Source organism: Triticum aestivum, chromosome 1D (assembly GCF_018294505.1).
Source record: "Triticum aestivum cultivar Chinese Spring chromosome 1D, IWGSC CS RefSeq v2.1, whole genome shotgun sequence".
NCBI classification, from domain to species: Eukaryota; Viridiplantae; Streptophyta; class Magnoliopsida; order Poales; family Poaceae; genus Triticum; species Triticum aestivum.
In genome coordinates this window covers 313704239-313776327 of record NC_057796.1, presented here as the reverse complement: position 1 = coordinate 313776327, position 72089 = coordinate 313704239, and the positions used below count along the sequence as shown (strand labels likewise).

The 72089-nt window shown below is 44.0% G+C and overlaps 2 protein-coding genes and 1 long non-coding RNA gene across 4 annotated transcripts; 1 reads left to right on the top strand and 2 right to left on the bottom strand.

Annotated features, from left to right (window-relative positions):
- Positions 1-34768: 34768 nt before the first annotated feature.
- Positions 34769-38172, top strand: LOC606371 (dehydration-responsive element-binding protein 2B). Of its 2 annotated transcripts, XM_044594029.1 has the most exons (4): positions 34769-34980; positions 35908-35960; positions 36069-36159; positions 36938-38172. In XM_044594029.1, exons 1-4 carry the CDS (start codon positions 34907-34909, stop codon positions 37896-37898), a joined length of 1179 nt encoding a protein of 392 aa, XP_044449964.1. In that variant the 5' UTR covers positions 34769-34906; the 3' UTR covers positions 37899-38172. The 2 variants fall into 2 exon arrangements, with proteins under 2 accessions (XP_044449964.1, XP_044449963.1); XM_044594028.1 differs by lacking the exons at positions 35908-35960; positions 36069-36159 and having other exon boundaries at positions 34770-34980.
- A 1046-nt stretch (positions 38173-39218) lies between these two features.
- Positions 39219-41706, bottom strand: LOC123169086 (uncharacterized). Its single transcript, XR_006484642.1, has 3 exons — positions 41277-41706; positions 40178-40830; positions 39219-40068 (listed from the first exon to the last, which is right to left on the bottom strand). It is a non-coding gene; the product is annotated as an uncharacterized lncRNA (long non-coding RNA).
- A 1078-nt stretch (positions 41707-42784) lies between these two features.
- On the bottom strand, positions 42785-48795 carry LOC123181706 (sorting nexin 2B). The gene is made up of 6 exons (XM_044594027.1): positions 48502-48795; positions 47684-48437; positions 45378-45587; positions 45030-45290; positions 43717-43803; positions 42785-42976 (listed from the first exon to the last, which is right to left on the bottom strand). The coding sequence occupies exons 1-6, from the start codon at positions 48684-48686 to the stop codon at positions 42881-42883; spliced, it is 1593 nt and encodes a 530-aa protein (XP_044449962.1). The 5' UTR covers positions 48687-48795; the 3' UTR covers positions 42785-42880.
- Positions 48796-72089: the final 23294 nt, after the last annotated feature.

Genomic DNA, 72089 nt, shown 5'->3' with positions numbered 1-72089 from the left:
ATTACAGATGTTGTGATGGTCAAGAGCATTCGCCAAGTCCTTGGGTCGTATGACACGGCTAGCCAAGATGGATTTAATCCCGATATTCCGTTTATCAAAAGGCTCTAATGGGTTGGTTCTGAATCTTGCAAGCTAGGAATCAATGAGATGTGTAGGCATCTTTGTTGTACTTATTGTTTGAATCTTATTTGTTGGTTCTGAATCTTGCAAGCTGGGAATCAATGAGATGTGTAGGCATCTTTGATGTACTTATTATTTGAATCTGATTTTTTGGTTCTGAATCTTGCAAGCTAGGAAACACGGCATGATGATGCAGAGGACATCAACCATAACAAATAGTTCAAACTTGGTAGTATTATCTGTGTGAAAGTGCGACAAATGTGCTGATCGTGTGCGTCCTGAGAATAATAATTCTAATTGTTGTGCATGTTGATCCTGTGGCACTGATAGAATGAGCCAATGCATTGCTTGTTTTAAGAATAAATTTCTATTAAAGCTAATTAAATTTAAGTAAAGTGACCACTAACACTTGTTATTATAGTACCAATACAGACCCGCTCGTGAACCGACGTGTGGCCGGAATAGGTTTCTTAATGGAGGCATTTGAATGCGCCGAGGGTGCATGTTTTGCCGGGCGTGCAACGGGTGAGGGAGGGGTAGTAACTGTTGTCGCCTGTACACACTCAATTTACTGTTGAATCCAGTTCCCCAAGAGCTGAAAAATGAACTGCTGTCGCCGCCTATCCACTCGTTCACTTGAAGAGACTCCAATGGTGATCTGAGGGGTGAGCCTGCTAGATATGGACTTCAGCAAGGAGTTCACCTTTGAGTTCGCCGTTAAGTCCCATGGCTGCACCAAGTTGAATGTGATCTACACCAACGATCCAGACTCGGTGAAGCTATGCCTCGCCGTGTTCAAGCAGTACCTACAGGACGAGAAAGCACAAGGTCACAGGACTAGACCTTGTGCCCATCCATTCTTCTCCTGATAGGGACCAGCGGATCACGGTCGCCCAGGTATGCGTGTGGGACGAGGTTCTCGTCTACCACTGCTGTAGGGCCATCAGAGGTTCTGGAGCATTCGCCCGTTTCATCGGAAGCGCCGACTGCACCTTCGCTATGGTGGAGAGAAGGAAGAACGCGATGATTCGGCCATCTGGTGCAACAAGCTTGTCGACATCCAGAAGCAATACAAGATAATCGGCAACGGACAGGAGAAGGACTCCGTGGTTGACCTCACCGAGACCATCATCGACCCCTGCTACGCCAACATGAAAGAACATAACGATACCAAGGACCTGAACACGTGGGAGGTACCTCTGGATCTAGCCTACATAACCTACACGGCCAAGGACGCATGCGCATGCTACGACATGTACAGGCGGATCTTGGACATGAGGGCGTGTCTGCTTCCCGTAACCGACGAGTACACAGACAGCTGTAGTGTCATGATCAAGCGTGCCAGGAAGGTCTAGATGTTCTACTTTATCTGTTTAAGCACCTTTATCATCTGAGTGTTTCATGCATTAGCCTATGTGTCGTTATTATCTGTTTTGTCCGAAATATTTCTTCTAAGAACCAATTAACCTGTTTGCTTTTTTTAGTGGCTATTTGCTTATGTATGTAACTAGTTCACTCGGCTGCCGTGCCTTGAATCTCCTTCCTCCCAACATATTCCCCTTCTCAGGTGGACCCAGCAGGTCTCGTACACAGACATATGGGACCAACCACCTATCCATTTGTATTTCTTTATTTTGTTCAATCTTTTGTCCTCTTCCTATACAGCGGTTGGCCATCATAGCCTATGGAGTTGGCCAGGCCATCCCTCTACTCCCACACATTGTCCGGCGGCGGCGGCTCCACCGGCCCACCCTACGCCCGAACAAGTCAACCCTCGTACTCCCCTCCGCCTGCGTCTTCCCCCGCTCCAGTTTGGTCAGTCCGAGGTCTCGACGTCGTCCTCCGTCTTGGTGCTCTCGCTGCGCCGCCGCCGCCTGTCGTTCCCAACATGGTCAGCAAAACAAGAGGAATCGGGAGACAACTGTTCGTCGAGAGGCTGACAGTCCCGGGCCCACCAGGTCCATGGCCGGTTTTGTTGTTTAACATGGGCAGCCCACGACATGTTTCAACGTTTTTTGGATCCAGCAGGTATCAAGCGGCCTCTGGGCCTCCCAACCTAGCTTGTCTATAACATCAGCAGCCCAAGTTATGTTTGTTTTTTCAAGACGACGCACAACTCAGTTCTATTTTTCTATAAGAATGCAAAACTGAACCTACATTTTCCCTTCTATAATAGTATATATATATATATATATATATCTTATTTTATTACATATATATAATAGAAACAATATAAGGTTTCATTAAACCTATCATTCGTCCAACCATTTTATAGACCTTCCCACTTCCTTTATTTTTCGTTTTCATTAATCCTATATCTGAATTTTCTCCCACTTTCTTTTTCGATGTAAACTGAGTTTTCTCCCAGTACTTTTCCCTAGAACCAACTCAATTGTCCCACATCTAGCCTAAAAAAATAATACCCCACGTCCTATTAACTCATCAAATTAAAATGATATTTAATTTCATAAATTGAAAGTTCTTACAAAATAATAATAATAATTGTTTATATATAACTTGGCAAGTTAACTCCTAGTGATTGCGTACATAAGCTTGCAAAGATTTTACTGACCAATGCAGTAATAGACGTGCAATCATGTGTTTATGTTTTTATAACATTTCTCCGTCCAGCCCAACATGATATTTTCACCCAGCCCAGCAAGTCCGCGGATTTCGAGAAAAATGCAAATGGGCTTTAAATTCTACCATAATATATAAACGGGCTGCATAGATGCTACATCATTGTTTCACCCAGCCCACCAAATGGACTAAAAAACCAAATGGACTGGTTGATATGTGGGCCAGTAGGTCGAAGCCTAAGCACTTCCGCAAAAAATAAAAATACAAAGGTCGAAGCCTAAGCAAGGCGTTGGATTTACATCAAATGGTCGGCATTCTTCTTCAATCTCTCGTCTTATTCCCCCAGCGCTGCCAGGACCACCTGCTCCAGCCTCCGGCGTCCAGCGGTGCTGTTTTGTGTGCCTCAAGGTGAAACGCTACCCCGCCGACGGCCAGGCCATCCCTCCACTCCGCACCTCCTGTTATTCTCTGCCGACTGTAGGCCCACCCCGCACCCGAACCAGCCAAGTTTCCCACTCCTCTCCGTCTGCGACTCCACTGCCGCGTCTTCCCCATCTCCGGGTTGTTCCAGTGATACAACAATTTGATTACTTAATCAATTAGTAGTATCCCTAGAGTCCACTCCTTCCCCATACTACTAGTGAAAGAGAAAATGTAAAGACTTCTGGGGCCTCGCCGTCGTCCATACTACTAGTGAAGTGGAGAATCATTGTAATAAGAAAATAAAGTTTCCACGATCGGATCGCGGAGGCGAATATTTGAGTTACGAGTTTGGCCTTCATTTAAAACAATGTGGAATAGTTTCACAACTCATGCCACCTGGAACACCACAGCATAATGGTGTGTCTGAACGTTTGCAATTGCTCAGGATACCCTCTTTTAGCTGCTAGGTCTATTTCTATACTATAATATCCTTAATGTCTATAAGTGGAGTCCTCTTTTATGCAGGTTTACTTTAATTGATCTCGTCGCTACTGCCTATAAAGAAGAAAGAAGTAATAGGTAGGGATGACAGGATTTGAACCTGTGACATTTTGGACGATGGGGGATAAGCTTCATCGTCGAGAGGGAAACAGCCCGGATCACCAGCTAAGGCCCCTAAATGACCGCTCAGTGATAAAGGAGGTGTCGAAGCTATTTATAAATCACAGGCCGAAACCGGTGAAATCGGGGGGGGGCACCAAATTCATGTATCTTTACCAATTAACCAATTTCTTGACGCTGGGGTGTAACCGTACTTTATTAGATATGGTGCGGTCTATGATGTCTCTTACCGATTTACCACTATCGTTTTCGGGTTATGCATTAGCGACAGCTGCATTCACGTTAAATAGGGCACTGATAACCCACAAGTATAGGGGATCGCAACAGTTTTCGAGGGTAGAGTATTCAACCCAAATTTATTGATTTGACACAAGGGGAGCCAAAGAATATTCTCAAGTATTAGCAGTTGAGTTGTCAATTCAACCACACCTGGATAACTTAGTATCTGCAACAAAGTGTTTAGTAGCAAAGTAATATGGAAGTAACAGTAACGGTAGCAAAAGTAATATTTTTTGGTTTTGTAGTGATTGTAACAGTAGGAACAAAAAAGTAAATAAGTGAAGAACAATATGTGAAAAGCTCGTAGGCATTGGATCGGTGATGGGGGATTATGCCGGATGCGGTTCATCATGTAACAGTCATAACATAGGGTGACACAGAACTAGCTCCAATTCATCAATGTAATGTAAGCATGTATTCCGAATATAGTCATACGTGCTTATGGAAAAGAACTTGCGACATCTTTTGTCCTACCCTCCCGTGGCAGCGGGGTCCTAGCGGAAACTAAGGGATATTAAGGCCTCCTTTTAATAGAGTACCGGACCAAAGCATTACACATAGTGAATACATGAACTCCTCAAACTACGGTCATCACCGGGAGTGGTCCCGATTATTGTCACTTCGGGGTTGCCGGATCATAACACATAGTAGGTGACTATAAACTTGCAAGATAGGATCAAGAACTCACATATATTCATGAAAACATAATAGGTTTAGATCTGAAATCATGGCAATCGAGCCCTAGTGACAAGCATTAAGCATAGCAAACTCATAGCAACATCAATCTCATAACATAGTGGATACTGGGGATCAAACCCTAACAAAACTAACTCGATTACATGATAAATCTCATCCAACCCATCACCGTCCAGCAAGCCTACGATGGAATTACTCACGCACGGTGGTGAGCATCATGAAATTGGTGATGGAGGATGGTTGATGATGACGATGGCGACGGATTCCCCTCTCCGGAGCCCCGAACGGACTCCAGATCAGCCCTCCCGAGAGAGTTAGGGCTTGGCGGCGGCTCCGTATCGTAAAACGCGATGAATCTTTCTCTCTGATTTTTTTCTCCCCGAACACGAATATATGGAGTTGGAGTTGAGGTCGGTGGAGCTCCAGGCGGCCCACGAGGCAGGGGGCGCGCCCCCACCCTCGTGGAGAGGGTGTGGGCCCCCTGGCCTTGATTCTTTCGCCAGTATTTTTTATTATTTCCAAAAATAATCTCAGTGAAGTTTCAGGTCATTCCGAGAACTTTTGTTTCTGCACAAAGATAACACCATGACAATTCTGCTGAAAACAGCATCAGTCCGGGTTTGTTCCATTCAAATCATGCAAGTTAGAGTCAAAAACAAGGGCAAAAGTGTTTGGAAAAGTAGATACGACGGAGACGTATCAACTCCCCCAAGCTTAAACCTTTGCTTGTCCTGAAGCAATTCAGTTGATAAACTAAAAGTGATAAAGAAAAACTTTTACAAACTCTGTTTGCTCTTGTTGTTGTAAATATGTAAAGCCAGCATTCAAGTTTTCAGCAAAGATTATGAACTAACCATATTCACAACAACACTTAGGTCTCATGTTTGATCATATCAATGGCATAATCAACTAGCGAGCAATAATAGTAAATCTCGGATGACAACACTTTCTCAAAACAATCATGATATAATATAACAAGATGGTATCTCACTAGCCCTTTCTGAGACCGCAAAACATAAATGTAGAGCACCTTTAAAGATCAAGGACTGACTAGACATTGCAATTCATGGTAAAAGAGATCCAATCATAGTCATACCCAATATAAATTAATAGTAATGGATGCAAATGACAGCGGTGCTCTCCAGCTGGTGCTTTTTAATAAGAGGGTGATGACTCAACATAAAAGTAAATAGATAGGCCCTTCGCAGAGGGAAGCAAGGATTTTTAGAGGTGCCAGAGCTCGATTTTTAAATAGAGATAGATAATATTTTGAGCGGCATACTTTCATTGTCAACATAACAACCAAGAGATGGCGATATCTTCCATGCTACACGCATTATAGGCGGTTCCCAAACAGAATGGTAAAGTTTATACCCCCTCCACCAACAAACATCAATCCATGGCTTGTCCGAAACAACGGGTGCCTCCAACTAACAACAGTCCCGGGGGAGTTTTGTTTGCAATTATTTTGATTTGATTTGCATAAAGCATGGGACTGGGCATCCCGGTGACCAGCCATTTTCTCGTGAGTGAGGAGCGGAGTCCACTCCTCTTGAGAATAACCCGCCTAACATGGAAGATACAGACAGCCCTAGTTGATACATGAGCTATTCGAGCATACAAAACAGAATTTCATTTGAAGGTTTAGAGTTTGGCACATACAAATTTACTTGGAACGGCAGGTAGAGACCGCATATATAGGAAGGTATGGTGGACTCATATGGAATAACTTTGGGGTTTTAAGGGATTGGATGCACAAGCAGTATTCCCGCTTAGTACAAGTGAAGGCTAGAAAAAGACTGGGAAGCGACCAACTAGAGAGCGACAACAGTCATGAACATGCATTAAAATTAATGAACATTGAGTGCAAGCATGAGTAGGATATAATCCACCATGAACAAAAATATCGTGAAGGCTATGTTGATTTGTTTCAACTACATGCGTGAACATGTGCCAAGTCAAGTCACTTGAATCATTCAAAGGAGGATACCACCCCATCATACCACATCACAACCATTTTAATAGCATGTTGGCATGCAAGGTAAACCATTATAAACTCCTAGCTAATTAAGCATGGCATAAGCAACTATAATCTCTAATTGTCATTTCAAACATGTTTATTCATAATAAGCTGAATCAGGAATGATGAACTAATCATATTTACAAAAACAAGAGAGGTCGAGTTCATACCAGCCTTTTTTATCTCAATCAGCCCATCATATATCGTCATAATTGCCTTTCACTTGCACGACCGAATGATGTGAATAATAATAATAGTGCACGTGCCTTGGACTAAGCTGGAATCTGCAAGCATTCAATAAATAGGAGAAGACAAGGCAATATGGGCTCTTGGTTAAATCAACAATAATGCATATAAGAGCCACTTCAACAATTTTATTATGGTCTTCTCCTATCGACCCCCAAAAGAAAGAAAAGAAAACTATTTACACGGGAAAGCTCCCAACAATCAAAAGAAGAACAGGAAATATATTTTTGGGTTTTCTTAACTTTTTCAAACACACAAGAAGAAAGCATAAAAAGGAAAATAAACTAGCATGGATATTACAGTGAAAAAGTATGAGCACCGACAACTAGCAATGAGTGTGTGAACATGAATGTAATGTCGGTGAGAGATACGTACTCCCCCAAGCTTAGGCTTTTGGCCTAAGTTGGTCTACTGCCACGGATGGCCTGGCGGATATCCAAAGTTGTAGTTGGGGTCGTACTGAGATGCAGCAGTTATTGCATTGTGGGTTGCAGCTTGGAGGCGAGCTATCTCAGCCCTCCTCTCGTACTCGTTCGCCTCTTCCCTGGTTATGAAATATCTCCCCTTTGCCTGAAAGTCAAAGAAGGTAGAAGCAGGGAGAGCGACGTGATAGGTGCGTCGTCTGTCAAAGATTAGTCGGTACTGGAGGAACTGATCGTTCCTCTCAACAAAACGATGACGAACCATAGCCTCATAATCTAAGTAAGCAGGAGGCTACTCAATATCATACTCATGTATGGGTATATTAAGAAAATTAGCTAAACGGGTTGCATAAATTCCACCAAAGAAATCTCCATTAAATCTATTATTATGCAACCTACGTGCAACAATGGCTCCCAAATTATAATGTTTATCTCCTAATACAGCACTCCTGAGAACACTGAGGTCGGGGACACACATGTGACATGCTTCATCCTTACCACTTATGCACCTACCTATAAAGAGAGCAAAATAATGTATAGCAGGAAAATGAATGCTCCCTATGGTAGCTTGTGCTATGTCTCTAGATTCCCCCACAGTTATACTAGCAAGAAAAATCTCTAAACTCATATTTGCGAGGCTCACTAGTACTACCCCATTGTGGAAGTTTGCAAGCAATGGTAAAATCCTCTAAGTCCATAGTGTAAGAATTTTCATAGAGATCAAACAGGACAGTTTGAGAATTGCATGACGATGAAAATTCAAACCTCCTCACAAAGGAATCAGTGAGATAGTGGTACTGACGGCACTTATCTGCCTCGAAGCTCACAAGATCAGCGTTACGCACATATGCATTAAATTCTTCCTTGATTCCTGCTCGATCCATGAAGTCCTCTGAAGGCCATTCACAAGCCCGCACTTGAGCGTCCCTTGGTGGTTCATCGTCGGCATCGCGCATTGCGAGCCTAGGTCCTTGCTTCCTTGAAGGGCCACCTTGGTACATTTTCCTAAACATATTTCTTCCTCTGAAAAATTTCTGAAAATTTTAGTAACTTCAAATAAAAGTGAACCAAGCTTAACAAAATTGATAGCAACTACTCCCACAAGTGCCTAGAGACTATATCATGCATTAGAACTACTTGGAACCATATAAATTTGACATGCAAGCTCAAGAACATGGTCACCTAGGTAGCACAAATTTGCAATGAATAAAGCACTAGAACAAAAACTGATTGGACCATTGGAGGTGTCACATACCAAGGAACAATCCCCCAAAGCAGTTTTGTGAGAGGTGCTTTGAGCAAGGAGATCGAAAATCGCACCAAATGAGCTAGAACTCGTGCTTGAGCTGGTTGGTGATTTTTTTGGGGAGGAAGAAGGAGTGTGTGGATGCAGGAATAAGTGGAGGGGAGCCACCATGGGCCCACGAGGTAGGGGGCGCGCCCTGGACCCTCGTGGCCAGGTGCTTGCTCCCCCTGATATGTTCTCAGTGCCAGATATTCTCAAATATTCCAGAAAAAAATCATATTTCAATTTCGGGGCATTAGGAGAACTTTTATTTTCGGGGTATTTTTTATTGCACGGATAATTCAGAAAACAGACAGAAAATACTGATTTTACTTTATTTCAACTAAATAACAGAAAGTAAAAGGAGGGTACAGAAGGTTGTGCTTTCTAACTTCATCCATCTCATGCTCATCGAAAGGAATCCACTAACAAGGTTGATCAAGTCTTGTTAACAAACTCATTCCGAATAACATGGAACCGGAGAAATTTTCAATAACACTATGTTACCTCAACGGGGATATGCACATCCCCAATAATAAGAATATCATATTTCTTCTTGACAGTAGGAAGAGGAAATTCAAAACCTCCAAAAATAATCGATGGAATTTTTCCAATAGAATTGATACTGTGGACTTGAGGTTGTTTCCTCGGAAAGTGTACCGTATGCTCATTGCCATTAACATGAAAAGTGACATTGCCTTTGTTGCAATCAGTAACAGCCCCTGCAGTATTCAAAAAGGGTCTTCCAAGGATAATAGACATACTATCATCCTCGGGAATATCAAGAATAACAAAGTCTGTTAAAATAGTAACATTTGCAACCACAACAGGCACATCCTCACAAATATCGACAGGTCTAGCAGTTGATTTATCAGCCATTTGCAAAGATATTTCCGTAGGTGTCAACTTATTTAAATCAAGTCTACGATATAAAGAGAGAGGCATAACACTAACACCGGCTCCAAGATCACATAAGGCAGTTCTAACATAATTTCTTTTAATGGCGCATGGTATAGTGGGTACTCCTGGATCTCCTAGTTTCTTAGGTATTCCACCCTTGAAAGTATAATTAGCAAGCATGGTGGAAATTTCAGCTTCCGGTATCTTTCTTTTATTAGTAACAATTTCTTTCATATACTTAGCATAAGGATTCATTTTGAGCATATCAGTCAAACGCATACGCAAGAAGATAGGTCTAATCATTTCAGCAAAGCGCTCAAAATCCTCATCATCCTTTTTCTTGGATGGTTTGGGAGGAAAAGGCATGGGTTTCTGAACCCATGGTTCTCTTTCTTTACCGTGCTTCCTAGCAACAAAGTCTCTCTTATCATAATGTTGATTCTTTGATTGTGGGTTATCAAGATCAACAGCAGGTTCAATCTCTACATCCTTATCATTGCTAGGTTGAGCATCAACATGAACATCCTCATTAACATTATCACTAGGTTCATGTTCATCACCAGATTGTGTTTCAGCATCAGAAATAGAAATATCATTGGGATTCTCAGGTGTGTCTACAACAGGTTCACTAGAAGCATGCAAAGTCCTATCATTTTTCTTTTTCTTCTTTTTAGAAGGACTAGGTGCATCAATATTATTTCTCTAAGAATCCTACTCAATTCTCTTAGGATGGCCTTCATGATACAAAGGTTCCTGAGTCATTTTACCAGTTCTAGTAGCCACCCTAACAGCAAAATCATTATTCTTACTATTCAATTCATTGAGCAAATCATTATGAGCTTTAAGTACTTGTTCTACTTGAGTGGTAACCATAGAAGCATGTTTACTAATGAGCTTAAGTTCACCCTTAACTCTAGACATATAATCACTCAAGTGTTCAATCATATAAGCATTGCGTTTAATTCTCTACCAAAATAAGCATTGAAGTCTTCTTGCTTAACCATAAAATCATCAAACTCATCTAAGCATTGGCTAGCAAATTTAGTAGGAGGGATTTCAGCTTTATCATATCTATAGAGAGAATTTACCTTTACTACCTGTGTCGGTTATTAAGACCATGTGTTTCTTCAACAGGCGGTAAATTAAGACCATGTATTTCTTCAATAGGAGGTAAATTCTTAACATCTTCAGCTTTTATACCTTTTTCCTTCATAGATTTCTTTGCCTCTTGCATATCTTCAGGACTAAGAAAAAGAATACCCCTTTTCTTCGGAGTTGGCTTAGGAGTTGGTTCAGGAAGTGTCCAATTATTTTCATTTGTCAACATATTATTCAATAGAATTTTAGCTTCATCTGGTGTTCTTTCCCTGAAAACACAACCAGCACAACTATCCAGGTGGTCTCTGGAAGCATCGGTTAGTCCATTATAAAAGATATCAAGTATTTCATTTTTCTTAAGAGGATGATCAGGCAAAGCATTAAGTAATTGGAGAAGCCTCCCCAAGCTTGTGGGAGACTCTCTTCTTCAATTTGCACAAAATTATATATATCCCTTAAAGCAGCTTGTTTCTTATGAGCAGGGAAATATTTAGCAGAGAAGTAATAAATCATATCCTGGGGACTATGCACACAACCAGGATCAAGAGAATTAAACCATATCTTAGCATCACCCTTTAATGAGAACGAAAATATTTTAAGGATATAATAGTAGCGAGTTTTTTCATCATTAGTGAACAGGGTGGCTATATCATTTAATTTAGTAAGATGTGCCAAAACAGTTTCAGATTCATAGCCATAGAAGGGATCAGATTCAACCAAAGTAATTATATCAGGGTCGACAGAGAATTCATACTCCTTATCAGTAACAAAGATAGGTGAAGTAGCATAAGCAGGATCATATTTCATTCTAGCATTCAGAGTTTTTTGTTTCAGCTTAGCTAATAATTTCTTAAGATCACTTCTATCATTGCAAGCAAGAAACTCTAGCAGTTTCTTCATCCATAACATAGCCCTCAGGCACAACAGGCAATTCATATTTAGGGGGAGAATCTTCATCATCACTTTTATCAATATTAGCAGTTTCAATAATTTCATTCTCTCTAGCCCTAGCAAGTTGTTCATCAAGAAATTCACCAAGTGGCACAGTAGTATCAAGAATAGAAGTAGTTTCATCATAAGTATCATGCATAGCAGAAGTGGCATCATCAATAACATGCAACATATCAGCATTAATAGCAGAAGCAGGTTTAGGTGTCGCAAGTTTACTCAAAACAGAAGGTGAATCAAGTGCAGAGCTAGATGGCAGTTCCTTACCTCCCCTCGTAGTTGAGGGATAAATTTTAGTTTTCTCGTCTTTCAAGTTCTTCATATAAATCCCAAGTGACTCAAAGAATAGAGCTATGCTCCCCGGCAACGGCGCCAGAAAATAGTCTTGATAACCCACAAGTATAGGGGATCGCAACAATTTTCGAGGGTAGAGTATTCAACCCAAATTTATTGATTCGACACAAGGGGAGCCAAAGAATATTCTCAAGTATTAGCAGTTGAGTTGTCAATTCAACCACACCTGGATAACTTAGTATCTGCAGCAAAGTGTTTAGTAGCAAAGTAATATGGAAGTAACGGTAACGGTAGCAAAAGTAATATTTTTGGGTTTTGTAGCGATTGTAACAGTAGCAACGGAAAAGTAAATAAGCGAAGAACAATATGTGAAAAGCTCGTAGGCATTGGATCGGTGATGGAGGATTATGCTGGATGCGGTTCATCATGTAACAGTCATAGCATAGGGTGACACAGAACTAGCTCCAATTCATCAATGTAATGTAGGCATGTATTCCGAATATAGTCATACGTGCTTATGGAAAAGAACTTGCATGACATTTTTTGTCCTACCCTCCCGTGGCAGTGGGGTCCTAGCGGAAACTAAGGGATATTAAGGCCTCCTTTTAATAGAGTACCGGACCAAAGCATTAACACATAGTGAATACATGAACTCCTCAAACTACGGTCATCACCGGGAGTGGTCCCGATTATTGTCACTTCGGGGTTGCCGGATCATAACACATAGTAGGTGACTATGACTTGCAAGATAGGATCAAGAACTCACATATATTCATGAAAACATAATAGGTTCAGATCCGAAATCATGGCACACGGGCCCTAGTGACAAGCATTAAGCATAGCAAAGTCATAGCAACATCAATCTCAGAACATAGTGGATACTAGGGATCAAACCCTAACAAAACTAACTCGATTACATGATAAATCTCATCCAACCCATCACCGTCCAGCAAGCCTACGATGGAATTACTCACGCACGGCGGTGAGCATCATGAAATTGGTGATGGAGGACGGTTGATGATGACGATGGCGACGGATTCCCCTCTCCGGAGCCCCAAACGGACTCCAGATCAGCCCTCCCGAGAGAGTTTAGGGCTTGGCGGCAGCTCCGTATCGTAAAACACAATGAATCTTTCTCTCTGATTTTTTTCTCCCCGAACACTATATGGAGTTGGAGTTGAGGTCAGTGGAGCTCCAGGGGGGCCATGAGGCAAGAGCACGCCCAGGGGGGCAGGCGCGCCCCCCACCCTCGTGGAGAGGGTGTGGGGCCCCTGGCCTTGATTCTTTCGCCAGTATTTTTTATTATTTCCAAAAATAATCTCCGTGAAGTTTTAGGTCATTCCGAGAACTTTTGTTTCTGCACAAAGATAACACCATGGCAATTCTGCTGAAAACAGCGTCAGTCCGGGTTAGTTCCATTCAAATCATGCAAGTTAGAGTCCAAAACAAGGGCAAAAGTGTTTGGAAAAGTAGATACGACGGAGACGTATCAACTCCCCCAAGCTTAAACCTTTGCTTGTCCTCAAGGAATTCAGTTGATAAACTGAAAGTGATAAAGAAAAACTTTTACAAACTCTGTTTGCTCTTGTTGTTGTAAATATGTAAAGCCAGCATTCAAGTTTTCAGCAAAGATTATGAACTAACCATATTCACAATAATACTTAGGTCTCATGTTTGCTCATATCAATGGCATAATAAACTAGCGAGCAATAATAATAAAGAACATCGGCCCCTAGCAGGGCGATCAAGGCCCTCAGCCCATTCATGCTTAGAGAGCATGTTATCCTTATCTTCTGCATCCATCCCACTTTGTAGATTTCTTCAGGGGTAAGACCGCTTAGCCTTCGCCCGCTGCATCTTCTCCTTGAATATTTGCTCATTTCAAAGGAGTTTGGTCCATATGTCGTCGAGGTAGTCCTCGTTGCCTTTAAGACGCCGAGATCTATTTTTATGCTTTTGGACGTACTGGCCAATCACTCACACATCTTTTCAAGATGAGGTCCCTCAAGGGGTTCGTCAAAACAGTCATACTCCTCGACTCTAAGGCTCTAATCGGGATCAGGGTTGTAATCTCCATCCTCGGGGTCGTCGCCATCGTCCCCGTTAGCCTTGTCATCGCTGTTATGGTTGCCGTCGTCGCCGTTGTCTTCCTCGCTATTACCAGTGTTACCATTATCGGTGCCGCTGTTGCTCGTGTTACCGTTGTCGGTGCCATTATTACGGCGGCCTTTGCGCTTGCACTTCAGATTTCCTGCTCCTCCTCCTCCTCCTCCATCCTTGGGGGTGTCTGATGTCTACTACACAACTTGTCCTTGTAGACTCATGTTGGGCCTCCAAGCGCAGAGTTTTGTAGGACAGTAGCAAATTTCCCTCAACTGGATGAGCTAAGGTTTATCAATCCGTGGGAGGCATAGGATGAAGATGGTCTCTCTCAAACAACCCTACAACCAAATAATAAAAAGTCTCTTGTGTCCCCAACACACCAAATAAAGTGGTAAATGTATGTTGGGGAACGTAGTAATTTCAAAATTTTCTACGAACATGCAAGATCATGGTGATGCATAGCAACGAGAGGGGAGAGCGTTGTCTACGTACCCTCGTAGACCATAAGCGGAAGCGGTATGACAACGCGGTTGATGTAGTCGTACGTCTTCACGATCGACCGATCCTGGTACCGAAAGTACGGCACCTCCGCGATCTGCACACGTTCGGCTCGGTGACGTCCCACGAACTCACGATCCAGCAGAGTGTCGGGGAAGAGCTTCGTCAACACGATGGCGTGATGACGGTGATGATGAAGCTACCGGTGCAGGGCTTCGCCTAAGCACTGCAACAATATGACCGAGGTGGATTATGGTGGAGGGGGGCACCGCACACAGCTAAGAACAATGTCTGTTGTGTGTTCTAGGGTCCCCCTGCCCCCGTATATAAAGGATCAAGGGGGAGGCCGGCCGGCCCTTGGGGCGCGCCAAGGAGGGGGAGGAGTCCTCCTCCTAGTAGGAGTAGGACTCCCCCTTTCCTAGTCCAACTAGGAGGAGGAAGGGGGAAGGAAGGAGAGGGAGAGAGGGAGGGAAAGAGGGGGCGCCGCCCCCCTCCTTGTCCAATTCGGACTCCTCAAGGGGGGGGGCGCGTGGCCAGCCCATGGCTCCCTCCTCTCTCTCACACACAAGCCCCATGTTGGCCCATTAGTTCCCCCGGGGGTTCCGATAACCCCCCAACACTCTGATAATTATCCGGTGACCCCCGAAACACTTCCCGTGTCCGAATATAGTCATCCAATATATCAATCTTTATGTCTCGACCATTTTGAGACTCCTCGTCATGTCCGTGGTCACATCTGGGACTCCGAACTATCTTCGGTACATCAAAACACATAAACTCATAACACCGATCGTCACCGAACGTTAAGCGTGCGGACCCTACGGGTTCGAGAACTATGTAGACATGACCGAGACATGTCTCCGGTCAATAACCAATAGAGGAACCTGGATGTTCATATTGGCTCCCACATATTCTACGAAGATCTTTATCGGTCAAACCGCATAACAACATACGTTGTTCCCTTTGTCATCGGTATGTTACTTGCCCGAGATTCGATCGTCGGTATCTCAATACCCAGTTCCATCTCGTTACCGGCAATTCTCTTTACTCGTTCCGTAATGCATCATCCCGCAACTAACTCATTAGTCACACTACTTGCAAGGCTTATAGTGATGTGCATTACCGAGAGGGCCCAGAAATACCTCTCCGACAATCGGAGTGACAAATCCTAATCTCGATCTATGCCAACTCAACAAGTACCATCGGAGACACCTGTAGAGCACCTTTATAATCACCCAGTTACGTTGTGACGTTTGGTAGCACACAAAGTGTTCCTCCGGTATTCGGGAGTTGCATAATCTCATAGTCATAGGAACATGTAGAAGTCACGAAGAAAGCAATAGCAATATACTAAACGATCAAGTGCTAAGCTAATGGAATGGGTCAAGTCAATCACATCATTCTCTAATGATGTGATCCCATTAATCAAATGACAACTCATGTCTATGGCTAGGAAACTTAACCATCTTTGATTCAACGAGCTAGTCAAGTAGAGGCATATTAGTGACACTCTGTTTGTCTATGTATTCACACATGTACTAAGTTTCCGGTTAATACAATTCTAGCATGAATAATAAACATTTATCATGATATAAGGAAATATAAATAACAACTTTATTGTTGCCTCCAGGGCATATTTCCTTCAGTCTCCCACTTGCACTAGAGTCAATAATCTAGATTACATAGTAATGATTCAAACACCCATGGAGTCTTGGTGCTGATCATGTTTTGCTCGTGAGAGAGGCTTAGTCAACAGGTCTGCAACATTCAGATCCGTATGTATCTTGCAAATCTCTATGTCTCCCTCCTTGACTTGATTGTGGATGGAATTGAAGCATCTCTTGATGTGCTTGGTTCTCTTGTGAAATCTGGATTCCTTTGCCAAGGCAATTGCACCAGTATTGTCACAAAAGATTTTCATTGGACCCGATGCACTAGGTATGACACCTAGATCGGATATGAACTCCTTCATCCAGACTCCTTCATTTGCTGCTTCCGAAGCAGCTATGTACTTCGCTTCACATGTAGATCCCGCCACGACGCTTTGCTTAGAACTGCACGAACTGACAGCTCCACCATTCAATATAAACATGTATCCGGTTTGTGACTTAGAGTCATCCGGATCAGTGTCAAAGCTTGCATCAACGTAACCATTTATGACGAGCTCTTTGTCACCTCCATAAACGAGAAACATATCCTTAGTCCTTTTCAGGTATTTCAGGATGTTCTTGACCGTTGTCCAGTGATCCACTCCTGGATTACTTTGCTACCTCCCTGCTAAACTGATAGCAAGGCACACATTAGGTCTGGTACACAGCATTGCATACATGATAGAGCCTATGGCTGAAGCATAGGGAACACCTTTCATTTTCTCTCTATCTTCGGCAGTGGTCGGGCATTGAGTCTGACTCAACTTCACACCTTGTAACACAGGCAAGAACCCTTTCTTTGCTTGATCCATTTTGAACTTCTTCAAAACTTTGTCAAGGTATGTGCTTTGTGAAAGTCCAATTAAGCGTCTTGATCTATCTCTATAGATCTTGATGCCCAATATATAAGCAGCATCACCGAGGTCTTTCATTGAAAAACTCTTATTCAAGTATCCTTTTATGTTATCCAGAAATTCTATATCATTTCCAATCAACAATATGGCATCCACATATAATATTAGAAATGCTACAGAGCTCCCACTCACTTTCTTGTAAATACATGCTTCTCCAAAAGTCTGGATAAAACCATATGCTTTGATCACACTATCAAAACATTTATTCCAACTCCAAGATGCTTGCACCAGTCCATAAATGGATCGTTGGAGCTTGCACACTTTGTTAGCATCCTTTGGATCGATAAAACCTTCAGGTTGCATCATATACAACTCTTCTTCCAGAAATCCATTCAGGAACGCAGTCTTTACATCCATTTGCCAAATTTCATAATCATAAAATGTAGCAATTGCTAACATGATTCGGACGGACTTAAGCATCGCTACGGGTGAGAAGGTCTCATCGTAGTCAACTCCTTGAACTTGTCGAAAACCTTTCGCAACGAGTCGAGCTTTGTAGACAGTAACATTACCGTAAGTGTCAGTCTTCATCTTGAAGATCCATTTATTCTCGATGGCTTGCCGATCATCGGGCAAGTCAACCAAAGTCCACACTTTGTTCTCATACATGGATCCCATCTCAGATTTCATAGCCTCAAGCCATTTTGCGGAATCTGGGTTCATCATCGCTTCCTCATAGTTCGTAGGTTCGTCATGGTCAAGTGACATGACCTCCAGAATAGGATTACCATACCACTCTGGTGCGGATCTTACTCTGGTTGACCTACGAGCTTTGGTAGTAACTTGATCTGAAGTTACATGATCATCATCATTAGCTTCCTCACTAATTGGTGTAGGAGTCATAGGAACAGATTTCTGTGATGAACTACTTTCCAATAAGGGAGCGAGTACAGTTACCTCATCAAGTTCTACTTTCCTCCCACTCACTTCTTTCGAGAGAAACTCCTTCTCTAGAAAGGATCCATTTTTAGCAACAAATGTCTTGCCTTCGGATCTGTGATAGAAGGTGTACCCAACAGTCTCCTTTGGGTATCCTATGAAGACACATTTCTCCGATTTGGGTTCGAGCTTATCAGGTTGAAGCTTTTTCACATAAGCATCGCAGCCCCAAACTTTAAGAAACGACATCTTTGGTTTCTTGCCAAAGCACAGTTCATAAGGTGTCATCTCAACGGATTTAGATGGTGCCCTATTTAACGTGAATGCAGCCGTCTCTAAAGCATAACCCCAAAACGATAGCGGTAAATCAGTAAGAGACATCATAGATCGCATCATATCTAGTAAAGTACGATTACGACATTCGGACACACCATTACGCTGTGGTGTTCCGGATGGCGTGAGTTGCGAAACTATTCCGCATTGTTTCAAATGAAGACCAAACTCGTAACTCAAATATTCTCCTCCACGATCAGATCGTAGAAACTTTATTTTCTTGTTACGATGATTTTCCACTTCACTTTGAAATTCTTTGAACTTTTCAAATGTTTCAGACTTATGCTTCATCAAGTAGATATACCCATATCTACTCAAATCATCTGTGAAGGTGAGAAAATAACGATACCCGCCGCGAGCCTCAACATTCATCGAACCACATACATCAGTATGTATGATTTCCAGCAAATCCGTTGCTCGCTCTATTGTTCCGGAGAACGGAGTTTTAGTCATCTTGCCCATGAGGCATGGTTCACAAGTACCAAGTGATTCATAATCAAGTGATTCCAAAAGTCCATCGGAATGGAGTTTCTTCATGCACTTTACACCAATATGACCTAAACGGCAGTGCCACAAATAAGTTGCACTATCATTATCAACTCTGCATCTTTTGGCTTCAATATTATGAATATGTGTGTCACTACTATCGAGATTCAACATAAATAGACCACTCTTCAAGGGTGCATGACCATAAAAGATATTACTCATATAAATAGAACAACCATTATTATCTGATTTAAATGAATAACCGTCTCGCATCAGACAAGATCCAGATATAATGTTCATGCTCAACGCTGGCACCAAATAACAATTATTCAGGTCTAAAACTAATCCCGAAGGTAGATGTAGAGGTAGCGTGCCGACCGCGATCACATCGAATTTGGAACCATTTCCCACGCGCATCGTCACCTCGTCCTTAGCCAATCTTCGCTTAATCCATAGTCCCTGTGTGACGCCCCCGATTCAATCGTACACTAATCATGCACGCAAACGTGTATGATCAAGATCAGGGACTCACGGGAAGATATCACAACACAACTCTAAAAACATAAATAAGTCATACAAGCATCATATTACAAGCCAAGGGCCTCGAGGGCTCGAATACAAGTGCTTGATCATAGACGAGTCAGCGGAAGCAAAAATATCTGAGTACAAACATAAGTTAAACAAGTTTGCCTTAAGAAGGCTAGCACAAACTGGGATACAGATCGAAAGAGGCGCAGGTCTCCTGCCTGGGATCCTCCTAAACTACTCCTGGTCGTCGTCAGCGGCCTGCACGTAGTAGTAGGCACCTCCGGTGTAGTAGGAGTCGTCGTCGACGATGGCGTATGGCTCCTGGGCTCCAGCATCTGGTTGCGACAACCAGGAAGAGAGGAAAGGGGGGAAAGGGGAGAAAAGCAACCGTGAGTACTCATCCAAAGTGCTCGCAAGCAAGGATCTACACTATTTATGCATGGGTATCTGTGTAAAGGGGCAATATCGGTGGACTGAACTGCAGAATGCCAGAATAAGAGGGGGATAGCTAATCCTATCGAACACTGCGCTTCTGGCAGCCTCCATCTTGCAGCATGTAGAAGAGAGTAGATGGTAAGTTCACCAAGTATCATCGCATAGCATAATCCTACCCGGCGATCCTCCCCTTGTCGCCCTGTGTGAGAGCGATCACCGGGTTATATCTGGCACTTGGAAGGGTGTGTTTTACTAAGTATCCGGTTCTAGTTGTCATAAGGTCAAGGTACAACTCCAAGTCGTCCTGTTACCGAAGATCACGGCTATTCGAATAGATTAACTTCCCTGCAGGGGTGCACCACATTACCTGACACGCTCGATCCCCTTTGGCCGGACACACTTTCCTGGGTCATGCCGAAGATCAACACGTCGCAGCCCCACCTAGGCACAACAGAGAGGTCAGCACGCCGGTCTAAATCCTATGCGCGCAGGGGTCTGGGCCCATCGCCCATTGCACACCTGCACGTCGCGTACGCGGCCGGAAGCAGACCTAGCCTCCCTAATACAAGAGCAGGCATTCCAGTCCAATCCGGCGCGCGCCGCTCAGTCGTTGAAGTCACGAAGGCTTTGGATGATACCACAACGCCGGTTGCCCATATCTTGTCCCACGTGGCGGTTAGTGCGTATAAGGTCAACGACCCAACTCAGATCAAATACCAAGATCTCGTTAAGCGTGTTATTATGAAGTAACCACAGACGCCGACCAGGGCCAGACCCACCTCTCTCCTAGGTGGTCTCAACCTGCCCTGTCGCTCCGCCACAAAGTAACAGTCGGGGGCCGTCGGGCACCCAGGCCCACCTCTACCGGGATGGAGCCACCTGCCCCTTCAGCCCCCATCTCCGAACAGTATCATAAGTAATGAAACAGTATAAAGTATATAGCATATGCCCGTGATCACCTCCCGAAGTGATCACGGCCCAGTAGTATAGCATGGCAGACGGACAAGAGTGTAGGGCCACTGATGGAATACTAGCATCCTATACTAAGCATTTAGGATTGCAGGTAAGGGTAACAATTGTAGCAACAATGACAGGCTATGCAGTAGAATAGGATTAACCGAAAGCAGTAACATGCTACACTACTCTAATGCAAGCAGTAGAGAGAAGAATTAGGCGATATCTGGTGATCAAGGGAGGGGCTTGCATGGTTGCTCTGGCAAGAAGGAGGGGCGTCAACACCGTAGTCGAACTGGGGGTCGCCGGCTGTCTCGGGGTCTACCGGAAAGAAGTAACGGAGGGGGAACATAATAAATAACAGAGCAATCAAAGCATCACAAAGTGTAACATGGCATTACGTGGTGCTAGAGGTGATCTAACGTAGTAGTAGGTGATACCGATGAAGGGGGGAAACATCCGGGAAAGTATCCCCGGTGTTTCGCGTTTTTGGACAGATGAACCGGAGGGGGAAAGTTGCATGTTCGCTATGGTAGGGATGTGTGGCGGACGAATGGGCTACGTATCCAGATTCGTCTCGTCGTTCTGAGCAACTTTCATGTACAAAGTATTTTCATCCGAGCTACGGATTATTTTATATTAATTTCTAAAGATTTAAATCATTTTTAGGATTTATTTAATTATTTTAAATCAACATTATCCAGAATAGTGTATGCTGACGTCATCCTGATGTCAGCATGACGTCAGCAGTCAACAGGGCGTTGACTGGGTCAAACTGACGTGTGGGTCCGCATGTCATTGTCTGAGATTAACTAAATAGGTTAATTAGTTTAATTAGTGATTAGGTTAATCAAATCGGGATTAATTAAGTTAATCGATTAATTAGTTAGTTAATTAATTAATTAATATTTTTATTTTTATTTATTATTCTTTTTTTTAAACGTTCCAGGGGCGGGCCCCACGTGTCTGTGACCCATCTGGCCAATCGGGGCGGCCAACGGGCGCGGCGGTTGCGGGCGTGCGGGTTTCGCCCGAACGGCGAGCGGTGCGGGGCTTGTAGCAGGGAGGCGGTGACGAGCAGCGGTGGAGGCGGGGCGGCGCGGCAACAACGGCCAGAGGGAGTGGCGGGCGCCGGCGGCCACAGCAGGAGCGGCAAGCTGCGCGTGGCTCGGGGCCGGCCGGAGCTCAACGGGAGCTAGGCGGAGCGGAGCAAGGCGCGCGCGGGGGTGTGGGGAACCGCGACAGGGCGCGGCCACGGAGAGGCGGTGAGGTGAGGTGCGCGGCTGGAGCAGAGCCTCGACCGTGGCTACGGCAAGCACACGAGCAGGCGGGCGCGGATGAGGTCGGGCGCGGCAGTGGATGGCAGCGGAGCGAGGGCTCAGGGGACCACGGCGAGGCGCTGGGTCGAACGCGGTCGGCGCGCGGCGGACGGCGCCGGCGACAGAGAACGGGCGGAGAGGAGGCCAAGGCCATGAGCACATGCGCGTGCGGAGAGCGGCGACCGCGACGACTGGGACGGGGAGAGAGGAAGAGGCCGGGGGCCTCACCACAGGGTCGTAGGGATAGTGGCAGCGGTGCTCGAGGAGGAGGACGGGGACGGCCTGCGTTGACGGAGACGATTGCGGCGATGGAGTCCGGCGAGGAGGAGTTGAGGAGGAGGACGGCGACATCCGGTGGTGGACAGCACCAGCGACGGGGCGCAGGGGAGGGGGACAACGCGGGCGTCGAGGCGATGGGGAGTCCGGCGATGGGGTCGGGGCGCTGGCATCGCGAGAGGGGGGAGCGGGTTCGTCCCCAATCCAGATCGGATCGGGAGGGGAAGAGGAGAGACGTGGGGAGTGGGGGGAGTGTGCGGTCGGGGGGTTAGGGTTTCCCCCTGATGGGGATATGGAGGGGGGTTGGGTTGGTTGGTGGGCTGGCCGGCTGGGCCGTCTGGCCCAGTTGGCCAGGGGGCCTTTTTTGGTTTGTTTTCTGTTTTTGTTCATTTTCCTTTTATTTATTTTTCCTTTACTGTTTTGTCTTATTTCCAATATACTTTAGTTTTAGTAAAATACCAAAGTTGTATCTAGTTTAGTATATGTAATTATGTCACTAACACATTAGTTTGCTATCCAAACTAAAATAGTTTTGTAAATATTTAATATTTAAAGTATTTAAATAATAGTTTTTGCTACTGTTTTTTACCATTTGAATATTTAAACATTTTATAAAAGTGTGGTTCCTCCGCCATAATTACCTATGCATTATTTAGCTCACTCCGAACATTTCAGTTTTAACATTTGAAAACCTTTATCATTTGACTTAATTTTAAATTTGTATTTGAATCGGTTTTGAACTAACGCGAGATTAACAACAGTAATCGTGGTGACGTGGCATCATTAACGTGGGATTACTGTAGCTAATCATCCGGGCGTCACAATTCTCCTCCACTACAAGAAATCTCGTCCCGAGATTTAGGAGCGGTTATAAGGGGGAAGGGATCTGGTTACGAAATTCTAACGATTCTTCTTAGTCATAGCTGCTCTTCTCGAAGAGGTCGATCCATTACATTGACGTATTCATTTCTCTGCTTCAGGTCATCATGGTGAAGTTGTCCTTTCCTTCGGAAACTCCAACATACTTACGAATAGGTAAGGGGCAGCTCGGCTACGACAGAATGCTTAGGAGGTAAACAATCTGGGGTTAACTCATGAATGAGCATAAGATTATCTCTCGAGTTGAACATATAAAATACATTGAGAGTAAGGTACGAAGGTACAATAAGAGGTTCCAAGCGGATGGATAGTTGCTCGAAGTCTGAACCAGAGTGAGAAAGGGGTTCAGAGCAGCGAGAGTAAGTATTGCGTCTAATACCAGAATAGAGCACTAGGAAGGTGGCCCGTGAATTAAATATGAAGCCAAGCGTGGGGAATAACCATTAGAAACAGGGTTGTACAGGAGAGTCGGGTTTCGATCCTGTGGAACTATGGGTTATGGGCCCACCATGTGGGTTAAAAGTTGGAAGGGTGGAGACGTCTTGCATGATCATGCAAGCAAGACATGTCAGAGGGTAGCCTGTCGATTATGTCGGCAACAACGTCGGTGCCAAGGGCGAGGGACAAAGAGAACCATTTTCCTGCTCGTTGAACGAGGCGGACCAATAGGTAAAGTTCTCGTCCATCGGTGGCTACCAGAATGTCATCAACAATAGTAACAGGGTCTTGCTGACAGAATTGTACACCGAGATGTTTACATAAGCAGGAGAATATTACTGCTTAGATCATATAGATCACAAGCAACGTTAAACCAACCAATGGAAAGGACAATATGATTATCAGATTAAACAGGACAATGGAAAGGAAAATGTGTTTAAACACATATTTCAAGGGTATATCCTTCCCAAGGACAAGCAGAGCATGATATCCATGACAGGATAAAATGTAGAAAACTCTTTAGGTAGGGGAGAGAAATTTCATGACATTACCCATACAACGGTGTTTGGATAATTGATAAAGAAATTTTAGCATTGTGCTTCAAATGTTCTTATTGAAAAGCGGAGTACCAGTGACATGCTTCGAGATAGCATTGACAAGGTCTTCAAACAAAGGTCAGACTCTGGATACACGAAGGATCCATCAGGAACAACTTGTAGAATAAGTCTTACAATTTCCTCATGAAAGAATGGATAACCTTGCTAAAAAAGGAAACTATAACAATAGGTACTCCGGGCAGGTGTGTTAGGATGACATCACCTTATCGGGTTAAAGACCAATGTTATAACTCTTGGGAATATGTCCCAACCATCATATCCGACCGAGATTCAGATCTGATTGGTGTCAGGATACCTCAGACTTAGGATACCTGAGAAGAAAAGGTGCGACACAAATTGACGAGATGACAATGTAAGATTCTCGGGAAATGAACTATGGGAGCGAGTTCTGAAACCAGAGTTCATCATTAAACCAAGGAGAGGATGAGGAGGTGGCTAATGGACTCAGCGACATATCATCGATATTCCTAAAAAGGTGGATTTCCACAATTATGTGAGCAAGGAGATAACATTTGTCATATCAAATGATATAATGATGTATGCTCGAGGAAAAACATACACAATTAAACATTGGTTGAAAGGTGTGCCCGAAATATGGCATTAGGTAGCATGATCAATGTTAGAATGGTGATTCAATAATCAATAGTGTAAGAATGAACGGTCGACCATTAACTTCAAAGCAATAGGGTTGCTAGAAGGGCAGAATCCAAACAGCACCGTTCACCTGTTGGTATCCCGGTTAGAACCAACACAGGGACCAAGAAAGAATGGTGATGGTGAGAAGTGTTACTATATCAAGAATTAATAGTTGAGGTAATTCCCTCAACATTCTTGACATAACAGATGGTAATACTCCAAGATAGAATCATAATATAAGTTGGATAGAAAGGAAACTACACAAAACATGACCAAGTTTGTGTCGCAGGGAATGCAAAAATGTTGTCGATGATAACCCAAATCATCGAGGGCAAAGGATGGTATTTCTCATCAAGAATTTGATAGATATCTTGGAAGACCTCAGAATGTTGATGATGATCCTGACACATTTGTCGAGAGGTTTCGAGAAGATGTAACTGGTCTGCGATGACATCAAGTCAAAGGAATGATGAAGCAAAAAGTTATTGGAACTATGGGTACGACACAAACTCGAAATCAAGCTTGCTGTTCAAGGACAAACGATATGACAAGGAAGATCGATTATAAGATTAGCTCACCGTCAAAATTTGTGCTCCGAGAAGAAGGACCCGGTAGCACAGTTAAAATTTAGCATGATAATGATATAGCCGATCAGGCTAGGAATGACTTGAAGGATTATTAAACTCGTAAGCAACGATAATTACTTAGAGTTATTGAATCGGAGTGCGGAATCAATTCACTTATCGGTGTTCTCGAGTGACTAATAACTCAGAACCCGGGGAAAATATGAAAACGGTGAGAAGCAATACTAGATGAAGACTCATAGGAAGCAACACAATTCTTTGATATTCTCGAGATACCGGGGGGTAATACTCGACGACCGATCAAAGTATTGGTTGGACTGGGGTATTGCTCTGCAGAAGACAAGTACTTCAACTTGTCCGAGAAATGGGATCAAAGAAAAACAATCATGGTCGGAACCACGGTTGCAAAGGGCCAAGCATAGATACAAGATGAACTTACAACAAGGGGATTATTATTACTACAAGAAGCTTCCATGATAAGTTCCACATCAGGTCCATGGGCATGAACACAGAGTTCAAGGTCGACTCCCACTTCTCCAACGTATAACCTTTCAATCACTTCTCGTCTTCAAAGAAGTTGTATGGTAGAAAATTATTTGGTAAAACACCAGAAGGGTATGACTTATGAAAACCTTGAGGTTCATACGGTTTTTGGGAAGGTATAGCTTCAACCCATTGGGGCATCTTAGAAACATATACCACAAATTTCAAGAGTAATTATCACCAGCTCAAAAGCAGAGCATGGTTTGGCCAAATCAGAGAATAGGATTTACCAATGGAATTATTATCAGGGGAAGAACTTCTCGAGGTTTTTGTATACAAAGGACACTGTCGGATGATAATTCAACAAAGGATCCTACGGTCCATAATGGAGCTAATGTGAGCATTGGCACACAACCAGAGGAAGAAACAATACAAATGTATTGGATTATAGAAACAACTGACTAATTCAAAGCTCAAATGTAAAGAATTATGATTTTTGATTCAAGGGATCAGAAGCAAACTCTCTGATTAAGGATGGGTAAGCTGAATAGACTTAGGAGTACAATCGATGACAATTTGATTGGTCGATAAACAGCTCATGTTCAAAATGATATCTCAGCCGGAAAGATAATTTTAAAAGGATCAACCAATGATTGTGTGCATTCACACTCATGTTGAATCAATAGGATTCAAAATGACGGTGTCAAAGGAGACTAATGAATGTTGCTAGACCTATGGGAAGCATCCATAATGCAAGCAGACAAGTATATGTAGAGCAATAGTTTTAAAGAGGATTCTCGAAAGATCGGATAGAATTTCAAAGTATCATATGAAACATATGAACAACTGGGGATGGATGAATACTCGATAAGTGCGAGTAATTATTTGCAGGGGTATTCATGTGGTAAAGAACTGCAAGGCAGTAGACACAAGGTATTCTCGTATCAATAGAGAGCAAGATCAACTGGGGATAAAAGTAAGAACGATAGGTGTATGTATTTATCCATAGGGATATTCCGGTGGTAGGGAATTGCAAAATCAACAGGCACAAAGTCTCGAGAGAACATCAAAGTTTATCTTTGGAATCCTTCGGTGCACCAAGCAATCATCTGGAGTGAGGGGCTCTCCGGGAGAACGTAGTTACGAGAACCTAGTGTTAGAGTTAGCAAAAATCATTTAACCCGAGTAGAAGAGAGATTAGAATCCCAGAGTATAGACGAGGAATAAAAGATCCTAATACCACCCAATGACGACGTGGGCCCATGGGCTGCACAACCATGTTAGTAAAACAGTTTTCATCGACTAGACTCAACTTCGGCCAAGGAGTGTGGAAGGGAGATTCCTACAGGCAGTCGGCTCTGATACCAACTTGTGACGCCCCCGATTCAATCATACACAGATCATGCACGCAAACGTGTATGATCAAGATCAGGGACTCACGGGAAGATATCACAACACAACTCTAAAAACATAAATAAGTCATACAAGCATCATATTACAAGCCAGAGGGCTCAAATACAAGTGCTCGATCATAGACGAGTCAGCGGAAGCAACAATATCTGAGTACAGACATAAGTTAAACAAGTTTTCCTTAAGAAGGCTAGCACAAACTGGGATACAGATCGAAAGAGGCGCAGGCCTCCTGCCTGGGATCCTCCTAAACTACTCTTGGTCGTCGTCAGCGGCCTGCACGTAGTAGTAGGCACCTCCGGTGTAGTAGGAGTTCTCGTCGATGGTGGCTTCTGCCTCCTGGGCTCCAGCATCTGGTTGCGACAACCAGGAAGAGAGGAAAGGGGGGAAAAGGGGAGAAAAGCAACCATGAGTACTCATCCAAAGTAGATGTAGAGGTAGCGTGCCGACCGCGATCACATCGACTTTGGAACCATTTCCCACGCGCATCGTCACCTCGTCCTTAGCCAATTTTCGCTTAATCCATAGTCCCTGTTTCGAGTTGCAAATATTAGCAACAGAACCAGTATCAAATACCCAGGCACTACTGCGAGCATTAGTAAGGTACACATCAATAACATGTATATCACATATACCTTTGTTCACCTTGCCATCCTTCTTATCCGCCAAATACTTGGGGCAGTTCCGCTTCCAGTGACCAGTCCCTTTGCAATAGAAGCACTCAGTTTCAGGCTTAGGTCTAGACTTGGGCTTCTTCACTTGAGCAGCAACTTGCTTGCCGTTCTTCTTGAAGTTCCCTTTCTTCCCTTTACCCTTTTTCTTGAAACTGGTGGTCTTGTTGACCATCAACACTTGATGCTCCTTCTTGATTTCTACCTCCGCAACCTTTAGCATTGCGAAGAGCTCGGGAATTGTCTTATCCATCCCTTGCATATTATAGTTCATCACGAAGCTCTTGTAGCTTGGTGGCAGTGATTGAAGAATTCTGTCAATGACACTATCATCAGGAAGATTAACTCCCAGTTGAATCAAGTGACTGTTATACCCAGACATTTTGAGTATATGCTCACTGACAGAACTATTCTCCTCCATCTTGCAGCTGTAGAACTTATTGGAGACTTCATATCTCTCAATCCAGGCATTTGCTTGAAATATTAACTTCAACTCCTGGAACATCTCATATGCTCCATGACGTTCAAAACGTCGTTCGAGTCCCGGTTCTAAGCCGTAAAGCATGGCACACTGAACTATCGAGTAGTCATCAGCTTTGCTTTGCCAGACGTTCATAACATCTGGCGTTGCTCCTGCAGCAGGTTTGGCACCTAGCGGTGCTTCGAGGACGTAATTCTTTTGTGCAGCAATGAGGATAATCCTCAAGTTACGGACCCAGTCCATGTAGTTGCTACCATCATCTTTCAACTTAGTTTTCTTTAGGAACGCATTAAAATTCAATGAAACAAGAACACGTGCCATCTATCTACAATAACATAGACAAGCAAAATACTATCAGGTACTAAGTTCATGATAAATTAAAGTTCAATTAATCATATTACTAAAGAACTCCCACTTAGATAGAAATCCCTCTAATCATCTAAGTGATCACATGATCCATCTCAACTAAACCATGTCCGATCATCACGTGAGATGGAGTAGTTTTCAATGGTGAACATCACTATGTTGATCATATCTACTATATGATTCACGCTCGACCTTTCGGTCTCAGTGTTCCGAGGCCATACCTGCATATGCTAGGCTCGTCAAGTTTAACCCGAGTATTCTGCGTGTGCAAAACTGGCTTGCACCCGTTGTATGTGAACATAGAGCTTATCACACCCGATCATCACGTGGTGTCTTGGCACGACGAACTTTCGCAATGGTGCATACTCAGGGAGAATACTATACCTTGAAATTAGTGAGAGATCATCTTATAATGCTACCGTCGAACTAAGCAAAATAAGATGCATAAAGGATAAACATCACATGCAATCAATATAAGTGATATGATATGGCCATCATCATCTTGTGCCTTTGATCTCCATCTCCAAAGCACCATCATGATCACCATCGTCACCGGCGCGACACCTTGATCTCCATCGTAGCATCATTTTCGTCTCGCCAACTATTGCTTCTACGACTATAGCTACCGCTTAGTGATAAAGTAAAGCAATTACATGGCGATTGCATTTCATACAATAAAGCGACAACCATATGGCTCCTGCCAGTTGCCGATAACTCTGTTACAAAACATGATCATCTCATACAATAAAATTTAGCATCATGTCTTGACCATATCACATCACAACATGCCCTGCAAAAACAAGTTAGACGTCCTCTACTCTGTTGTTGCAAGTTTTACGTGGCTGCTACGGGCTGAGCAAGAACCGTTCTTACCTACGCATCAAAACCACAACGATTTTTCGTCAAGTATGTGATGTTTTAACCTTCAACAAGGACCGGGCATAGCCACACTCGATTCAACTAAAGTTGGAGAAACTGACACCCGCCAGCCACCTGTGTGCAAAGCACGTCGGTAGAACCAGTCTCGCGTAAGCGTACGTGTAATGTCGGTCCGGGCCGCTTCATCCAACAATACCACCGAATCAAAGTATGACATGCTGGTAAGCAGTATGACTATTATCGCCCACAACTAACTTGTGTTTTACTCGTGCATATAACATCTACGCATAAACCTGGCTCTGATGCCACTGTTGGGGAACGTAGTAATTTCAAAATTTCCTACGCACACGCAAGATCATGGTGATGCATAGCAACAAGAGGGGAGAGTGTTGTCTACGTACCCTCGTAGACCGTAAGCAGAAGCGTTATGACAACGCGGTTGATGTAGTCATACGTCTTCACGATCGACCGATCCTAGTACCGAAAGTACGGCACCTTCGTGATCTGCACACGTTCGGCTCAGTGACGTCCCACGAACTCACGATCCAGCAGAGTGTCGAGGGAGAGCTTCGTCAGCACGACGGCGTGATGATGGTGATGATGAAGCTACCGGCGCAGGGCTTCGCCTAATCACTTCAACGATATGACCGAGGTGGATTATGGTGGAGGGGGGCACCGCACACGGCTAAGAACAATGTCTGTTGTGTGTTCTAGGGTGCCCCCTGCCCCCGTATATAAAGGAGCAAGGGGGAGGCCGGCCGGCCGTTGGGGCGCGCCAAGGAGGGGGAGGAGTCCTCCTCCTAGTAGGAGTAGGACTCCCCCTTTCCTAGTCCAACTAGGAGGAGGAAGGGGGAAAGAAGGAGAGGGAGAGAGGGAGGGAAAGAGGGGGCGCCACCCTCCTCCTTGTCCAATTCGGACTCCTCAAGGGGGGAGGGCGGCCAGCCCATGGCTCCCTCCTCTCTCTCTCACACACAAGGCCCATGTTGGCCCATTAGTTCCCCCGGGGGTTCCGATAACCCCCCTGGCACTCCATTAATTATCCGGTGACCCCCGAAACACTTCCGGTGTCCGAATATAGTCGTCCAATATATCAATCTTTATGTCTCAACCATTTTGATACTCCTCGTCATGTCTGTGATCACATCCGGGACACCAAACTATCTTCGCTATATCAAAACACATAAACTCATAATGTCGATCGTCACCGAACGTTAAGCGTGCGGACCCTACGGGTTCGAGAACTATGTAGACATGACCGAGACATGTCTCTGGTCAATAACCAATAGCGGAACCTGGATGTTCATATTGGCTCCCACATATTCCACGAAGATCTTTATCGGTCAAACCGCATAACAACATATGTTGTTCCCTTTGTCATCGGTATGTTACTTGCCCAAGATTCGATCGTCGGTATCTCAATACCCAGTTCAATCTCGTTACCGGCAAGTCTCTTTACTCGTTCCATAATGCATCATCCTGCAACTAACTCATTAGTCACATTGCTTGCAAGGCTTATAGTGATGTGCATTACCGAGAGGGCCCAGAAATACCTCTCCGACAATCGGAGTGACAAATCCTATTCTCGATCTATGCCAACTCAACAAGTACCATCGGAGACACCTGTAGAGCACCTTTATAATCACCTAGTTACGTTGTGATGTTTGGTAGCACACAAAGTGTTCCTCCGGTATTCGGGAGTTGCATAATCTCATAGTCATAGGAACATGTATAAGTCATGAAGAAAGCAATAGCAATTTACTAAGCGATCAAGTGCTAAGCTAACGGAATGGGTCAAGTCAATCACATCATTCTCTAATGATGTGATCCCGTTAATAAAATGACAACTCATGTCTATGGCTAGGAAACTTAACCATCTTTGATTCAACGAGCTAGTCAAGTAGAGGCATACTAGTGACACTCTGTTTGTCTATGTATTCACACATGTACTAAGTTTCCGGTTAATACAATTCTAGCTTGAATAATAAACATTTATCATGATATAAGGAAATATAAATAACAACTTTATTATTGCCTCTAGGGCATATTTCCTTCATTGTATAGGTGCACTAGTTCGGCGAAGAGATGATGATACAAGTGTAGTAATGATAGTAGATATTGATTTTTGTAACAGTAACAATAAAAACAGCAAGGTAACGAGTAACAAAAGTGAGCACAAACGGTATTGCAATGCTTGAAAATGATGCCTAGGGTCAGTACTTTCGCTAGTGCAATCTCTGGACAATTCTAATATAATTGGATCACATAACCATCCCTCAACGTGCAACGAAGAATCACTCCAAAGTTCCTATCTAGCGGAGAACATAAGAAGAAATTGTTTGTAGGGTACGAAACCACCTTAAAGTTATTCTTTCCGTTTGATCTATTCAAGAGTTAGTACTAAAATAACACAAAGTTATTCTTTCCGTTCGATCTATCCAAGAGTTCGTACTAAAATAACACCATATGATACGCATCAACCAACTCTAATGTCACCACAAGTATCCATGAGTTAATTATACGATACGCATCAAACAATTTCAGATTCACAATGCTCGATCCAACACAAAGAACCTCAAAGAGTGCCCCAAGATTTCTACCAGAGAAATAAAGACGAGAACGTGCATCAACCCCTATGCATAGATTACCCCAATATCACCTCGGGAATCCGCAAATTGAATGCCAAAACATATATCAAGTGAATCAATATAATACCCCATTGTCACCACGGGTATTCATATGCAAGACATATATAAAGTGCTCTCAAATCCATAAAAGTATTCAATCTGATAAGAACGAAATCTCAAAGGGAAAACTCAATTCATCACAACAAGATAGAGAGGAAGAAACACCATATGATCCAACTATATTAACAAAGCCCGTGATACATCAAGATCGTGCCAAATCAAGAACACGAGAGAGAGAGAGAGAGATTAAACACATAGCTACTGGTACAAACCCTCAGCCCCGAGGGTGGGCTACTCCCTCCTCATCATGGTGGCCATAGGGATGACGAAGATGGCCTCCGGTGATGATTCTCCCCCTCCGGCGGAGTGCCGAAACGAGGTCTAGATTGGTTTTTCGTGGCTACAGAGGCTTGCGGCGGCGGAACTTTTGATCTAGGGTTATTTCTGATGGTTTCTCTGTTTATCGGATTTTTCAGCGTTGGAGTCACGCGAAGATGGGCCTCGAGGTGGGCATAACCCATCTGGGCGCGCTCAGGTGTCTTGTGCTCACCTCATTCACCTTCTGGTCCTCCCATGAATCTTCTAGTGCCTCTTTTGTTCCAAAAAAAATCGACAAATGCATTTGGAGAACTTTTATTTCTGCACAAAAAACAACACCACGGTAGTTCTGCTGAAAACATCGTCAGTCCGGGTTAGTTCCATCCAAATCATACCAAAACCATATTAAATTGTTGTAAACATGGCATGAATACTTCATAAATTATAGATACGTTGGAGACGTATCAGCATCCCCAAGCTTAATTCATACTCGTACTCGAGTAGGTAAATGATAAAAGAAATAATTTATAAAGTGTGAATGCTAGCATAGTGCATAAGTTTGATCAATGATAATTTCAATCACTTTTCCTAGCATCATAACAACAACTCTTTCTCATAAACTTCTCATGTTAAAGTAGCAACCAATTCACATGTTATGGTTCAAACCATGAATTCTCTTGAAACTCAACAACCTATATTCTTAGTCACCAAACAATTGCAATCCAACTTATTCAACAGAGTTTAAGTAAGAGCTTCACATACTCAATCATCATATAGTCTTCTATGATTTCTAGTACTCAAAGCATATTTTTAGAACAAATGGCATCCGTCGAACACAGAGAAAAATAGGGGCTTAATGTTTTGTCTCCCAACTCATTTATCATAGGGATAATTGTCAACAATAATAATTCATGATCAAATATATTTGACTGTTCATATGTGCCTAGATCTTTCCCCGCCACATGATGCTTGCCAACTAGAGAATAATTGAGGTTGAAATGAGAATGCATACTATTGGCTCTTGCATAAAAATAAATACTGAAAAGTAAAAGATAGGTCCTTCGCAGAGGGAAGCATAGGTCGTCATGCGTTTTTTATTTTTGAATGCCCAAACTCTTAATGCAAAGGAACGTCACGTTATATTGCCCCTTATGCAATGCTCAATTTTCCCTTACAATAAAAGATCAAACATATTTAGGAGCAATTTTTATTGCTTTATGCATCGATGACAACTTACTTAAAGGATCTTATTCATCCATAGATAATTATGATGGACACTCACAGCAAGAAACTGGGTCTAACGGTTTTTGGATGCACAAGTAGTATCTCTACTTAGTACGGATTTTTGGCTAGCAAAAGATCCTAAGCAAACGCGTTTGTCTCGTGTCCATGTGGACGCAAATCGGGCGTAAATATGGACCGTAAATCCGTTCACATGGACAGCGGGCGAGCCTTAGGTTTGCTCGAAGCATTATGCCAGCGTTTTCATCCGTTTTAATTCAAACAGACACACTAGAATCAAAATGCATCGACACGTTGGAGTTACCCTTACAATGGAGAAGAGAAGACCACGCCGGCCACCACTGATCCATGCAACCAAAGGCGTCTCACGCCGTCTCAAGAATAAAAAATGCCTCACGATCCACCGTGTCATCCCGACTGCCCACGTGTCGTCTCCTATATCGACTCAGCCCCCAGCCACTGGCCACATGTAGACGTACACGTGGAACCCACCCAACAGCAGCACGTCCAATCCACCCCGAAAGAAAAGCACCGGTAGCACTCGAAAGCGTAAAGGAGAAGCCGAGTTTCCTTCGGCACCAAGTCTCGGGAAGTTTCCCCGCACCACGGCACAGCTGACGTCACGCGTCCGCAGCCTCACCCCCACGCACCAGGCCCACGCGGACCGCGTCGCTTACATCCGGGCCCCACGCGCCAACGCCCCGCACGCGAGTGACCTAGATAATTCCGTGAGTCCGGAGCACGGAGCACCCCGATCCGGGCTATAAATAGGCGCCCCGGCGTGAGCCCCTGGGGTTTCCGACTTTTCTTTCTCTCTTCCTCCAACTCTCTATCCAAGTCGACGCAGCGAAGAAAACAGGCGACAAGATTGCGAACGCTAGATATCTGGACCCGATCCGGATCGGGTCGGCCATGACGGTAGATCGGAAGCACGCCGAGGCGGCGGCGGCGGCGCCCTTCGAGATCCCGGCGCTCCAGCCTGGAAGGTGAGATCTTCTGTCCGGTGCCTGCTTCTTGTTAGGGTTTGCTCTGGGGGTTCGAAATCGGTGGGGGGATACGGTCCCGGGAGTGTTTTATTTTCTGGTGGCTGATCGATTTATGTGCCTGGAGTTGGGAATTGTGGGGTTCGGTGGTTCACTTGACCGGTCTTGGTGCCAATTTGGGGATTAGGGTTTCAGGTTAGGGTTGTATTGGCAATTGGGAGTTACGGAGTACTTTCTAGTTCCAATTTGGCGATGAGCCCCCTGATTGGGGCGAATTGGTGTCATCTATGTCCTTTGGATTGGATGCTGCCCCGAGTGATGTGTGAAATCAGAATAAATCAATGAAATTGTTGGTGCTTTAGTAGTAGTAGTAGTAGGTAGAAGAGAATTTTTTAACTTTAGTCAGTACTATCTCCACAGAAACGATTGTACCAGTGTTCTGCTCATAGGACCAGGTTTCTTTCCTGGATTAGGAGCGATGTTTATGGCGCATAGCATCAAAATTTGTTAAATTCATTCAGTACCATCTCCACAGAATGTTTGTACGAGCATGGGACCATGTATATGTCTCCCTAGGATAAAAAAGTTGTTACTTCAGTCAATACCATCAGTTTGTATTGGTGTCCTACCCTTGGGGTCTGTTTGTTTCATTGATTAGGAGCGATGTTTATGTTGCCTAACATTTAAGTTTTTAACTTCAGTCAGTACTAAGTTGGCTGGACCTGTTTAACTTGTTCCGTTGTTTCATCCTGTTGTCAAAATGTTGTCTGTTTGTCAATTTTGTTGTTTATCCACTCCAGTCTCTGATATGTCTTGTTTGTCAGTTTTGTTAGTTTACCCAGTCTCTGATATGTCTTGTTTGTCAGTTTTGTTAGTTCATCCAGTCTCTGATATGTGTTGTCCTGTTTGTCTTTTCTTTTCGGTAACTAGAACTTGTGGAGCAGAGGAAAGTACCCGGAGTCATGTTCTCGTCAAACCAATAGGTATGCTGCTTTGATCACTCCTGTAAACAGAAGCATGAACTATGACTGAGATGGGTACCTCGCGTTTGACTCTGGAAAAGTCAGCAGAAATAACTGTTTGTGTTTCAGCAGGAAGCAGTAATCTTCCCTGTAATGAATATGCACTCTTGGCGCGGCAAAACCCCAAGGGAGATGCGCCGCCAGTGGCATCTATTCTGCGGTGTGTTTAACCGTTCTATGTCTGGCTGCTCTATCTATTATAGAGCATGTGAGCTATGACTAAGAGTTCCAGCCAACCTTTTGGCCGTTTTGCCTTATCATTCTAGTAGTTGGTTTCATAGTGGCTGCTATTGAACCATTGTCTTGCTGCTGGTTGATGGTATCACTCTCTGTGGATGTGATCTCATTTAAACTGACTGTAGGTGTTGAACAGTTCCGTACTAAGAGTTCCAGCCAAAATTTTGGACCGTTTTGCCTTGTCATTTTAATAGTTGGTTTTTGAACCGTTGTCTTGCTGTTGGTTGATGGTACCACTCTATCTGGATGTCATCTCACCTAAACTGACTATTGTTGAACAGTTTTGTAGTGCTAATTTTTTGCCATGTCCTTTCTGATTTATCAGTCTTCGGTCAGGTTCCTTTCTGATTTATCTGGATGTCATTCCTGTTCTTTTTTGTCATATCTTGCTACTTAAAACTCATTTAGGGTTAGGAGCCGATTAGTATGATTTAACATGGTATCGTTTTCTGTGGAGATGGTACTTCCACAAGGAAGTTTGTATGTCCCTGTTGCTGTACATCTGTTCCTGTGGGGATGGTCTGTTTGTGTACATTTAGTAATAGTTTAGTCGTTGAACAAAATGTTTCTGTGGAGCTCGTCTGTTTAGTGCTTCAGTTGTTTTGCGTTCTTTCTTGATTGTACCTTGTGCTTATATTGGGTGAAAAAAAATCTGAAGAGAATACAAGGTACTAACTGCTGCTCTGCTCTTTGTTCTACAGGAAAAAGCGACCTCGGAGATCACGTGATGGGCCTAATTCAGTCTCTGAAACGATCAGGCGATGGAAAGAAGTGAACCAACAACTGGAGCATGATCCACAGGGTGCAAAGAGGGCGAGGAAGCCACCTGCAAAGGGTTCGAAGAAGGGCTGTATGCTGGGGAAAGGAGGACCTGAGAATACACAATGTGGATTCCGTGGTGTAAGGCAACGTACTTGGGGGAAGTGGGTTGCTGAAATTCGGGAGCCAAATCGGGTGAGCAGGCTCTGGCTGGGAACGTTCCCCACTGCTGAGGATGCTGCCCGTGCTTATGACGAGGCAGCCAGAGCAATGTATGGCGCACTGGCTCGTACCAACTTCCCTGTGCATCCTGCACAAGCTCCTGCTGTGGCTGTACCAGCGGCAATCGAAGGTGTTGTACGTGGTGCTTCAGCATCATGCGAGTCTACTACAACGTCCACCAACCACTCAGATGTTGCTTCTTCCTTGCCGAGACAAGCTCAAGCTCCTGAGATTTACTCCCAGCCAGATGCGCTTGAGTCCACAGAATCAGTTGTGCTGGAGTCTGTCGAGCATTACAGCCATCAAGACACTGTTCCTGACGCTGGCTCAAGCATTTCAAGGAGCACATCCGAAGAGGATGTGTTCGAGCCATTGGAGCCTATTTCCAGTTTGCCGGATGGAGAAGCAGACGGTTTTGATATAGAAGAATTATTGAGATTGATGGAAGCCGACCCAATTGAAGTCGAGCTGGTCACTGGGGGCTCCTGGAATGGTGGAGCCAACACTGGCGTGGAGATGGGCCAGCAGGAACCTCTCTACCTGGATGGCTTGGACCAAGGCATGCTGGAGGGCATGCTGCAGTCTGATTATCCTTACCCAATGTGGATATCAGAGGATCGGGCCATGCACAACTCTGCCTTCCATGATGCTGAGATGAGCGAGTTCTTCGAAGGGTTGTGATCCCCTACCGGCGGCCAAACCATGTCTATGGTGTTTGGTCGGCTTGCCCTTCGGTGTCCGCTGCTGCGCTCCAATGAAGATCAAATGGTCGACCGGATTGGATTCCTCTGCAGAACTAATAAGCTCCTAAGCTAGTTTTTTGTGCTTCGTTTGTAGTTCTGTTAGGCATGGGAACTCTTCTCTGTTTCGATGTTTCTTGTGATAAGAAACCTTGATTGTGCATCACGATCTTTGGAAGGTGGAAAAAGAAAATGTGAAAATGCATTTCCCTGTCCATGTTTTCTTAATTTTTATTTTTTCACTGTCTTTTTAAAATACTGTCTGGTTGTATTCTTAATTTTTATTTTTTCACTGTCTTTTTAAAATACTATCTGGTTGTACTTACCGCACTTGTGTTCCTTCCCGTCGCTGGAAGGCTGCCGCCAAACTGTAGTATCCTCTGTTGGGGATTTTGAGGAGCTCCAAATTTTCTATCAATGAGGAAATTATATAAAATCCAACTAAAACACGTCTATACATACTAGTTGATTGTCCGTGCGTTTGCCGAGCAAGACAATTTATAAATAAGGCAATAATCTATTACTTGTTATTCTACGACAAATAGAAATACAAATGGTCATCCAGTTTAAGACCGCATCCAAACAAATGTCAAATCCTCACGTAACTCTTGCAACACCATACTCATGCAATCCACATGTTCCATTGATATTCTTCATCCAGTCCAGAAGCTTTTTGCGATAAAGCCCTTAGAATTTTTTTGCCACCGAGTAATGATACAAAGCATCCAAACATAACAGAAAAAAGCGAACATGTCCTAGGGAACCGACAACATCTAACATCAAACATTTAAGCACCCACGACAACATCTCTCACCACCGATTGAAAGCGTTGACCATGAATCCATAATGAATCAAAGATGGAAACCATGTTGGGTGCCTACCATCAATGATAAAACCATGTGAGGTTCTTCCCATCATTGTTACTCAAACTAAATTAATTCACGCACGACTAAAGTTATTCCTATTTTTGTATGACCTGGCGATGGATGGTGACGACGCTTCCTACATATGCAATCAAGGCTGCCTTTTTCGCATTGACAAAAATCGTATGTGATTTGTCGTACGTGAAGCATCGCTCTTCTTATGCTTACTTACTGCAATCATCTCAAGAATAATAATGTGCAATTATCTCACCTCTTCTTCCATACAAGGGGCCATTATTGTGTATAATCTGACGTGTTACGCACTGCAATTGATGCAGGCTAATAATATACTTTTTCAATCTTATTTTTCCTACAGGAAACAGGTTGAATCTTATCCAAGAGGCAACATAACAAGATGAAAAAGTAGAAAAGAAATTTCAAGGATGTCAAGAAGTCAGCTCGGTTGTAAAGGAGCAAAGGCTAGGTGTCAAATGCCTCCAAAGGGAGGTTAACATTCTAATAACTTCAGAAACCAACTCTTCCATCCACACACAAAAAAAACTTCCAGATCCATCTCTTTGGCCTAAAAAGATCTCCACTTATTTCTTTCCAAACCTGTCGGACTGCATAAGAGGCAAGGGAGATCTCCTTGTTGTACTTATCTTGATCTACCAAGTTCTCGCTTAATATATCTGAATATTGCAACTATATTTTTGGCCCCCGTCTTCTCCAAGTGCTGCTCCTTTGTTCCTAGAAGTCCTACCTCAAGCAATCCAAAAAAAAACCTTACCTGTCTAGTTCATTTTTTAGAAACTTTAACCATCTAGATCATTTTTTAGAAACTTTAACCATCTAAGTTACCTCTGCGTTATTTTCAGAAACTTTAACCGTCTAGTTCATTTTTTAGAAGTCAATTATTACATGTCTTATGACCAAATTATTTTAATTGGACTTTTTTAGCATCTTGTGATGTCCCTGAAACTGAATGCTTTTGCTCTGGAGTACTGTACCCATCACCTAGTTAATTTGAACTACAATAATTCATCAATGATGTTTTAATTTAATGGGCATATTGCAAATTTATCTTAGACACGGATAAGTATACAGTAACTTAAGCAAAGAATTTCCAACAAATAGGCGGGGAACCATGTGAAGATATTATGGAGAAAACTTACCATCCTAGGATGACTTTCTGTAGGTGTTCTTCAAGAACTCGACGAAAGAATGATCATTGTGAGTACGCATCACCTGTCGAAAGAAAGGTCAAAGTTGCCAACGGTTATTACTAAAATATTTTGCAACTTCTCCATACATGTTCTGCTTGTAAATCAATGTCAGATGAAGAGTAGTACATTACATTGTTGATATAATTCGTGCCTCTTATGCTCAGAGCTACCGAACAAGAGCAATCGCACTGCCTCTGAATCTTTTTGTGAGCACATCTTGAAAAGGTTGTCTGAATCTAACAGGATTCCTGCAAGCTGAGGACAAACCCACAGAACATAATCAGGCGTGCCAGTTTAAATTAGGCACAATGGTTGGTAGAACAGGTAGAAAATACAGCAACCAGAAGTTTACTTATGCCCAGGCTCTGAAATGGTCATTGGCGAGGACTATGCAAACTGAGCCCGCCTAGAAGACAAAAACAGGCGTGGCTATGAAGTAAATGTTGTAACCATATGAATCCTTCAGCAGACTAACCAAAAGTACTTAGCACAAGTACACAATATTACTTTACCGTTTGATCTTAAAACATCGCGGCCCACCACCACCATGGTGGCCCGCTGATCCGTTGTTAATCCCTCCATATGTCACCTAATTCAGATCAGCCTCTCAAAGTCAGCATCATATACGGTTGCTTTACCCAGGATGTATGTGCAGGAACAAGCTGTCAATAAGAAAAAAAGTCACTTGCTGCTGTCGGACCCTGCCCGCTGCGCTCTGCTCCATGGTCGAAGTCGTCCTCCCGCGTCAGGCTCGAGATCTTATATATAAGACAGTAGTGTGCCACTGTGCCATCATGTGGTTGAGATATGGTTGCATCAAAATATTGAAAAAAAAAGATCATTCAAGCTTTAGCAGAAAACAAATGGAGATGTACTAGGTGTTTAATACTCTGTAGAACTTTGAATATGATTGTCATCATATAGCTTTTTGGACTATCCATTGTATTTTTAGTCTACACTTCTATACGAGAGCAATTCTTTCAACCACTTTATGGGCACAACATAAGCTAAACATATACCTTAATCTCTCCAGAAACTAAGTAAACATAATAGTACAGATTATAAAATGAGTCGCCAATGGTTGGCACTCCCAATATCTCCAAACTCAAACGAAGTGACATCATCTATTCAGTTAATAATTGAACCCACAAGATCTCTCATGACATTCAGACTATTGTGTAATCAGAAACATAAGAAACATCAAGAAAATGAATCAACGATGAAGCTTACCTTCAGACTGTAGTGGCTCGATTTGGAGGCAGGGCGGGACAGGCGGCCAGGGGAGACGTTGTCGTTGGCGGAGCGTAAAGCAGACATGGCCACCTAGAAAGGCGGGAGGACGAGTCAACGGCGAAGCGCGAACGATCCACTGCCCACGAATGACAACGGAGAAGAAAGCCACACGGGGTGGCGCCTGGGCCGGGTACATCACAACCAACGCGGTCGCGACGAGGAGCGAGAGCTGCGGTGGCTATCGGGGATCTCCCCTGCGGCAGGCTGGCGAGCAGCAATCGGCGCCACACCTCCCCGTACTCTGCCACGAGCACCTCTCACCTTCGCTTGCACTCGTTGGCCGCCTCCTTGTCCGCATAGCTAGATGGCCCCCTTTCGTGAGGAGGGAGACGATGTGTTTGGGGGATCGTGGGAGTGAATTAGGAGATGCGTGGGTGGAACGAGGAAAAATAGAGGTGGAGAAAAGAGGGGAGATCGTGGGTGTGTCACGACTCAAGACGGGGTCGTGGGATGCGGCTGTTTCTGTTTTCTGTTTTTATTTTTCAGTTTTCAACGCACGAAGCGAGAGAGGGGCGGGAGCGGGCCCGATTTTTTCCTACCGATTCTTTCGGCGTGGGAGAGGGAGAGGAAAGGAGGTCGAACCATCACGACGTTCAATCCTCCTTTAAAAATAGAGATTAGAAGTTACAACATCTAATAATTTAAGAACGAAGGGAGTATAATAAATAAAATAATAAAATTCACATAGGTTTTCAGAAGGTGTGACACCTCCTTCTGGGATTTCCACTGGCCCCTAAGTTGAAAACCCATCCGACAATTTTTCAACCTATATGGATGCTGCATCACTTTCACCATCGTTTGAAAACACATGCCCAATGGACACTCGGGGCCTTTGCTTACAGGGTATAGCTTCTGGGTATGATTCTTTCTCCCGTGGATCAAATGGTTTAGATAGCTTGGGCGCCATCAAAAGTTTAAGTTCTTTGCTTAATTGACGATTCAAGATAGGATATGGACCACCGATAGGGTGGTCAAATGTAGGTTTTCAAATCGTACACTTCGTCCCCTTTGTAAGCGAAACAAGAGTCGTATCGTCGAGAAGCTCCATCTCAAGCATATTGCTTTCGCTTGGCATTTGAAGGAGACCGTCAAGGATTTGTGGGATAATAGGACCATCATGGACACTCAATAGGAAGCCAATGGCCTCTCTCAACATATCGATCTCTTGGACCGTCCACAAATGCGCCCCACAGCCGATGTTAACTTTCGATCACCGCAGGAGCCAAAAATCTAGGGACGATTATATTTGCGAGTAACCATTCACATTTTGTTTGAGGATCATTTGTAGAACTCTATTCTCTTCTTAGTTAATATCCTTAATATTAAGATGAGGCAAACCTTATGCCTACATTTCGAAAAGCAAAAAAAGATGTGAACCTGGAGAGGTAATGGAGACAGAGCAATCGATGGGTACATTCCAGACAATGGCAAAGCGACGCGACAGATAACTGAAAAACAAATTGAATTTAGGTTCATCTTTCTTCTATTCGGAACGCATCCTAAATTACATTGTACATACATGTACCCCAACAAAACACAGGCTAATATGTTGTGTCATCCGATGATCTTCGCGCATATCCGCTAGTCTCCTCCGCCACTGTCTCCCAACCATCGACGATCTTCTCTGCATATGAAGCCTGTGTACATGCCGAGCAGATGTTTTCTGTCAACGACAGGTAACAAAATGAACGCTACACGAGGTAACCACTGGACAAAGCAAATGACTGCAAAATAGGGATGTTTCTGGAGAAACGATTTATGTGCAACTTGATGTGATATCATTTAAACAGCATAGCATGCACGTTCGAATGTTAGTAAGCTGTTGACGACGAATCCTGAATTCAACATCTAAACTGCTATGGGTCATATGTTCGCTGCTCTGAAATGGCGGAGCACCTGGGTCAGCATGTGAGTGGTAGTGTTGGACAAGGATATGTATCTGTCGTCTCCTCGCCATGGATAAGAAACAACCATCTGTGCAATGTGCAAAGTTATCTTCTTTGGAGAAGGACTGGTGTGACCATGCTGGGATCATTGGTGCACAAACCCACGGGAGTGGCAAACATGCAGGCAGCAAAGGCATACAGAAAATGAAGCGACGATCCAAGGGGTCTAGCATACGGCAAATGAGGTGGCACATGGTTTAGATAAATTTGACTGTAATAGTTCCAGTGTGTTTTCATGGTATAATGATTCTGTCAGACTACTCTGGTGAATGAATAAAGGCCAAGGTTTCTCGCAAAATTAGTTCCATGTAATAATCAATTATCTAATCACTTAGGACGCTACAGAGCAATGTCATGTAATAGACTCCTAAAAAGGTTTTGTAACTACAATCGTTGGCACAGAGGAAGTGTTTGGACATCTGAAATAGTACCTGGCTTGTAACATATCCTTTCAGCATCTCCAGGAAATCTTCTCTCCTTTCTCTGTCTAATCTGCTGAGTTCAATTTTGTTATTTTCCTGCATAAAGAGTAACCACGATGTAAGATATCTGCCACAAATTTGAAATATCCATACATTGGTCACTGCACCAAAGCAAGTGCTCCTCTAGAAGAGAAAGTGCAGAACAATAAAGACACTGCTTTACAACAAGCTTATTGACGCAATTTTGAGTGAAGCAGAGCTACTGCAGAACTATTTAATATTTTCCACCTACAAGCCAACAAGTAGTAGCCTCTGCTTGGAACAAGATAATTTTCCACAGTTCTGTGTGTATTCCAGTGAATTTCCTGGTCCTAAATGGATCTTCGAGGGAACTATTGAAATAGTTGAGGATTAGGATTCATGCAAACAGGTACTACCTCCTTTCTGGTTTATTAGGCCTGCGCGTGTCCCTAGATTGATAATTTGACCAACATAAGATGAGTTGTATATTCCAAAAATTATACCATTAGAAAGTATACGTTTTGAAGTTTCTAATGATATATTTTTTGTGATATATAACTTGTGTTACGTTGGTCTACTTGTCCACCTAGAGGCACGCGCTGGCCTAATAAACCGGAAAGAAGGTAGTAAATAAGATTATTCATGGTGTGCTCACAAATATTAGAAAGAATTCTACAGAGTAGAATATCAAACATTGTGGAGTAACTCCCGCAGGTACCAAACATGAGCAAAATTTTGGCATGCCAGGTTAGAGTTAATGAGGGCAGGCCTGGCGCAGTGGTGAAGTCCTCCCCACTTGTGCCAAGAGGTCCTGGGTTTGAACCAGCCTCTCTGCATTGCACTTCGCAGGGGTAAGACTAGGTTCCTATAATCCCTCCCCAGACCCCACCTTGTGTGGGTGCTTCTATGCACTGGGTCTGTCCTTCTTTTAAGGTTAGATTTAATGTGTTTACTGATCTATAAAAAAAGCACAGGAAACACCATAAAATGGTTTCACAGCAGAGAGACTAGTAGTTTCCTACCAATATAAAACATTGCTGGAGTGCAATGTTGATAACAAAAGTGAACTAGCAACTAGAAACTTCGACACAAACTAGTAGAATGTATCTATTTCAAAGCTGAGCTAACCATTGCAGGAGAATAATTCCTTATGAAGCAAAGAAACTAATGATATCTCATATCATCACACTTTTATGAGCTAAAGGTGGTGGTGCTTGCACATCCATTGGACATGACATGCTCATTGCTAGTTATGAAAGCATCCAATCAGTTTTTCGTTAAGCAAAGTACATGTCAGTTACCTTGATTCTCTCATATTCCCTTAACGCGCAGCACTTAGCATCTTCAGTAGCTCTTATTGTTTCTCTCAGCTCGTGAACTTTCCTTAGCCTAGTTCTATCACCACCAAATACTTTCGATGATGCAGCTTCAAGTTTCTCAATCCTTGATTGTAATGATGCAAGGTCTGACATAAGCGTTTGAACAGTCAATAATGCACTAGCCCGATCAGAAAATGCAGTATGGACAGACAGCATTATCCCCAAATGTTCATGCAAAGTATCCTGCAAAAAATAAACGAGACATGTAACATGATTACTAAATAGCCAGGAGAGACTATAAAAACACAATTTGAGGATTTGAAATAGTACCAGATATTTAACAGTTTGTGTATTCAGATCTCGACATGTCCTGCTAGCTTTGACAGCTGCCGTGGCTACACGTTTGCTGTCAACAGCTCTTATCCTCTGAGATTCATACAATGCCTCCTCAGTCTCAAACTTTGTAAGTTTGACGAATGCCAATCCAAGAGCACCCATTGTGTCACCCATATCTTGCTGAGCCTTGACAAGTGCTTCCGCCTATGGAGAAGAAGCAAACAAAATCAACTCATAAATAACTGTTAAAACTACCTTCAAACATACCATGTGCATACTACCAAAGTACCAATACTTGCTCAAGACTCAAGAGCACCCATCAAAACATTTCCGCACATTTTAGCATGACTTGACTTCTTATTTTTATGTTCAATCCCACACCAATTATTTGCCTCATGCTATCAGGTACACCACAATCTTATGACTACCGGAAGTGGGGTTCTGGGCTCAACTGACATGATCATTCCTCTCCAGTGTCTAAACATGGTGCATATCTTGAAATGGGGAAATTTCCCCTAAAACCAGAAACTATACCATTCAAATAGGACTCTTGACGCACAGCAACCAGAAACCAAAAGAATCTTGGAAATCCACACAATAAACCATAAATTGCCATTACAGAAAGAAGGAGAAGAATTGAATAGGTCACTTTCGAACCATATTAGTACAAGTTGACTGCAGTGAAATGACTCTAAACCAGGATTTCATTACCACGCCCTTGGCACTTCTCTATTTTATACGTTAAGTGTCAGATCCAGCATTTGAACTAACACCAGCGTCACAGCTTTCATATGAAACCCTATCAATCTCATCCTCCATACAATTATTGTGCTACAGCACTACATGCATATATGGGTCATGATTTAATTAGTAAGCAGGTAGTATTTGAAGCAACATATTATAACAAGGATCAAAGTAGGACCACAATGTTACCGAAAAATGGATCCCAACCATAATGGTCGTTTGAGTGGTGTATATCGCTTACACTCGCTAATTCTAGAAAAACACAGAGCTGTGCTCCCATATTCACCGACCGGTCGCAAAGGAAAGAAAGCGAGCATTTGTCTAGTCAACTAAACCAGCTTTGGGATCCACGACTAATTACACATTAAATAAAGTCATGAACGTGCAAAAGCATTGAACCTTCTTTTTATAGAATTGGACATTTTGCATAGAACGAACAATATGCAAGCTGACACGCCACTCTTATGCACACTCATGTCTGGCTGGCAAGAACTATAAAACAAGTACCCCCTCTGTAAATAAATATAAGAGCATTTAGATCACTAATGCTCTTATATTTCTTCACAGAGGGAGTAATTCATAAGATGGTAGACATCTGTGGCTAATTGATTGCCCGGGCATAAGGCACAAATGAGACTAAAACTTGCAGGCTGTTACTTCTGTGTACTCAAGCATGGAGGCCAAGAGGAGAGGGACCTTATTTTCACACACAAAAGTTGCAATTCATTACCACCAATAGCTATCCGAATTGTGATAATTTCCCTGCTGTGGTGTGACCAATTTTGCACCTAAGAGCTACGATGTGTTTCTTCTTCCCTTTCCATATCTTCTTCGCCCATCAGCTCCCATAACTTAGTGATAAACTGACCTTACTAATACGACAAAACCACATCCTACATTAAATGCTTCCATACAGTAGTCCACCTCGCCTGCTTCCAAACTCATCCCAGCTCAGCTTTTGGATGAGGTGGGGGAAGGCAAGTTAGCTTTTATCTTGCATTAGATTCAAGCTATTGAGCAAACAACAAGTCGAAGTGGAGGATTCTTGTATCGATCTTTGTGGCCCAAATATCTCCTGAACCCAGTGACAAGCTGATTGAGAAACGCAAGAAACACATCACCTAGATACACACCATTCAGTTGCTCCAAGTGGTACATGGCATTCTGGTTCTTGACAAAGTGACCAAGCACGACACTGCTTAAGATGTACTCCCTCTGTCCGAAAAAACTTGTCATCAAAATGAATAAAAAGGCATGTATCTAGAACTAATATACATCTAGATACATCCCCTTTTATTCATTTTGATGACAAGTATTTCCGGACGGAGGGAGTATTGATTACACAGTGTTTGAAGAGGAAAAACATTTACAGGAACAATGTTACAATGGGGCGGAAGATTATAACTTTTGTCTTCAAAACGTACAATGACTTGCAATGTCAAGCACAAGTAGAAGCAGCATACTATAACAACTTATAATGTGTTGGTAGTGTATCATCGAGAACATGAAGTTCAGCAGCGTGCTTTATATATTAAGAAAGATGGCCCGAAAATTACCTGCTGCGATGCGCTACTGAGCTGCTGCTCCCAATCCTGCATCTTCTGCTTCTTCTCCAGGAACTCCTTGTCCTCCTCCACCAGTGGTGGCCTCACGCCACCCCAGTCCGTGACCATCGACTGCTTCAGCTCCTTAAATATCCGCAGCAGGTCCCTCCCGCCCTTGGCCGGCTGAACCACGTCCTGCGGCGGGGCCACCGCCTCCTCCCCAAGCAGCTGCCTTGGCAGCCGCGCTGCGCCATCGAGCATCCGCGAGGCAACGTCAGTGCTGCTCGGCAGCGGCATCTTGCCCTCGGCCTGCAGGAACACGCGCAGCTCGTCGCTGGTCCCGATCGCCGGGTGCTCGGCGAGCCGCCACAGGTACCTCTCAAGAGCCGCGCGGCGCTGGGCCACGAACTCGTCGCGCTGCATGACCTGGCTCTCGACGGTGTTCTTGTCTGGGCGCGGGGGCACGAAGTGGCCGCGGAAGGACTCCGCGAGGCGGTCGGCGAGGGTGACGAAGTCGCGGAAGCGGCGGCGGACGGAGTGGCGGCGGTGGTCGCCGCGACGGGCGCTGGTGACGAGGTAGGAGATGTAGGTGGGGGCGGATCCGGGGACGAGGGAGGTGGCGGCGGCCTCGGCCTCGGTCTCCGGGTCGGAGACGGCGATGTAGGAGTACTCGGACGTGGCGGCGCGCGCGGATCTCGGGGAGGAGGAGGAGGAGGCCGAGGCGGAGCGCGGGGAGGAGGCGGCGACGTCGGCGTAGGAGGGCGGGGGAGGAGGAGGAGGCCGAGGCGGAGCGCGGGGAGGAGGCGGCGACGTCGGCGTAGGAGGGCGGGTCGACGAAGGAGGAGGAGGCGCGGGAGAGGGGGGAGGCGGCGGGGGCGGGAGGGGAGGCGGGCGAGGAGGAGGAGAGGAGGGGGTCGAAGGTGGAGGCCACGGAGGCGTAGTCGGAGGCGGCGGCGAGGGGCAGCGTCTCCATGTCGCCGTCGGCGGCGCCGGCGGGCGGCGACGAAGACATCATGGCAAGAAGGGTTACGGCGCGGCGAGCGTGCGGGTGCCGGAGAGTGGAGGGTGTGGGGATGGGTACGGCGAAGACGAAGGTTCCGGCGGTTTGTTGCGGTGGGGTTACCGCGTGGTTGGGTTGGGATACGGGAACGGGACACGCTCACGTGGCCCGTCGTGGCGGGTGCCAACTACGAGCTGGGGTTTGCCGTGCACGCAAGCAAAAGCAAAACAGAATCGCATCGAAATTTAAAATATCGTACATAAAATTCCACTTTGGTATTAAGCTCATTTATCACAGTATGGAGGGATGATGTCCATCCGATTATTTCTATCCGACGGTTCACAGTATATAGGATATGCAGCATTCGCGCCACTTTCGGACTTCCCATCGTGATCTGTATGTACCTGATACCCCGAATAGAAGATTTGTGGAATTTGGCTTTCTCCGGATTCTTCGCTACCTCTCTCCATCGATATTTAAATGCAATATTGAATAACTGATGGTTACCGAAATTGAAACATCTGGTATGTCTTTGTCATCAATTTATCATGTCTTGTTTGTTTTAGAGTTAATACCACAATTGGTACATAAACTTGTAGGGGCGGGAACAGATTCATACAAGAACTAAAAAAACCCACAAAAGTGCCCCTCCAACTTGTCTGCTGTAACAAAATCATACAAAACGGTTGTGGAGGCGACATTTGGCATGCCACGTTGGATTATGTCAGATAGTGGTGTATTTGCAGAAAGCCCTGCAATTTTTATGATATGATGTGTTGCTACCTTGCTATGTGTGAAACCTACGCCCCGCACGCATCCATTTCCCATTCTCCAAATCCCTAGACCCGATGCTGCTTGCCGATCGCCGCCAGCTCGCGGCCCCGCCACCGCCGCCAAACTCGCGTCGTCGCTTTCTCCCTCCTCTCCGCCCTCGTGCGACATGAAGGGGTGGGCATCGTCAGCCGGGAAGCAGCTCCATGAAGGGGTTGGTGTAACACCCCGCATGTAACATGCCATATTTGTAACTCCGACTCTTGCCATTTTCGGCTATGTGATATGTTTTTCCCTCCGTTGTCGGATTTTGTCTTTCGTTTTGTATTTTGTCATGTCATGCATTTTCATATCATGTCATCATGTGCATTGCATTCGCATACATGTTCGTCTCATGCATCCGAGCATTTTCCCCGTTGTCCGTTTTCCAATCCGGCGCTCCTATCTCCTCCGGTGCACCCCTCTTGTTTTCTTTCGTGTGCGTGTGTCAAACTTTCTCGGAATGGACCAAGGCTTGTCAAGTGGTCTTAATATACCACCCGGAGCCTACCGGTCAAGTTTCGTTCCATTCGGAGGTCGTTTGGTACTCCATCGGTTAACCGGGCCTCCGCTATGTCCATTTGAGTATCCAGCAAAAACCCCCTCCAAAACCAGCCCAAAACCCACCAAACTCTCTTCCATGCTCTAGGTCGTTCGATCACGATCGTGTGGGCGAAAACCGCACCTCATTTGGAGTCTCCTAGCTCCCTCTACCTATAAATGAGTGGGCATCCCGAAAACGAAATCTCAGACGAAACCCTAACCCTCTCCCTCCGCGCCGCGCCGGACGCGTCCGCTCCGGCCGGACAACGTCCGCCGCGCGCCCGGCCAACCGGAGCGCGCCACGTCACTCCGCCGCCGCCCGGACCGCGCCGGCCCGCCGGGCCCGTGGCCGGCCCCCTCGGCCCGCTCCTCCGCGCCTCCCGTCGGCCGCCGTCGCCTCCGCCGCCGCAGCGCGCCGCCGCGGCCGCCCGCCGGCCGGCCCAGCCGCCGCCCGCCGCCGGCCTCCCCTCCGGCCACCGGCGCCGCCCGCCGCCGCCCTCCGGGCCCCTCCTCCACCGCCGGCGACCGCCACCGCCGGCTCCTTCTCTCCCGCCGGCGACGAGCTCCTGGAGCTCGGGCTCGATCCAGATCCGGTGAGGACGTTGACTTTCTCGTCCTCGTATTTTCTCCAAGTCCTAAATTCCATCAGCAAGTGCACTTGTTCCCGATGCGATAACTCTATGCATGTAGCTTCGATTCGCGCGTATAATATGTCAAATTGTTCGTCTCGTGATGCTCTTCATTTCGTTCAATTGCACCATTTTCATTAGAGGTCATCTTGATGCCCAAATCTTCGTTGTAAGAGGGCTAGTTGCTGTTAATCTCTGGTTCTTGTCAGAACTTGGAGATTTGTCTTTTTTGTATCATTTTTTCTGTGCATCTTTTGAGCATGAGCTCTACATGTGTTTTGAAGTATGCCATGCCAGCTTTCCATTGGTATAGTCCATGTATTTTTGTGGTCTTTGTGGTGACTAGCACAAGCATGCAAAGTAGGCCCCGTAATATTTCTGATTTCAGGGACTTAGTGATTTCTCTAAGTCCTTGTCTGCTGTAATTTTGTTGCCATGTAAACTTGATGCTAGAGAGAGAACCATGCATATTTTGGAGATTTTCAGTAAGGATGTTTTGTAGCTATAGTTGTAATTGATCCATTCCTGCAATTTTTTGCAATTTTAGAGTACCATAGCATGACTCAATCTTGCTCTACTTTTGCTATAAAATATTTCTGGCAGATTCTTAACATGATATGCATTTTTGCCAAGCTTATTGTAGTTGATCCATACATGATATGTAATTGTTCTTGCCATGGACAGATTCATAAACATGTCATATTGCTGTAGGTATGCTTGGTTTGTCATGCATTGCTCTGTAGTGAGTGCATCAAGCTCACAAAGAGGCCTACTTATTAATATTTCTGCCATGCTCTGTTTTCTGCTAAGTCTGAAACCTGATAACGAAACTTGCTATGTTTACATGCTTGCCATCATATCTTCTGGTCCTTTTTGGCTTATGGTCAGTAAGGGACTTTTGTCATGTGCATTTAGTAGAACACTACCATGCCTTGTTTTGCTATGTTAAGTTCCTGTAGCATGTTGATTTCGTGCTCTGAACATTGCTACCTGATGCTGATTTCTGCCATGTCCAGTTTTTCACTAAGTCTGTGAACCTGTAATCTTTTGCACTTTCGCCATGCTTGTTTGAGCTTGATATGTTGTGAACTAGCCGTAGCTCAGTGTTCATCTTTTGTCAAGCATCTCCTGTAGATTACTGCCATGTGCTTTGTTGCTATGTTGGGGTGCTGTAGCATTGCTACTTGTTGCATTTTAAGTGCTATCTTGCTGTTTATCGCAGATTAGTGTCATTCTTGTTTTGCTTGGCATTTGCAAACCGTGCACCCGATTCCGGTGATCTTTATATCGATTTCGACCGAAATCATCTCATCTTTCCAGTGGCATGCTTGGTTTGCCAAGTTACTGCCATGTTCATCATTTTCCTTCCGGAGCACGCATATGCATCGCATATCATATCGTGCATATCATACATGTTTTGCATCATGTTGCTTGCGCATTTCTCGTTGTTGATTGTGGTTCCGTTTGTTTGTGTTCTTGTCTTGGGTAGAGCCGGGAGACGAGTTCGTGAACGAGGAACCTGTCGAGTACGCTTACGAGGATCAAGCTTTCGACAACTCTGAGAATCTTGCAGGCAAGATGACCACCCCTCGAAATCACTTCTATCTTTGCTATGCTAGTTGTTCGCTCAATTGCCATGCTCCGCTACCTATCACTTGCTATATTATGTCTCCTATTTCAGCCATGTCAGCCCCTAACCATCCTTTCCTAGCAAACCGTTGTTTGGCTATGTTACCGCTTTTGCTCAGCCCCTCTTATAGCGTTGCTAGTTGCAGGTGAAGTTGAAGTTTGTTCCATGTCGGAACATGGATATGTTGGGATATCACAATATCTCTTATTTAATTAATGCATCTATATATTTTGGTTAAGGGTGGAAGGCTCGGCCTTATGCCTGGTGTTTTGTTCCACTCTTGCCGCCCTAGTTACTGTTATACCGGGATTATGTTCCTTGAGTTTGCGTTCCTTACGCGGTCGGGTGATTTATGGGACCCCCTTGACAGTTCGCCTTGAATAAAACTCCTCCAGCAAGGCCCAACCTTGGTTTTACCATTTGCGACCTATACCTTTTTTTCCCCGGGTTTTCTAGAGCCCGAGGGTCATCTTTATTTTAAACCCCCGGGCCAGTGCTCCTCTGAGTATTGGTCCAAACTGTCAGTCGCCGGTGGCCACCAGGGGCAACTCTGGTCTGGCCTATCGGAAGCTTGGACAATCCGGTGTGCCCTGAGAATGAGATATGTGCAGCTCCTATCGGGATTTGTCGGCACATTCGGGAGGCTTTGCTGGTCTTGTTTTACCATTGTCGAGATGTCTTGTAAACCGGGATTCCGAGACTGATCGGGTCTTTCCGGGAGAAGGTTTACCCTTCGTTGACCGTGAGAGCTTATGATGGGCTAAGTTGGGACACCCCTGCAGGGTATTATCTTTCGAAAGCCGTGCCCGCGGTTATGAGGCAGATGGGAATTTGTTAATGTCCGGTTGTAGATAACTTGTCACTTGACCCAATTAAAATACACCAAGTGCGTGTGTAGCCGTGATGGTCTCTTCTCGGCGGAGTCCGGGAAGTGAACACGGTCTGTGTTATGTATGACGTAAGTAGGTGTTCAGGACCTCTTCTTGGTCATTGCTAGATGACGTCCGTTCCTTTGCTTCTCTTCTCGCTCTCATTTGCGCAAGTTAGCCACCATATATGTTTTGCCACTGCAGCTCCACCTTTTGCACCATTCCCCCCGTTAAGCTTAAATAGTCTTGATCTCGCGGGTGTGAGATTGCTGAGTCCCCGTGACTCACAGATACTTCCAACACCAGTTGCAGGTGCCGACGATGCCAGTGCAGACGATGGCGTCGATCTCAAGTGGGAGTTCGACGAGAAACGTGGTCGTTATTATGTGTCTTTTCCTGATGATCAGTAGTGGAATCCAGTTGGGACGATCGGGGATCTAGCATTTGGGGTTGTCTTATTTTCATCTGGATTTTGGACCGTAGTCGGTCTATATGATTGTATTTTGGATGATGTATGAATAATATTTATGTATTGTGTGAAGTGGCGATTGTAAGCCAACTCTTATCCCATTCTTGTTCATTACATGGGATTGTGTGAAGATGACCCTTCTTGCGACAAAACCACTATGCGGTTATGCCTCTAAGTCGTGCCTCGACACGTGGGAGATATAGCCGCATCGTGGGCGTTACAGTTGGCCGCCGTGGGTCAGGGGCGGCTTCTCCGTCGAGCCATCTTCGTCCGCTCCATGGCCGTGATCTCGCCGGCGCCGACAAGACGAAGGACGGCGAACCGTGGGCCAAGGTCACCGGCGAGGTGTGGTACATGGATGTTGATTTTTGCAAGGTGCCATGTCTTCCCCTCTGTTTATTGTTGCAAGGCTGATTTGTAGGTTGATTCTTACTCATGGTAGTTCATTCTTAGGTTGATTCTTACTCATGGTAGATTGTATGTATGTAGGGGACAGAAGCACTACCTGAATTTGACTGGAGCATACCTGTTTCATCTCCTGATACTGTGTTCAATGGCACTGACAGTAGTGACAAATGTTGTCATTTTATGAACCCAGAACGAAGAGTTTGCTCTGAAGGATACGATTATGGTTGTAGGTTTCTTGTCTGTCCTGTTGAGGTAGTTTACAAATGTTGTCAACTATTGAACTTTGGAAGATGGCATTGACAGTAGTATTCAGTTAAGAATTGAGCCGTCTTTTACTGAATTGGTGTTGCAAAATTGTTGGTTTTTATATTTCCAGGGTAATGACACATGTGCTTATCTGAAGTGGGTGGACAAAGAGTGGCAGGGGAGGCCTAGGCAGGTTATTGGCAAACTTGCTGAAGAGAATGTTTCTTTGCAAAAATCTGTCTTTGACAAGGATGCTGAAATTGTGAGTCTGAAGGCAGAGAGGAAGGCCATAAAGATGAACCAAAAGAAGAAGCTGAAGAGTAAGGATAGTAGGGATATTTGGTTAGCCTGTTTGGTCTGCTGCTCTGCAGTGTTGTATGTTGTTGTATCTCTGATGATAAGAGGTTTTGTGTAGGAATGTAATGTTCAGTTGCACCCATTTGCAAGATGTACTGATTAGCTAAATGTTCAGTGTAGTAAAACATCCCATGTTGTTTGCTGAAAACATTTGCAGCAAAAGTTGATGTTTGCAAAAATTGCCCCGTTAAATGTTGTTGTGATTCACTTTTGTTTGACAATTGAATGTTGAAACTGAATTTGACAGACAACTGAAGGTTATGAAAAACTGAAATTGACAGCCCACGGATTTGTTTTGATTGACAACATGAAAGGCACATAGACTCGTTTTGATTGACAACATAAAAGACAACATTACAATGGCATAAAGGGACACACATTCAGGCTAATTCAGAGCTCCTCCATTGTCAGGCCTGGCCGTGGAGACAGAAGCGGCAGAGGATCCACCTGTTCAGACTGCGGCGGCGCCGTGGTCGGCATCTGACCTGCTAGGCACAACCACCTCACCCTGCCCCGTGGAGTTCTCGCCTCCTCCCTTGCCCAGCGGACGATGCTCAACGCCGGCCCACTCGGGGGCGGCATCCTGGCTCGCTCCTCCGCTGTGCTCTCGAAGTATACCCTTCGAGCTAAATTGCGGAGCGTCCAGTCGGCGTAGTTCTTAGCAACTTGAATCTCTCTGCCTCATTTCTAGGTTTGAAGATTTTCACTCTGTTTTTTACTGTGTATGCAGTGACTGCTTGAAGAAAATATGCCCTAGAGGCAATAATAAAGTTGTTATTTATATTTTCTTATATCATGATAAATGTTTATTATTCATGCTAGAATTGTATTAACCGGAAACTTAGTACATGTGTGAATACATAGACAAAACAGAGTGTCCCTAGTATGCCTCTACTTGACTGGCTCGTTAATCAAAGATGGTTATGTTTCCTAACCATAGACATGTGTTGTCATTTGATGAACGGGATCACATCATTAGAGAATGATGTGATGGAAAAGACCCATTCATTAGCTTAGCATTATGATCGTTGAGTTTTATTGATATTGCTTTCTTCATGACTTATACATGTTTCTTTGACTATGAGATTATGCAACTCCCGAATACCGGAGGAACACCTTGTGTGCTATCAAACGTCACAACGTAACTGGGTGATTATAAAGATGCTCTATAGGTGTCTCCGAAGGTGTTTGTTGGGTTGGCATAGATCAAGATTAGGATTTGTCACTCCGTGTATCGGAGAGGTATCTCTGGGCCCTCTCGGTAATGCACATCACTATAAGCCTTGCAAGCAATGTGACTAATGAGTTAGTTACGGGATGATGCATTACGGAATGAGTAAAGAGACTTGCCGGTAAGGAGATTGAACTAGGTATTGAGATACCGACGATCGAATCTCGGGCAAGTAACATACCGATGACAAAGGGAACAACGTATGTTGTTATGCGGTTTGACCGATAAAGATCTTCGTAGAATATGTGGGAGACAATATGAGCATCCAGGTTCCGCTATTGGTTATTGACTGAAGATGAGTCTCGGTCATGTCTACATAGTTCTCGAACCCGTAGGGTCCGCACGCTTAACGTTCGATGACAATCGGTATTATGAGTATGTGTTTTGATGTACCGAAGGTAGTTCGGAGTCCCGGATGTGATCACGGACATGACGAGGAGTCTCGAAATGGTCGAGACATAAAGAATGATACATTGGACGATGTTATTCGGACACCAGATGAGTTCCGGGGGTCATCGGATAAATATCGGAGTGCCGGAAGGGTTACCGGAACCACCGGAGAAGTAATGGGCCTTATTGGGCCTAGGGGAGAGAGAGGGGCTGCCAAGGGCTGGCCGCGCCCCCCCCATGGGCCTAGTCCGAATTGGACTAGGGGGAGGGGCGGCGCCCCCTCCTTCCTTCTCTTTCCCCCTCCTTCTTTCTTCTCCTAGTAGGACTAGGAAAGGGGGGAGTCCTACTCCTACTAGGAGGAGGATTCCTCCACCCTTGGCGCGCCTATGAGGGAAGGCCGGCCTCCCCCTCCCTTCTTTATATACGTGGGGAGGGGGGCACCCTAGAACACATCAAAGTTGATCTTAGCCGTGTGCGGTGCCCCCTCCACAGATTTCTACCTCGGTCATATTGTTGTAGTGCTTAGGCGAAGCCCTACGTCGGTAACTTCATCAACACCGTCACCACGCCGTCGTGCTGACGGAACTCTCCCACGGCCTCAGCTGGATCAAGAGTTCGAGGGACGTCACCGAGCTGAACGTGTGCAGATCGCGGAGGTGTCGTGCGTTCGGTACTTGATCGGTTGGATCGCGAAGATGTTCGACTACATCAACCGCGTTACTAAACGCTTCTGCTTTCGGTCTACGAGGGTACGTGGACACACTCTCCCGCTCGTTGCTATGCATCACATAGATATATCTTGCGTGATCGTAGGTAATTTTTTTTGAAATACTGCGTTCCCCAACACTTCCCACAATACCATCGTGCCATTGTTATCCAGATATGGTGCGTCCGTCATTGACAATCTTAGGTGATATACTACGTTATCAACATCAAACAATTGGTGCAACAAGCTAGAGGGAAATCACCAAGATGAATTTAAGAACATTGTACAAGTAAATGGGTGAGAAGAAAGGGCAAACCAACATCTACATCCATCATGGAGTCATAAACTCTCAAATCGAGGCTCAGTATATATTATGGGAGATAAAATGTATATGGAGTATTATCTCCTTACTGCCTCAGAAATAATTATGTCTCATTTGTCATTCATTATCCGGTCAAGGTCTCATCCTTCATGTGCACTTGCACCAGCCTCACTCTTCGAACTAAATAATTATTGACGTTAGTTATTTTTCAGTCATTTGAAGAACAACAAAAGTGTAATAGTCATTCCCTTTGCATGAGACACCATAACAAAAGCATAAGAAGAAACACATATTTAAAAACCCACTAAAAAGAATATGAGATCATGAGAATGCTTAAAAAGAGCCAAAATAGGATGGTTTACCGTAACAAATTTGATAGAGAACACATAGCACGATATAGAGGCACACACGCATACCACCATCACATGGGCACATTCACACATGGCCTAGAAGACCGAAGCATGATCTCTTGTGAGTTGGGGTACAACTACCCTCCTAACTATCACCACCACATATTAGTTCTCATGCTATAACATTGTTTGTGTCTCCGTTAGATTGCCATGTAGGCTATTTATTTAGGGTTTGCTATTGCCCCATCTAGTGAGAAATAGATAGTCATCGGATTATGCGTGGAGATTTGTACTACCTTTCTCTCTCTATAATTTTTCACTGTAGATCCTTATTTATTTTTGTCCGGACGATTTGCATTCGATAGCTTGCTGCTATTACTCGCTCTTCGAACAAGGGGAGATGCATCCTGGTGTCCCACAAGAATAAAATCGTGCAAGGCCATTTCATAATTTAGGCCTAGTTTTCATCGTTGATTTGACCAACAAAACATATGTATGCAAAAAGAAAATAATATACTACTCCCTCCCATCCAAACCAAGTGTCGTGGTTTGTTGAAATTATTGTTCAAATTTCAACTAAAACCACGACACTTATTTTGGAACAGAGGGAGTATAATATTAGAAACCTCTTCAAATACGAGCACAAGGATACTTTTGTGGCATATCATAGGCGTGCGCACTACAATTTCGAGCTACATGGTTAAAGTTAAACCCAAATAACAGAGTGATTTGTATTGTTATATGTAAAGCGTGAGTATACAACACGGGTGAATTTGAGAAACGCCCCATGCCTAGACAAAGGCCGAGCCAGTTCGATGCGGTAAGCCCACCGGGCGGTGTGGGCAAGGGCGCCGGAACCCAGGGACGTAACGAATGGTGCACCTGGTCCGTGGAAAACAGCGGCGATGCCTCGGATCGGACGGCCGTGACGGGTCCGGCGCATACCCTGGTTCTTCACGGGAGGCTCGCGATTCGTGGGCCCCGGCAGATTCGTCCTGTGGCGGAGGATGCGCCGTCGCTCCTTGCGTGCTCCGCCAGCCCGAGGACGAGGAGGGCGATGCACTCCGTTGCTGCACGGCGGGGGCCTCGCAGTGACGGGCCCACCTGATGGCCGCTCTGGAGACTGGAGCTATCGCCGCCGTTTGCCAAGATGCGGGGCGCTGCCGTCTGTCGCTTATAGCGAGCACCAAAGCAGACGTCGCTCGCGCTCCCCCCCTTACATGGGCCTCGCCCATCGAGCGGAGCAGCCTTGTTCACGAATAGGCCTTCTCAACTTTATTTTTTTTTGCCAATTACAAAAAACGATGAATTTGAAAAGTGTTCATGACCTAAGAATGTTCAGCAGCTTTTAAAAATATGTGACATTGAAAAATTTATGCATAAATTTTAAAAATGTTTGCAAATTCAGAAATGTTCATGAATTTTAATATAAACCAAGAATTTGAAAATTGTTCACAATTTTATATAGATGGATGTCAATTTTAAAAAAACCATTCATGATTTCAAAAAAATGTTCATGAATTTTAGAAAATTCACATTTCTTAATAACACTAATTTGAAAAATGGTTATGACTTAAAAAAGAAACAAAAAACCGGGAATACCTAGTTAAAAACAAAGAAACAACACAAAAGAAATCTGGAAAACCTATCTCTATACTACTACTTAAAAAATAAGTAGCGTTCCTTTTCCTACCAACGCTTCGTCAACTGATTCTCCCCTTTCCCACCACGCCCCTCCAACGATTTTTTTCCAGCCGGTTTATTAGTCCCTCCACACTCTTTTTTTGCACCTTCCCATTACGCTATTCAATTACCTTAATTTACTTACCTTGTACATCAATTTCACCTTAATTCACTTATCAAACTTCTCATCAAACTATACGGTAAATCACACGCAGGATTTGCCAAATATGTATTTACACAATCACATTAATATATGCAGGTAAATCATGAGCTAACATACTAAAATACTTATATCTTGTTGTAATGCACGGGCACTGTCCTAGTGAAAAGAAAAGAAAAGAGACAAAGAAAGGTTCCAAAACCAGCCTGGAACCTTCTCAAAACTGTCCCCCAGTTGATGGTCCTGAGCGCTTCGGTTCCTAATGGGTTGGCCCATGTTTCATCACTATTGGGCGATCACAATGATATGTATCGCTATAAGGGATGAGTGCTTCGTTTTCTCTCGTAGCACAACATATATCACGTAATTGCACAAAGAGCGCTATTTAGTTGGCCGGCAACTAAGTCGCTTTGTGTTAATTGGTACAAGAGGATGGTTGATCTGTTGCGGGTCTGGGCTTTTTCATAAACCGGGTGAAACCATGGACCTTCTAAAAAATGTCCAAGAATTTTTAAAATGCTCACAATTTTTAAAAATTATTCAAATTTCATAAAACGTTTGCAAAATTTATTTCTTTTACTAGCAAATTAAAAAATCGCTCCCCTATTTTTAAGATGTTTGCAGATTTTCAAATGTAAAAACATTTTTTTAAAGGCTCACGGATAGAATCTCAAATTTAAATAAGTACTAGCAACGTGCCCGTGCGCTGCAACGGACGATTCAAAGTAGAATAATACATGTTCATAAACTTGAAAAGAAAACACCCCAGTTTTGGTATATATATCACTAAAAAATTATTACGTTTCACTCAAATATATTCCTCTGACTGTTTTGATGGGGTGAGGGAGGGATGTGGTTGGTTTCAAAATACTAAGGAGTTTTCTGCAAATTGGAGCAGAAAAGTGGGGTATTATTGTAAAAATGCCAGAACTTACCTCACAGTCGTTATATGCAGATCTGATGGCCAGAAATGTTGGATAACAGACACACCATCATCACCAACTGAGTCTTTTATAAAAGTAGAGATTAGTGAGCGTTAAAATATGTTCATGACTTCAAATATATTTTTGGATTTCACAAAATGTCATCAACTTAAATGATGTTCAAAGATTTTTAAAATATACTCGGCTTCAAAATTTTGTTCCTTTAGTTTAAAAAAAATAGAAACCAAAATAAAAAAACCCTGAAGTTAACCGAAAGAAAAACATAAGAAAAAGAGAACAAAAACCGGTCTAAGGTTCTGGAACTTTTCCAAAACCGGTCGAAGGTTCTGGAACCTTCCCAAAACCGATGGATGAGGGAAGCATGGGCCGGGCCAAATAGCGTGCGGGATTTACCGAAGGGTGTGCGTTGGGTGTGTATCTGCCGCGTCATGTAGTAAATAGGAATTGCTTTGTACGTGCTGGTCGTCGGCTTGCAGCAGCAGATAGCGGTGGTCTGGGCATGTGAGAGAAGGTGAGGTGCACATGGAGAAGATAAGTGGAGGAGAAGAATGCGTTCGAGGGGATAAGGCTGGGTGGAGGAAGGTGAGCGGTGCGTGGGTCCAATGGACGTGTGGTGCGCGACAAGAGCAACCGATCGAGGCTGCAATCGGTCACTCTATCAATATATCATTTGGAACAACAAAATCCCCTAAAAAATGGGAACAACAAAAAATGGTTCCTGTCTTTCGGCAAGAAATAGGTTGCCATTTGGTCATCCAACAAAACCGTCCGTCCACAATTAAGCAACATGACAACCTGTCCTAAAGAAAAGTGACAGCTCATCTAGAATGGGCGAGGATGGTAGATTCATAACCCGCCAACAAATACTGATCATTTTCCTCCAGGAAGAGAGTCAGACGGATTGTATTGTCGTGATAATGCACACTGGCTTTGATCTCATTATATACACCATGTAAGGTTCAGTTACATCTCAAAGTATGATGGATAATTAAGAGCAAGGTCCCTAGACCTTCTACATTGCATCACTAAGCTATAATGGTAGACAACACTAATCAATGTTTAGCATTCCCCCGCAATCTTAACTTGTGTAAAGGTTCAGATTGGAACGTAATTGAGTAACCATATCCTTAGTACGAGGCTTGGTGAATGCATCAGCGACTTGATCTGCTAAAGAAATAAATTTGACTTCCAAAGCACCCATGGCTACCTTCTCTTTCACAAAATGAAAATCAACCTCGATGTGTTTCGTGCGGGCATGGAACAACGGATTTGCCGTGAGATATGTTGTGCCGAGGTTGTCACACCACAAGACAGGCGCACGTGACTTCACACAGCAGTACGGAATTGACTACTCGGACACCTTCTCACCCGTGGTTAAGCCTACAACTGTGCGACTTGTGCTCTCTCTTGCAATTTCCCGTGGATGGAAGCTTCGTCAGGTTGACATTAGCAATGCATTCCTTCATGGTATTCTCACTGAAGAAGCTTATATGCAACAACTATTGGGGAACGTAGCATGCGATTTCAAAAAAATTCCTACACTGACGCAAGATCTATCTAGGAGATTCATAGCAACGAGAGGGGAAGAGTGTGTCTACATACCCTCGTAGATCGAAAGCGGAAGCGTTTGAAACGCGGTTGATGTAGTCGAACTTCTTCTCGTTCCGACCGATCAAGCACTGATCATACGACACCTCCGAGTTCTGCACACGTTCAGCTTGATGACGTCCCTCAAACTCTTGATCCAACAAAGTGTCGAGGGAGAGTTCCGTCAGCACGACGGCATGGTGACGGTGATGGTGAAGTGATCCACGCAGGGCTTCGCCTAAGCACTACAGAGATATGGCCGAGGGTGTAATTTGTGGAGGGAGGCGCCGCACACGGCTAACAGATGTTGTTGTGTGTTCTAGGTGCCTCCCCCCTCATATATATAGGTGGGAGGGAGAGGGGGCAGCCAAGGGGGCGCCCAAGTAGGAGGAATCCTACTTGGGGCCCTAATCCTATTCGCCCCCCTTACCATATTTTCCGGAGGGGGAAGTAAGGAGGAGGGAGGAGAGAAGGAAGGGGGAGGCCGACTCCCTCCCCTTCCTTTCTCTCTTCTCCTCTTTCCTTCCTCCCCTATTTTGGCCTACATGGGGCGCACCATGAAGAAAATATGCCCTAGAGGCAATAATATAGTTGTTATTTATATTTCCTTACATCGTGATAAATGTTTATTATTCATGCTAGAATTGTATTAACCAGAAACTTAGTACATGTGTGAATACATAGACAAACAGAGTGTCACTAGTATGCCTCTGCTTGACTAGCTCGTTGAATCAAAGATGGTTAAGTTTCCTAACCATAGACATGAGTTGTCATTTGATTAACGGGATCACATCATTAGAGAATGATGTGATTGACTTGACCCATTCCGTTAGCTTAGCACTTGATCGTTTAGTTTGTTGCTATTGCTTTCTTCATGACTTATACATGTTCCTATGACTATGAGATTATGCAACTCCCTGATAACCCACAAGTATAGGGGATCGCAACAGATTTCGAGGAAGAGTATTCAACCCAAATTTATTGATTCGACACAAGGGGAGCCAAAGAATATTCTCAAGTATTAGCAGTTGAGTTGTCAATTCAACCACACCTATATAACTTAATATCTGCAGCAAAGTATTTAGTAGCAAAGTAGTATGGAAGTAACGGTAACAGTGGCAAAGGTAACAATAGCGGTTTTGTAGTAATTGTAACAGTGGCAATGGAAAAGTAACTAAGCAAAGGGCAATATGTGAAAAGCTCGTAGGCATTGGATCAGTGATGGATAATTATGTCGGATGCGATTCCTCATGCAATAGTTATAACATAGGGTGACACAGAACTAGCTCCAGTTCATCAATGTAATGTAGGCATGTATTCCGAATATAGTCATACGTGCTTATGGAAAAGAACTTGCATGACATCTTTTGTCCTACCCTCCCGTGGCAGCGGGGTCCTATTGGAAACTAAGGGATATTAAGGCCTCCTTCTAATAGAGTACCGGACCAAAACATTAACACTTAGTGAATACACGGACTCCTCAAACTACGGTCATCATCGGGAGTGGTCCCGATTATTGTCACTTCGGGGTTACCGGATCATAACACATAGTAGGTGTCTATTGACTTGCAAGATAGGATCAAGAACTCACATATATTCATGAAAACATAATAGGTTCAGATCTGAAATCATGGCACTCGGGCCCTAGTGACAAGCATAGCAAAGTCATAGCAACATCAATCTCAGAACATAGTGGATACTAGGGATCAAACCCTAACAAAACTAACTCGATTACATGGTAAATCTCATCCAACCCAGCACCGTCCAGCAAGCCTACGATGGAATTACTCATGCATGGCGGTGAGCATCATGAAATTGGTGATGGAGGAAGGTTGATGATGACGATGGAGATGGATTCCCCTCTCCGGAGCCCCGAACGGACACCAGATCAGCCCTCCCGAGAGATATTAGGGCTTGGCGGCGGCTCCGTATCGTAAAACGCGATGAATCCTTCTCTCTGATTTTTTTCTCCCCGAACATGAATATATAGAGTTGGAGTTGAGGTCGGTGGAGCACCAGGGGGCCCACGGGGGCATGCCCCCACCCTCGTGGATAGGGTGTGGGCCCCCTGGTCTTGATTCTTTTGCCAGTATTTTTTATTTATGCCAAAAATATTCTCCGTGAAGTTTCAGGTCATTCCGAGAACTTTTATTTCTGCACAAAAATAACACCATGGCAATTCTGCTGAAAACAGCGTCAGTCCGGGTTAGTTCCATTCAAATCATGCAAGTTAGAGTCCAAAACAAGGGCAAAAATGTTTGGAAAAGTAGATATGATGGAGACGTATCAACTCCCCCAAGCTTAAACCTTTGCTTGTCCTCAAGCAATTCAGTTGATAAACTGAAAGTGATAAAGAAAAACTTTTACAAACTCTGTTTGCTCTTGTTGTAAATATGTAAAGCCAGCATTGAAGTTTTCAGCAAAGATTATGAACTAACCAAATTCACAATAACATTATAACATTTAGGTCTCATGTTTACTCATATAAATGGCATAATCAACTAGCGAGCAATAATAATAAATCTCGGATGACAACACTTTCTCAAAACAACCATAATATGATATAACAAGATGGTATCTAGCTAGCCCTTTCTGAGACCGCAAAACATAAATGCAGAGCACATCTGAAGATCAAGGACTGACTAAACATTGTAATACATGGTAAAAGAGATCCAGTCATAGTCATACTCAATATAAACTAATAGTAATGCATGCAAATGACAACGGTGCTCTCCAACTGGTGCTTTTTAATAAGAGGGTGATGATTCAACATAAGAGTAAATAGATAGGCCCTTCGCAGAGGGAAGCAGGGATTTGTAGAGGTGCTAGAGCTCGGTTTTGAAATAGAGATAAATAATATTTTGAGCGGCATACTTTCATTGTCAACATAACAACCGAGAGATCTCGATATCTTCCATGCTACACACATTATAGGCGGTTCCAAAGCAGAATGGTAAAGTTTATACTCCCCCACCACCAACAAGCATCAATCCATGGCTTGCCCGAAACAACGGGTGCCTCCTGTTGGGGAACATAGTAATTTCAAAAAAATTCCTACGCACACGCAAGATCATGATGATGCATAGCAACGAGAGGGGAGAGTGTCGTCTACGTACCCTCGTAGACCGTAAGCGGAAGCGTTATGACAACGCGGTTGATGTAGTCGTACGTCTTCACGATCCGACCGGTCCAAGTACCGAACGCACGGCACCTCCGAGTTCAGCACACGTTCAGCTCGATGACGTCCCACGAACTCTGATCCAGCAGAGCTTCGCGAGAGAGTTCCGTCAGCACGACGGTGTGATGATGGTGATGATGTTGCTACCGACGCAGGGCTTCGCCTAAGCACCGCTACGATATGATCGAGGTGGATTATGGTGAAGGGGGGCACCGCACACGGCTTGGAACAATCAACTTGTGTGTCTTGGGGTGCCCCCTGCCCCTGTATATAAAGGAGGGAGGGGAGGCCGACCGGCCTCTCTAGGCGCGCCAAAGGGAGGAGGAATCCTCCTCCTAGTAGGAGTAGGATTCCTCCTTCCTAGTCCTACTAGGAGGGGAAAGGAAGGAGAGGGGGAGGAGAAGGAAAGAGGGGGCGCAGCCCCTCCCCTAGTCCAATTCGGACTAGGCCCATGGGGGGCGCGCGGCTAGCCCTCGTGGCTTCTCCTCTTTTTCCCTTAAAGCCCACTAAGGCCCATATGTACTCCCGTATTCCCGTAACTCCCCCAGCACTCCAAAAAATACCCGGATCACTCGGAACCTTTCCGATGTCCGAATATAGTCGTTCAATATATCGATCTTTACGTCTCGACCATTTCGAGACTCCTCGTCATGTCCCCGATCTCATTCGGGACTCCGAACTACCTTTGGTATATCAAAACACATAAACTCATAATAGCGATTGTCACCGAACGTTAAGCGTGCGGACTCTACGGGTTCGAGAACTATGTAGACATGACCGAGACACGTTTCCGGTAAATAATCAATAGCGGAACCTGGATGCTCATATTGGCTCCCACATATTCTACGAAGATCTTTATCGGTCAAACCGCATAACAACATACGTTGTTCCCTTTGTCATCGGTATGTTACTTGCCCGAGATTCGATCATCGGTATCTCAATACCTAGTTCAATCTCGTTACCAGCAAGTCTCTTTACTCATTCCGTAATACATCATCCCGCAACTAACTCATTAGTTGCATTGCTTGCAAGGCTCATAGTGATGTGTATTACCGAGAGGGCCCAGAGATACCTCTCCGACAATCGGAGTGACAAATCCTAATCTCGATCTATGACAACTCAACAAGTACCATCGGAGACACATGTAGAGCACCTTTATAATCACCCAGTTACGTTATGACGTTTGGTAGCACACAAAGTGTTCCTCCGGTATTCGGGAGTTGCATAATCTGATAGTCATAGGAACATGTATAAGTCATGAAGAAAGCAATAGCAATATACTAAACGATCGAATGCTAACTAACAGAATGGGTCAAGTCAATCACATCATTCTCTAATGATGTGATCCCGTTCATCAAATGACAACTCATGTCAATGGCTAGGAAACTTAACCATCTTTGATCAACGAGCTAGTCAAGTAGAGGCATACTAGTGACACTCTGTTTGTCTATGTATTCACACATGTACTAAGTTTCCGGTTAATACAATTCTAGCATGAATAATAAACATTTATCATGAAATAAGGAAATAAATAATAACTTTATTATTGCCTCTAGGGCATATTTCCTTCAGCCTCCCACTTGCACTAGAGTCAATAATCTAGTTTACATCGCCATGTTATTTAACACCAATAGTTCACATCACCATGTGATTAACACCCATAGTTCACATCGTCATGTGACCAATACCCAAAGGGTTTACTAGAGTCGATAATCTAGTTCACATCGCTATGTGATTAACACCCATAGAGTACTAAGGTGTGATCATGTTTTGCTTGTGAGAGAAGTTTAGTCAACGGGTCTGCCACATTCAGAGCCGTATGTATTTTGCAAATATTCTATGTCTACAATGCTCTGTACGGAGCTACTCTAGCTAAATGCTCCCACTTTCAATATGTATCCGGATTGAGACTCAGAGTCATTCAGATTTGTGTCAAAGCTTGCATCGATGTAACTCTTCACGACGAACTCTTTATCACCTCCATAACCGAGAAATATTTCCTTAGTCCTCTAAGGATATTTTTGACCGCTGTCCGGTGATCTACTCCTAGATCAAAATTGTACTCCCTTGCCAAACTCAGGGCAGGGTATACAATAGGTCTGGTACACAGCATGGCATACTTTATAGAACCTATGGTTGAGGCATAGGGAATGACTTTCATTCTCTCTCTATCTTCTGTTGTGGTCGGGCTTTGAGTCTTACTCAACTTCACACCTTGTAACACAAGCAAGAACTCTTTCTTTGACTGTTCCATTTTGAACTACTTCAAAAACTTGTCAAGGTATGTACTCATTGAAAAAACTTATCAAGCGTCTTGATCTATCTCTATAGATCTTGATGCTCAATATGTAAGCAGCTTCACCGAGGTCTTTCTTTGAAAATCTCCTTTCAAATACTCCTTTATGCTTTCCAGAAAATTCTACATTAATTCTGATCAACAATATGTCATTCACATATATTTATCAGAAATGCTGTAGTGCTCCCACTCACTTTCTTGTAAATACAGGCTTCACCGCAAGTCTGTATAAAACTATATGCTTTGATCAACTCATCAAAGCGTATATTCCAACTCCGAGATGCTTGCACCAGTCCATAGATGGATCGCTGGAGCTTGCACATTTTGTTAGCACTTTTAGGATCGACAAAACTTTCTGGTTGCATCATATACAACTCTTCTTTAAGAAATCCATTAAGAAATGTAGTATTGATATCCATTTGCCAGATTTCATAAAATGTGGCAATTTGCTAACATGATTCAGGCAGACTTAAGCATCGCTATGAGTGAGAAAATCTCATCGTAGTCAACACCTTGGACTTTGTCAAAAACCATTTCCGACAAGTCTAGCTTTGTAGATAGTAACAATACTATCAGCGTCCGTCTTCCTCTTGAAGATCCATTTATTTTCTATGGCTTGCCGATCATCGGGCAAGTCAACCAAAGTCCACACTTTGTTCTCATACATGGATCCCATCTCAGATTTCATGGCCTCAAGCCATTTCGCGAAATCTGGGCTCATCATCGCTTCCTCATAGTTCGTAGGTTCGTCATGGTCAAGTAACATGACCTCCAGAACAGGATTACCGTACCACTCTGGTGCGGACCTCACTCTGGTTGACCTACAAGGTTCGGTAGTAACTTGATCTGAAGTTACATGTTCATCATCATTAGCTTCCTCACTAATTGGTGTAGGAGTCACAAGAACAGATTTCTGTGATGAACTACTTTCCAATAAGGGAGCAGGTATAGCTACCTCATCAAGTTCTACTTTCCTCCCACTCACTTCTTTCGAGAGAAACTCCTTCTCTAGAAAGGATCCATTCTTAGCAACGAATGTCTTGCCTTCGGATCTATGATAGAAGGTGTACCCAACAGTCTCCTTTGGGTATCCTATGAAGACACATTTTTCCGATTTGGGTTTGAGCTTATCAGGATGAAACTTTTTCACATAAGTATCGCAACCCCAAACTTTAAGAAACGACAACTTTGGTTTCTTGCCAAACCACAGTTCATATAGTGTCGTCTCAACGGATTTAGATGGTGCCCTATTTAACGTGAATGCAGCTGTCTCTAATGCATAACCACAAAATGATAGTGGTAAGAAACATCATAGATTGCACTATATCCAATAAAGTACGGTTATGACGTTCGGACACACCATTATGCGGTGGTCTTCCAGGTGGCGTGAGTTGCGAAAACTATTCCACATTGTTTCAAATGAAGACCAAACTCGTAACTCAAATATTCTCCTCCACGATCAGATCATAGAAACTTTATTTTCTTGTTACGATGATTTTCCACTTCACTCTGAAATTATATGAACTTTTCAAATGTTTCAGACTTATATTTCATCAAGTAGATATACCCATATCTGCTGAAATCATCTATGAAGGTCAGAAAATAACGATACCCACCGCGAGCCTCAACGCTTATCGGATCGCATACATCAGTATGTATTATTTCCAATAAGTCAGTTGCTCGCTCCATTTTTCCGGAGAACGGAGTCTTAGTCATCTTGCCCATAAGGCATGGTTCGCAAGCATCAAGTGATTCCAAAAGCCCATCAGCATGGAGGTTCTGCATGCGCTTTACACCAATATGACCTAAACGGCAGTGCCACAAATAAGTTGCACTATCATTATTAACTTTGCATCTTTTGGCTTCAATATTATGAATATGTGTATCACTACGATCGAGATCCAACAAACCATTTTCATTGGGTGTATGACCATAGAAGGTTTTATTCATGTAAACAGAACAACAATTATTCTCTTAAATGAATAACCGTATTGCAATAAACATGATCAAATCATATTCATGCTCAACGCAAACACCAAATAACACTTATTTAGGTTCAACACTAATCCCGAAAGTATAGGGAGTGTGCGATGATGATCATATCAATCTTGGAACCACTTCAAACACACATCGTCACTACACCCTTAACTAGTCTCTGTTCATTCTGCAACTCCTGTTTCGAGTTACTAATCTTAGCAACTAAACTAGTATCAAATAGTAAGGGGTTGCTATAAACACTAGTAAAGTACACATCAATAACATGTATATCAAATATACCTTTGTTCACTATGCCATCCTTCTTATCCGCCAAGTATCTAGGGCAGTTCCACTTCTAGTGACCAGTCCCTTTGTAGTAGAAGCACTTAGTCTCAGGCTTAGGTCCAGCCTTGGGCTTCTTCACTTGAGCAGCAACTCGCTTGCCGTTCTTCTTGAAGTTCCCCTTCTTCCCTTTGCCCTTTTCTTCAAACTAGTGGTCTTGTCAACCATCAACACTTGATGTTTTTCTTGATTTCTACCTTCGTCGATTTCAGCATCACGAAGAGCTTGGGAATCGTTTCCGTTATTCCTTGCATATTATAGTTCATCACGAAGTTCTAGTAACTTGGTGATAGTGACTAGAGAACTTTGTCAATCACTATCTTATCTGGAAGATTAACTCCCACTTGATTCAAGTGATTGTAGTAATCAGACATTCTGAGCACATGCTCACTAGCTGAGCAATTCTCCTCCATCTTGTAGGCAAAGTACTGTCAGAGGTCTCATACCTCTCGACACGGGCATGAGTATGAAATACCAATTTCAACTCTTGGAACATCTTATATGATCCGTGGCGTACAAAACATTTTTGAAGTCCCGATTCTAAGCCGTAAAGCATGGTGCACTAAACTATCAAATAGTTATCATACCGAGCTTTGTCAAACATTCATAACGTCTGCATCTGCTCCTACAATAGGTCTGTCACCTAGCGGTGCATCAAGGACATAATTCTTCCGTGCAGCAATGAGGATAATCCTCATATCACGGATCCAATCCGCATCATTGCTACTAACATCTTTCAACTTAGTTTTCTCTAGGAACATATCAAAAATAAAACAGGGGAGCTACACGCGAGCTATTGATCAACAACATAGATATTCTAATACTACCAGGACTAAGTTCATGATAAATTAAAGTTCAATTAATCATGTTACTTAAGAACTCCCACTTAGATAGACATCTCTCTAATCATCTAAGTGATCACGTGATCCAAATCAACTAAACCATAACCGATCATCACGTGAAATGGAGTAGTTTTCAATGGTGAACATCACTATGTTGATCATATCTATTATATGATTCACGCTCGACCTTTCGGTCTCAGTGTTCCGAGGCCATATCTGCATATGCTAGGCTCGTCAAGTTTAACCCGAGTATTCTGCGTGTGCAAAACTGGCTTGCACCCGTTGTAGATGAACGTAGAGCTTATCACACCCGATCATCACGTGGTGTCTCGGCACGACGAACTTTGGCAATGGTGCATTCTCAGGGAGAACACTTTTTATCTTGAAATTTAGTGAGAGATCATCTTATAATGCTACCGTCAATCAAAGCAGAATCAGATGCATAAAGGATAAACATCACATGCAATCAATATAAGTGATATGATATGGCCATCATCATCTTGTGCTTGTGATCTCCATCTCCGAAGCACCGTCATGATCACCATCGTCACCGGCGCGACACCTTGATCTCCATCATAGCATCATTGTCGTCTCGCCAACTATTGCTTCTACGACTATCGCTACCGCTTAGTGATAAAGTAAAGCAATTACAGGGCGATTGCATTGCATACAATAAAGCGACAACCATATGGCTCCTGCCAGTTGCCAATAACTCGGTTACAAAACATGATCATCTCATACAATAAAATATAGCATCATGCCTTGACCATATCACATCACAACATGCCCTGCAAAAACAAGTTAGATGTCCTCTACTTTCTTGTTGCAATTTTTACGTGGCTGCTACGGGCTGAGCAAAAACCGTTCTTACCTACGCATCAAAACCACAACGATAGTTCGTCAAGTTAGTGCTATTTTAACCTTCTGAAGGACCGGGCGTAGCCACACTCGGTTCAACTAAAGTTGGAGAAACTGACACCCGCCAGCCACCTGTGTGCAAAGCACGTCGGTAGAACCAGTCTCGCATAAGCGTACGCGTAATGTCGGTCCGGGCCGCTTCATCCAACAATACCGCCGAACCAAAGTATGACATGCTGGTAAGCAGTATGACTTGTATCACCCACAACTCACTTGTGTTCTACTCGTGCATATAACATCTACGCATAAAACCTGGCTCGGATGCCACTGTTGGGGAACGTAGTAATTTCAAAAAAATTCCTACGCACACACAGGATCATGGTGATGCATAGCAACGAGAGGGGAGAGTGTTCTCCACGTACCCTCGTAGACTGAAAGCGGAAGCGTTAGCACAACACGGTTGATGTAGTCGTACGTCTTCACGATCCGATCGATCCAAGTACCGAACGTACGGCACCTCCGAGTTCAGCACACGTTCAGCTCGATGACGTCCCGCGAACTCCGACCCAGCAGAGCTTCACGGGAGAGTTC

What these genes read in the sequence shown, in the direction of transcription:
- LOC606371 (XM_044594029.1), top strand. Translation starts at nt 34,907, where the DNA reads ATGACGGTAGATCGGAAGCACGCCGAGGCGGCGGCGGCGGCGCCCTTC. An exon ending in CCGGCGCTCCAGCCTGGAAG is followed by an intron (nt 34,981 to 35,907) that starts GTGAGATCTTCT and finishes TTCGGTAACTAG; the next exon opens with AACTTGTGGAGCAGAGGAAA. An exon ending in CCAGTGGCATCTATTCTGCG is followed by an intron (nt 36,160 to 36,937) that starts GTGTGTTTAACC and finishes TTTGTTCTACAG; the next exon opens with GAAAAAGCGACCTCGGAGAT.
- LOC123181706 (XM_044594027.1), bottom strand. Translation starts at nt 48,686, where the DNA reads ATGATGTCTTCGTCGCCGCCCGCCGGCGCCGCCGACGGCGACATGGAG. An exon ending in TCAGTAGCGCATCGCAGCAG is followed by an intron (nt 45,588 to 47,683) that starts GTAATTTTCGGG and finishes TCTTCTCCATAG; the next exon opens with GCGGAAGCACTTGTCAAGGC. An exon ending in AAGGATATGTTACAAGCCAG is followed by an intron (nt 42,977 to 43,716) that starts GTACTATTTCAG and finishes GCATGTACACAG; the next exon opens with GCTTCATATGCAGAGAAGAT.